At 41.6% G+C, this 72,089-nt stretch overlaps 3 protein-coding genes and 1 long non-coding RNA gene across 4 annotated transcripts; 2 read left to right on the forward strand and 2 right to left on the reverse strand.

The window, feature by feature from the left end:
- The first annotated feature begins 24,034 nt into the window (after positions 1-24,034).
- LOC148097779 (GTPase IMAP family member 9-like) lies at positions 24,035-26,026 on the forward strand. The gene is made up of 2 exons (XM_087831338.1): positions 24,035-24,103; positions 24,918-26,026. Exons 1-2 carry the CDS (start codon positions 24,088-24,090, stop codon positions 26,024-26,026), a joined length of 1,125 nt encoding a protein of 374 aa, XP_087687464.1. The 5' UTR covers positions 24,035-24,087.
- Positions 26,027-31,995: 5,969 nt separating this feature from the next.
- LOC148097780 (uncharacterized) lies at positions 31,996-50,448 on the reverse strand. The gene is made up of 2 exons (XR_015716794.1): positions 50,103-50,448; positions 31,996-33,821 (listed from the first exon to the last, which is right to left on the reverse strand). It is a non-coding gene; the product is annotated as an uncharacterized LOC148097780 (long non-coding RNA).
- A 685-nt stretch (positions 50,449-51,133) lies between these two features.
- Positions 51,134-53,088, forward strand: LOC148097781 (GTPase IMAP family member 4-like). The gene is made up of 2 exons (XM_087831339.1): positions 51,134-51,216; positions 52,055-53,088. Exons 1-2 carry the CDS (start codon positions 51,201-51,203, stop codon positions 53,086-53,088), a joined length of 1,050 nt encoding a protein of 349 aa, XP_087687465.1. The 5' UTR covers positions 51,134-51,200.
- A 12,739-nt stretch (positions 53,089-65,827) lies between these two features.
- On the reverse strand, positions 65,828-67,346 carry LOC148097782 (GTPase IMAP family member 9-like). Its single transcript, XM_087831341.1, has 2 exons — positions 67,302-67,346; positions 65,828-66,861 (listed from the first exon to the last, which is right to left on the reverse strand). The coding sequence occupies exons 1-2, from the start codon at positions 67,315-67,317 to the stop codon at positions 65,828-65,830; spliced, it is 1,050 nt and encodes a 349-aa protein (XP_087687467.1). The 5' UTR covers positions 67,318-67,346.
- Between the last annotated feature and the right edge of the window lie 4,743 nt (positions 67,347-72,089).

Raw genomic sequence — 72,089 nt, forward strand, 5'->3', positions numbered from 1 at the left:
TAATAGCAAACACTGAAATACAGTTTTTGCACGCAGGAATGAATTTTGTTCACTCAAATTCAGCTTTTCTGCGCTCAAAATAAATTTCTCCTCAAAATGCAACACTTGCACCTGCAAACTTTTTTTTACGTGCGCTCAGAATAGTGGCACAAAAATAACGCGATAAAGTCACGGGGCTCCGACAGCATGATGCGAAAAAAAACAGTTATGTCGCTGGACTGAGCCACTTTAGCTTCATTAACCACAACTGACAACCACTGCATTGAGACAAAAGCTTCGAAAAACTGACTGTGGCTGACAAAATCCGGCACAAATGATTTAAACTAAATCACTCACCACTGAGCGCAAAACCTTTTCATGAACTTTTAAACGTGGATGAAAGACATTAAAACTCATCGGAATATATCGTTGATATTTTTTAATACGGTAAAACATGTGGTTAGTTAAAGCTGTTCAGTAACACGGTCGTGAAGGCTCGGAAAGTGACTTTGTGCTAGCAGTCCACTAACTGCCATTTGTGTAAAAATACGATACTATCATTACAGTGATCATTATTAATCTAATTTTGACGTATCATACTGTTTAAAACCTTTACTCAAAACCGATATACGTTATTGTTTAAACCGTGTCTTATATTCGAACAAATTAAGAAGTCTTACATCTGACAAAAGGGAGATGTCCACTCATGAAGCGCGTGTGTCCTGCACGTGGCACAAAGGATTATGGGCGGAAGTGTACAATGATTAAAATGAAAATGCTTTCATCAGTTAAATCTATTAGATTTCGTAAATTTTTTTGGTACTCAAACATTTTTTTTTAAATCTACTCAACAAACCAACAAACCTGAATTTACCCCAAACAAAAGTGTGTAAATTTAAATTAACTAAACATCTCAAAATTGTTGAATTTTGCTTAGATTTGATTAAAACTACACATACACGTTTTTACTGAGTAATAATTACTATTACTCTCCTATTAGATTCTAATTACGGAGCCCCGCAGGGGACATGGGAGAAAAAAAAATTAAGACGGACTTTTGCGAGATCTCGCAAAACTAACTCGGGATCTCGCAAAAGTTTTGCGAGATCTCGCAAAAGTTTTAGCCGCATTCTTCCCATTAGCTTGAAGCTAACGGGAGGTCGAGACCTACTACAGCCGGGAGGAACACCGCTTTCCCGGCACATCGTGCCTCGACCTCCCGGTCGGCTTCGAGCCAGCGTCCGAAGAATGCGGCTAAAACGTTTGCGAGATCTCGCAAAAGTTTTGCGAGATCCCGAGTTTGTTTTGCGAGATCCCGAGTTTGTTTTGCGAGATCTCGCAAAACTTTTGCGAGATCCCGAGTTAGTTTTGCGAGATCTCGCAAAAGTTTTGCGCAAAAGTTTCGCAAAAGTTTTGCGAGATCTCGCAAAAGTCCATCTTAATTTTTTTTTCTCCCATGTCCCCTGCAGGGCTCCGTATCTAATTAACCCCAATCACAGTTTTTACAGTGTACTGTTTCCCCATTAAAAATGGAAAAGTTAGTGTGGACATTTGTGCATGATATTTTACAAGACAGAAAGATAGCACCATGACTTCATCAATGATAGTTTGTTTTCTTGATGCATTACACAAACTGTACCTGAGCAGTGATGCTGGTAAGTGACACGGCCGTCTTGTTCACACTGACATACTTGAGTGCCTATGAGACTGGGACCACTTAGTGACTTGAAAAAAAGGGCATAGTGCTTGGCTTTGCTTAACACAAAATGAAAAACCTGCTGCTAATGCCTCTGCACAAAATGGCCTAAAATAACAACAACAAAAAAAAAATGCCACAATCACTTCCAGTGCGTATAGTTTGTGACAGGTGGGGATACTTTCAGTGCAACTCTTCAGTACCTCCATTTTTTTCAATGTCATTGGATCCAAAAAATTGATGACAAAAAACAATTTCTATTTTTTTTCTATTTCTATTTTTCTATTTACACTTAAAGTCACATACAAACGAACTGTATTTATAAAGTTTGAAGCTTGAAGTGAAGTGAAAATTTGGCATGTGAACAGTTGAAGTGAAACACAGAGCAGAACACCATCAGATGGAAACAACAAAAAGTTAGGAAAGTGTCATAAAGGACAGTAATAAAACACCACTTCTTCACCTTTGTCCCTCTAAAACAAAAAGACAACTTACTTCATAGTCAGTCCAAGATTATTTATTAAATTATTACTGATCGATTTGTCCTCAAGCTTGGTTGGTTTCAACAGATCATTAAAATTGGGGAAAAAATGCATTATGAAATACATACTGGCTATCCACACAAAACTGTTACAAAACCAAACAAAGAAAAGAGAAGAAAGCTGTAAACTGGCTAAAACTCACAGTAGCTCACAGTGAGATGGCAAAGAAAAGCATTCAATATAAATTTGACTGATTCAGTGTGTCCAGAGTTTATTCAGTGTTAGACTCCAAGTGGACAGAAATATTTTGCTTCACAAAAAGGTTTACTTTAATTTCACTGAGGTGCTAGTTTCATTTGGGGAAACCTGCATTCATGTGAGAATGAAGAAGTCACTTGGATGAGTGAACAAATGTTTCTCCCAGTGAAAACACTACGTTCAGATGAACAGAATCAACTTTCTGGGGTTTAATTTCAAGTTCAGCTCAGCATTTAAACAGAACTCAGCAACAAAATCCATTAAAAGAAAATACCTTGTTGACAAAGTAAAAACTATATCAATGATAAAAAGATTACAATAAAATCTGGTTATTTGTTTTTCTCATTGTAGTTAAAATTTATATGCAGAAAACAAATAAACAAGAGCATTAGTTCAATAGGGAAAACAGAAGTCACTGATAAGCAAACATTAGTGTGTGTTTTTTTATTTAATGTTACTGATACACAGTTTTAACCAGTGTTGAACTAAGATCTTGTGTTAAAAAATATAAAAGAACAGTAGATGGCAGTGTGAGACTATACTATACTACTCTACTACCAACACTTCAGTGATATATAAAAAAAAACCACCCAGCACGCCCCTGCGGGCGGTTTATCCTTCAAGCTCGGGTCCTCTACCAGAGGCCTGGGAGCTTGAGGGTCCTGCGCAGTATCTTAGCTGTTCCCAGGACTGCGCTCTTCTGGACAGAGATCTCCGATGTTAGTCCCGGGATCTGCTGGAGCCACTCGCCTAGCTTGGGAGTCACCGCACCTAGTGCTCCGATTACCACGGGGACCACTGTTACCTTCACCCTCCACATCCTCTCGAGCTCTTCTCTGAGCCCTTGGTATTTCTCCAGCTTCTCGTGTTCCTTCTTCCTGATATTGCTGTCATTCGGAACCGCTACATCGATCACTACGGCCGTCTTCTTCTGTTTGTCTACCACCACTATGTCCGGTTGGTTAGCCACCACCATTTTGTCCGTCTGTATCTGGAAGTCCCACAGGATCTTAGCTCGGTCATTCTCCACCACCCTTGGGGGCATTTCCCATTTTGACCTCGGGACTTCCAGGTTATACTCGGCACAGATGTTCCTGTACACTATGCCGGCCACTTGGTTATGGCGTTCCATGTATGCCCTGCCTGCTAGCATCTTGCACCCTGCTGTTATGTGCTGGATTGTCTCTGGGGCATCTTTACACAGCCTGCACCTGGGGTCTTGCCTGGTGTGATAGACCCCAGCCTCTATGGATCTTGTACTCAGAGCTTGTTCTTGTGCTGCCATGATTAGTGCCTCTGTGCTATCTTTCAGTCCAGCTTTGTCCAGCCACTGGTAGGATTTCTGGATATCAGCCACCTCCTCTATCTGCTGGTGGTACATACCGTGCAGGGGCCTGTCCTTCCATGATGGTTCCTCGTCTCCCTCCTCTTTCTTGGGTTTCTGCTGCCTGAGGTATTCACTGAGCACGCTGTCAGTTGGGGCCATCTTCGTGATGTATTCTTGGTAGGGGTGCAACGATACTCGTATCGATATCGAACCGTTCGATACAGTGCTTTCGGTTCGGTACGCATATGTATCGATCGATACAACATTTTTAATTTATTTTATCAACTTTCCTTCTGACGATGCTGTCTGTGTTGAGCGCTCAGTGGATCTGCGCTCGACAGTGCAGCCTAGGCGGAGTAGTCGAACACAGATTCACTGGGTGCAGGGCAAGCTAGCTAGACAGAAGTTAAGCTCGTTGCAACATGGCAAATTGAACCTCCCCCACCCTCATTCAGATCTGGCGTTTGGAACTATTTTGGTTTTCATGTGACGTATGACCCTGAAGGTAAGCGTGTCATGGACAAAAGTAAAACAGTATGTTGGATGTGCCAGCAATGCTCAATTGGTGGGAACTAGTGTGTTAGCGCAGTTAGCTCGTTAATGTGTTGACGTCTTCCAGCCCCACTCATGAGGCGATCCGCGGTAGCTCGTTAACGGAGATTTGCCGTGTTGTGACCTTAACGTCATTTCAGATTAACGCTGACAGCACTAGTGGGAACACAACCAATATGACTGCACATTTACTCCGACATCATCCTAGTGCAAAGACAAGTGGAAGCAGACAAAAACAAGCACGCATGCTACAAACTTTACCCGAGTCATTTAGACAGCCGTTAGCACATGATTCTCCTTATGGGGACCTGATATGTTTAATATGCTGCTGAGAATATAGCCCAGAAGAAGCGTATAGTATAGCTTTTATTTTGGAAAGAGACATTTCTCCATAATAAACTCTCTTTTCCAAAGATGAGTGATTCCTCAATCAGATACAGGGCTCGCAAAATCGCTAGCCCCACGTCCTCCCTGCCCGTCGGCCTATCGTAGGAAGGAAAAATATATGTCAATGCTTTTGCATTCTTTCGGAAATGTAGCTGGGTAATTATGTCATTGGCATCGGCCACTGTCAATATGTGACATACTGAAATCGCGTTTGAATTTGCGCTTGTTTTTTGCTTTCACTTTGCAATCGCGTGAACTGTGTATAGAGAGCGACAGTACTGATTGGTGAGTGATGATAATTTGCGCACCAATTCCTCTGACATCGTCTTATCAATCGTTAGCTTACTATGCAAACATGACAAGTGAAATCTCTTGCAGCTTAAACATGTGAGAGGTTGATCGCGCAGAGAATCGCTGAGCGTTATGTTAGTGCGTGTGTAAAAGCAGCAGGATATATATTTTAGTTCTGCTGAGCCAAATAAGACAGGTCAGGGTGAAGAAGTGACAAAACGGAAAGGTTATGACAAATCAGACTATAAGGCTATAGTGCAGCTTTATGGTTTCATGGACAAAAGAATTTCTGTGGCTGCAATATGACGAGCTAAATAACCAGGGCTGCACATAAGTGGTCCGCAGGTGCGCATTCGCTGTCAAAATAAAAACCCGCACAAGATAAGAAGTTGCAACGCGTGTTTGCGTACATAAGATTTTAAGGAAGAGGACAGACATTTGTTTAGAACTCTTAAAGATGTCGAAGAAGCTCCTTTAAGCAATTACTGTGATGTTCCTCCACCTCCAAAGAAATGTCAGAAGGAGTCCGAACCACAAAAGAAGCGCGTATTCTCGGAAAAGTGGTTGCAGGAGGTGAGCTGGCTTCAAACAAATGATGAACGCACAGAGATGTGGTGCAGAATGTGCCGTGAAAATTTAATAAATGACAAATTAATAAAAAGGCATGAACATTTTTTTTGTATCGAAAAAATATCGAACCGTGACACCAAAGTATCGAACCGAACCGAACCGTGAATTTTGTTGTATCGTTGCACCCCTAATTCTTGGATGTTCGTTGTCTCATCCTGGACTGTGGTGCTGACACTCACCAGTCCCCGACCCCCTTCCTTCCGCTTAGCGTACAGCCTCAGGGTGCTGGACTTGGGGTGAAACCCTCCATGCATGGTAAGGAGCTTTCTTGTCTTTATGTCAGTGGCTTCTATCTCCTCCTTTGGCCAGCCTATTACCCCAGCAGGATACCTGATCACGGGCAGGGCGTACGTGTTGATGGCCCGGATCTTGTTCTTACCGTTCAACTGACTCCTCAGGACTTGCCTGACCCTCTGCAGGTACTTGGTGGTTGCAGCTTTCCTAGCGGCCTCTTCATGGTTCCCATTCGCCTGCGGTATCCCCAGGTACTTGTAACTGTCCTCTATGTCTGCAATGTTGCCTTCTGGTAGTTCAATCCCCTCAGTTCTGACTACCTTCCCTCTCTTTGTTACCATCCGACTACACTTCTCCAGCCCGAACGACATTCCAATGTCATTGCTGTATAGCCTGGTAGTGTGGATCAGTGAATCGATGTCTCGTTCACTCTTGGCATACAACTTGATGTCATCCATGTACAGGAGGTGGCTGACAACTGCTCCGTTCCGTAGTCGGTATCCGTAGCCAGTCTTGTTAATGATCTCACTGAGGGGGTTCAGGCCTATGCAGAACAGCAGTGGGGACAGAGCATCTCCCTGGTAGATCCTGCACTTGATGGTGACTTGTGCTATGGGCTTGGAGTTGGCCTCTAGTGTTGTACGCCACATCCCCATTGAGTTCCTGATGAAGGCTCTTAGGGTCCCATTGATCTTGTACAATTCTAGGCATTCCAGTATCCAGCTGTGGGGCATTGAGTCATAGGCCTTCTTGTAATCAATCCAGGCAGTGCACAGGTTGGTTAGTCTGGTCTTGCAGTCTCGGCTGACTGTTCTGTCTACCAGTAGCTGGTGTTTTGCGCCTCTGGTATTCTTGCCAATTCCTTTCTGTGTCCCGCTCATGTATTGACCCATGTGCCTGTTCATCTTAGCCGATATGATGCCTGACAGGAGCTTCCATGTAGTACTGAGGCAGGTTATTGGTCGGTAGTTGGAGGGGACTGGTCCCTTCTTGGGGTCCTTGGGGATCAGGACCATCCGACCTTCGGTTAGCCATTCCGGGTGTCTCTCATCAACTAGCAGCTGGTTCATTTGTGCTGCCAGACGCTCGTGGAGTGCAGTCAGCTTCTTCAGCCAGTAGGCGTGAACCATGTCAGGCCCTGGTGCTGTCCAACTCTTCATACTGGAGACCCTTTCTTGGATATCTGCCACCGTGATGGTTACTGGACCCTGTTCAGGGAGGTCGCTATGGTCTGCCCTCAGATCCACTAGCCGTTATGGGTTGCGTCCTTCTCCCATATGCTCTTCCAGTATTGCTCCGTCTCCAGCCTTGGTGGTGCTGTTCTCTTATTATTGTTCCCTTGCCACTGAGAGTACACCTTTGCTGGTTCTGTGGAGAACAGCTGGTTTATTCTCCTGCCTTCTATCTCTCTCTGGTGTACCTCCTCAAGCGGCTGGCCAAGGCTGTGAGTCTTTGCTTGGCAGTTTCCAAGGCCTCAGGTATGGACAGCTTGCTGTATTTCTTATGCACCTTCTTTGTCGCACCTTTCTGCAACTCCGTTAGTTGGCTCACCTCCCTCCGTGCTACTTTGATCTTGCCCTCTAGCCTCCTTCTCCATGGAGGGTACTGCCCCTTGTGGCTGTTCAACTTGTAGCCAAGCATCTCACTGATCACTGCTGCCGTATTGTAGATCAGCTTATTAGTGTCGGTAATCGTGGCTGTAGGTATCGTCCGTAATTAACATCATCTAGCAGACCTTCTGAGGGTACTTCACGTAATCTTGGTAACCGGCTACGGGGGGTCCAGGTTTCAAGCTTGGCCATGATCCTATCTTTCAGGTCAGTTCCTCTCGCACTCAATGATCCTTCTCAATGATCCCCCCTGACCTGGCGTCCTGACTCCTCCTTGCCGTAGCATTTATGTTGTACCTCGTCAATCTCTAGCTGTGAGAGCAGTCCCTTCTTTCGAATGTTGGAACACTGAGCTACTAGTTGTTTCGCCGTCATTGTGGATGTTGGGTATCGAAGAATCCATAGGTCCCTCATCCTATTCATGTAGCCCCTTCCGCCGGGGTTACTTGCGTAGTAGCATTCCAACAACGCCCTTTTTTCGTCTCTTGCCCACCGATGCCTTCTTGTTCCAGTAGCTCACTTCTCGTCAGGGTGCCCTGGTTCCTCAACACCTGACGCGGACCTTGTTGATCCGGGCGACGTCCGAGCCGGCATGCCTTCATATTTATCTGTCTCGCTCATGTCTGCAGTAGGCTCGCTTAGCATAGGGGGTCTAGCCTTAGGACCCTTACTGGATACAGACGCCCCAAGCAGGAATCGAAATTGCGATCCTCTGCTCCAAAGGCGTGTAGTTTAACCACTACGCTATCCAGCTGCTCTGGAGGTCCCACCAAGATATATATATATATATATATATATATATATATATATATATATATATATATATATATATATATATATATATATATATATATATATATATATATATATATATATATATATATATATATATATATATATATATATATATATATATATATATAAAAAAGAAGAGAGGGAGGGAAACAAAGGAGAGACAGGAGGAGAGGGAGAGGAAGGAGAGAGAGGAGGAGAGGAAGAGGGAGAGGGAGGAGAAAGAATAGGAGATGAAGAAGTTAAAGGAGAAGTGTGAGAGAGAAGTGGAGGAAGAAAGACGTAAGATTAAGTCCAGATATGAAGCTGAGGAGTTTAATCCATTACTTTTTCTGTTTGATGGATTTAAAAAATTTGCGAAGATCTTAAAAAACACTTCAAATTTGACTCATGCATTGAATGACAGTCAGGATCTTTTCATATAGAAACTCATGACTACCGCTCTGTATCATTGCACCATTGTTTTAAACTTTTTCTTAGCGTTCCTTGCCTGTCTAGACTTCCTAGCATGATGTTACAGATAGCAACATGTTCAAAAGTCGTAATATTTTGGGAATTTTATGTGAGGTTCCTGTAAAATTTTTCAATCTTCTTTCTGAAGTTTTGAAGCTTTCTCTTTTTTTCCATTTACAGCTCGCTGTTTTCAAACAGCAGATCCAGTGGACATATTGAATGTCTTTCTTATGTTATCTTAGTGATTTATTAGTTGGAGTTCATACTGTGGGCCTTGGGACATTCATAGTATTCAGTCATTATTTTAGTTAGAGATATCTGTATGTATGTATCTTTTTAACTTCTCTTGTTGCCAATGATGTTGTTTTTGTTTGTGAGATTTACTTTTCTTCACTTTCTTGGTGAATGAATCCATCTTCGCTCCAACTTTTAACTTCCCCTTGACTGAGTTATTTGCGTTGCCTTTTTCCTTCACATGTGTGACTCGCAGCCTGACAATAAATTTAGATTTGTGGACTTTGTGCCATGACCTCTAGAACTGTCATGTCAGTCAAGGTCTGTCAAGGCTGTGTGCAGCCAGGAGTGGTGATATGCAGGACCCAAAGGGCAGACACTCAGAGGCAAAACGTGAACTCAACACAGCTTTAATGCTGAACTCAAAAAGGTAACAAAACAAGCAATCAGGGAATGGAAAGCAGGAGGGAAACACAGCCGGCAAATTAGGCCTAACGAGACAAAGGAAGCAAAACCTGACACATTAACATGAGACTATCAAAGTAAAACAGGAAACACAGACTAAACTTATAGACACAGACTCACAAGCAGACACTGCAACAGAGACGTGGGACCAGGGCAGACACAGACACTGACTGGAGACAGAATAGAGGGAGTAAGGAAACCAAAACCTGAGAACTACATAATCAAACACCAAGAAGAACAGGGGAAAACATAGAAATGCAAAACAGAACCCAAAACCTTCACAAAAATAAACTAAGAAGAGAACACAAATAAAGGGTACAAGGGTACAGAAACCACTGGGTCAACGACCCAGGAACCCTAACATAGTCCTTTTTTTTTGTAACCTAGTTGTCTCCTTTAAAATAAATTTGTGAGTCACTGTCATAATTCAACTGAGTGTTGTTCTTGCTTTCTCAGCTGGTTAACTTTATAATTTTTTTAAAATATAATTCTGGAAAATGCAAAATATTAAATTACAGGTTGAATAGTATCTTGCATTGCATGTAAGAGTCTGGTTTCCTTATTTGATAAGGAATGTGTCATGGGGCGGCTGTGTGACGGCAAGAGAGGACCCAAATGCACAGCTCTAGACACACGGGGGGTGAACTCAAAGGCAGGTCTTTATTAACAGGAACATAAGAAGACATACAAAACTATACTGGGAGAAACTAAAGCTGAGGCGCTGGGAAGACACGGGAAATGCACACAACCTAGAGGGACGACGCAACACGGAACAAAGGGACACTCTGACATAAATACACAGAAGGTAATGAGGGAAGTGGGAACACACGGGGAACACAGCTGAGGACAATTACTCATGACCGAGCGGGGAGGACACGAAACTGAAAATACTGACACCGAGATGTGGACCTTAAACACAACACAGTACACAGAGATGAGCACAGACAGAGAGAGGCAGAGAACAAGGATGAATACACGAGGGGATGAGGAGAACACAGAACACAAAGGACGGGACCACGGTACCAGAACAAACACCACAATAAAAGCATGGACACGGGGGGATTCCAAATACCAAACAATCCAATGAACATAAGGAACAAAATACAAAACCACAGGAAAACTGAGAACACTGGGTCAAAATGACCCAGGACCATGACAGAATGTTTACTTCCTGCCATTTATGGGCTCACCTATGCTTGTATATGGTGAACCATTTAGAGGAGTTAAGACATATACAGTGTTGGGAAGTAACAGAATACACGTGCCATTATGTATTTAAAATACAAAATATGAGTAACTGTATTCCGTTACAGTTACCATTTAAAAAGGTGGTATTCCAAATACAGTTACTTTGTTGAAATAAATGGATTACACGCTGGTCTTTTCCTGTTTTCATGTTAGTCTGTGCCCTCTCTACTTCCACGCCAGTGGAAACCCAAACAAAACACGCATTAAGAGGCTCTAATGCCTGCGTCTCTCTCTCGCCGCCCATGTCACCTCTACTTGTGGCCCGCATAATGATGTGAAGAAATATTTTTAAAAGTTATTGTTCAAAAAGCAATAGGCGGAGTGTTACAGGCATAGTCCTAAAGAATGTAGCCTCATGGGCAGTGTAGCCCAGTTGTAAATAAGCTATTAAGACTCGACTGTACACTGTGTTCATGTTTTCCTCCGAAACAATAAGCTCCGTTGGAGCAGCCTTTCAACGCCTCTCTCTTTCTCTCACTAGCAAAGTTGACCCAGACAACAAAGTAAAGCTAATTTTCGGCTACGAGCCGGATTAGCCAGAGGTCCCTTTACGGTTTTATGCCTTTACGGCTTGGAGCCTCTGACCTGTTTTATATACGTGCGGAATAGTTTTCTATAAAAGATCACTGCAAAAAGTGCAGGCTTACCTAGTGTCGATCCTACTGTTACTCATTTTATATTAAGATTTAAAAATCTAGTTGTATTGGTGTGGCGAATAACCTTCAATAAAGGTAATAAATCACACAGCAATAGTACATTCATGCAGATGTAAAAAGCATGATAATATATTAAGTAATCCAAAGTATTCAGAATACGTTACTCTCATTGAGTAATGGAATGGAATATGTTACAAAATACACTTTGGGGCATGTAATCTGTAATTTGTAGTGGAATACATTTTAAAAGTAACCTTCCCAGCACTATATATGGGTGAAGGGAGGTTACCTTTTGATAACTAGGGATGTGGTTAAATGGTTGTAACCAGGAAGTCACGTATACAGAGACACATACACACGCACACACACACACAAAATATGTGAACGACTCCCCAGATAGTTGGCGCCAGGGGCCTCCTGGGAGTAGTTCTCCTAAACAAAAGGCTCTTATACCTGATAAGATACAGAGTGCGTGTTCTGCCATACCATAGATCACAAGACATGATACAACCTTCCCATGAATTTAAGGATGTGTAGAGTGCACCCAGACCCTTAGCAGGCCTAAATAAGGATGAGACATTTTATCAACATATGTACAAATGATTATATATCTCGAAGCATAAATTATTATATGTTTCTAAGTACAAATGACAACCCTAAAATATCACTCTGACATATTTACTACAGTATGGTACTGAGGACCACAGCCCTCCTGCAGGTACAGGAAGTCACTGCGTTCATTCTTCAGACTTTGTTTTCTCCTCCCAAAATCATTTACAAGAAACGGCAGCATTTTTTCTTAATAGCAAGCGCTGCTGCACAGATTGGTATAGATTTCTTTGCTTTCAGAGTAACTTTTTGACTTGTGCACCAAACTCAAATTTATCCGATGTGCAAAGCCAGACACCCATCCCCATTTACAAGAAACAGCAACACTTTTTTAGAAGTACAGACACTGCACCACAAAGCCGTTCTTACGTGATGCTTTCGCTGTTTCACATCTGCTGTTTCACATCTGCTGTTTCACATCTGCTGTTTCAAATCTGCTGCTTCTTATAGAAAATGTCAGTGCAACAGGATGTAATAAAATGTGTTCACATTTGCATGTCCTCAAGCTGCAAATCTTTGATTATGTTTGATTAATAAACTGAATATTTTCAGTTCTATTTATAATGTGTGAGATCCTGCATCATTAATTCACATCAATTCTTGCAAAATGTTATCTTATAATCTCAAAACATTTGTAATAAAAAATTTAAATTACTTTTAATGAACAATATTCAGGAAAAAATGATTTACTCAAATAGTAGTTAATGCAGACAGATTCTGATTTCTGAGTAACGATTAGCAGATGAAGACAACAAAAGAGGAAAAGGGCCATGAAAGACACCAATGCTGGTGCAGGAAGGCCAAAGGCCAGAACAAATATGGACCATTGAAATATTCTCCTCGTAGAAAGAAGTATGAGGAGTACAAGTAGGATGGTGTCGATAAAATACAATTACGTAGTGGACAAGCATGGTGCGGACACAGGGAAGAAAACAAACCAATTCACACAGGTGGGTAAACAGAACACTCAAGAGATCCATTCAAAACAGAATGAAAGAAATGGAAGAAACACCTAAAATAATACAGAAAGCAAAGGCCATGAAAGGAGGAAGTTCAGGAGGAACAGGGTCAGGTCTGGGGCAAAATGTCGCAACAGAGTAATTGTTGGAGTGAGTTTGATAAAAGTTGTCATTGTTGTGCTTAAAACTGTAAACCTTGTCCTGAACTGCATGTTCAGATATTTTTCTGTTCCTCCCCTACATCTAGGATGGTGGGGGATGCTATTAACTGTAGTGTTTAACTGCAGGCACATTGCATGTAAGAGTCTGGTTTCCTTATTTGGTAAGGAATGTTTACTTCCTGCCATTTATGGGCTCACCTATGCTTGTATATGGTGAACCCTTTAGAGGAGTTAAGCATATACGGGTGGGGGGAGATGACCTTTTGATAACTAGGGATGTGGTTAAACGACCAGGAACCAGGAAGTCACGTATACAGAGACACATACACACACACACACACATAAACAATCACTCACATGCTCGCACGTGCATATACATACACACAGTGCCTTAGCTTTTACAACGGGGGACTGTGTAATTGTGTTCACTGAACAAAAAGGCTGCAAGGGGAGGCTAGAATTTGGAGTTGTCTGGGATCAGGTGAGGCGCTGGCAGCTCTGGATCCTGACCGGACCGGCTTCCCTTGCACAAGTAAAAACCGATTGAGCTCTGATTGTCTTGCTAACCCAGATAGCAAGGAAACATTGAAACAACGTTGAGTCAATATCAGGCGACGTCATTGAACCAACGTTGAAGTGTGACGTTGACCTAACGTCACTCTTGCACCCTTTTTTAATGTTGAAACAACGTCAGGTTTTGATGTTGAATCAATGTTGAAACCTGACATTGAAACAATGTCAGATTCTGATATTGAAACACTGTTGAGCTATGGTGTTGATTTTCCACCTCTTTCACACAGTTGCTTTTTATTAAAACAACAGTTAAATCATGACTGGAAATCTACCTTTCTTTATAAGTATTTTAACCAATACTAAACTACTGCATGTTTCCATCAATACTTAAACCACCTAAACACATAATTGTACTTATTCCTCAAATTGGACACCCTTTATAAAAAAAACAACAACAAATGTCTCACAATGTATCATGTCAATATTAATATCCTAAAATAAGAAAGCATTGCATGTGATGTAACAGAGAAAAAAAATAAACAAAAAAACGTCAATAGGGATGTTTCGTTTGCTAAATACTTTATTAAAAGACAGTTTCCTATTTACATTTATATGTTTCACAGAAGTTTGTAATTTTTTACTCTGGGATGGGGATGCATGATGTGCGTCCTGCACCACCCATACCCATACGATCTGGGGCGTATCGGAGCCATTTCTGCACTGCTTGTGCAAAGACAAACTCGGACATAGAGTTTGCCCCTAACTGCTGCGTCAGGCCATCTAGGAAAAAAATACACACACACAAACACAAAAAGTGAATTAGAGCACATGAATAAGCTCTTGTTAACTGTCTTCAGCGGGGAGAAAGTATGTAAACTCCTAGGCTGATAAACATGAAAGTCACCAGGCGTAAATCTGCAAACTGCCGCATTTGATTCCCAAAGAGCTATGAGCGGAAAAAGTGATAAGTCTTAGCATAGTGTGCCGTGTATCCTTTAAAACAAAATAAACATGGGGTCCTCGGGCTGTACAACTACAACCCGAGGACTAAACAAGCCAAAGACCAAAGACTCCATCTCCAGATTAACCGGACATGAAAGTCTTGTTATTAAGAAAGACAAAGTAATATAGCAAAAAAACTGTAAAACTTACCACCATATATGCATTTGCAGAGCGCTGTATCTTTAAATGCCATTTTTTGCTTTGTCTGGTCCTTGGTTTTTTTCCCTGCCCAGTTGAGTACCGAGACCAGCTCGTTTGTATTGGCATAAGCCATTACACGGCGGACTCGCACCTCCAGTGTGGTCCCTCCAATCAAGGGAAAGCGTCTCACCTATAGACACATTTTAAGAGATGGAATTAGCGTGTCTCATGTCTTAAATGTGTATGCAAGTGCTTGTGTGTTTAATCAACAGGCCGTTGTTATGTATTTAAATCACATCTGACAGCTATTACACTTTATAGTTACAAAGTGTACATAACCTTTATATACTTACCATTGCCTTATTTGCCTCTTATGATTGAAGAGCTGCCTCTGCATTGTTTAGCTCCTCAATGTTGTGCAAGGGCAAATCCAGAGGCAGTACCCCAGCATCTACCGATTCATTTCAGCAGGGATGGCGGATGGCTCTGACCTCCTCACGGAGTTCGTTAACAGCTGTCGTCAGGTCTGACAGCATAGCTAATATCTTTTGTGAGGTCGCATCTGTTTAAAAAAACAATTCCAGAAAGATTAATGGCTTAAGCAGTGAGAGGCGAAAAACTAATAAATAAATAATAAAACGCAGTTTACGTGTGGACAAAAGGTGCAAACGCAAGGTAGGTGAGCGTGCATCGTAAAGTTAGGTGAGCGTGCAACGTAAAGTTAGGTGAGCGTGCAACGTAAAGTTAGGTGAGCGTGCAACGTAAAGTTTGAATTGAGTGCGAATCGAAGCGGGTGCTCTCCAATCATTAAAAGTAACAAAGTCATTGAACACATTTATACAGTTACCTTTACGTTTATCAATCATATATCACAGATTTACAATTTTTTGTAGTACTATGCTAAAAAGCAACTGCAGAGCGAAAGTCTGGGTCAAGCGCCAAGGCGACTGCAAGAACAAAGGAACCCTCGAAGCGTTACAGCTAGCTAGCTAGCTTTGTAAGGGAATATAACGGAAAAGTATGAAATGAAAATGTTTTCTTTGTTGACTTTGTTCGCAGTGCAGTTTATTTGTTGCCGGATTGTAAGATGAAAGTAGACACAATTTCGGGCTCCCACATTTTGTCCGAAACTTTACATTAACAAGTTTGTTTGTTTTTTACTGTTATTCAAATGCAACCGTGGAAATAACGAATAGAACAAAAGTCATTCATTCTTACCTTATATTAATCGTGGTGCAGGCCAGTGCAGTGCATGAACTGATGCCTTCTCCGGTCAATTCCGCTGAGAGTAAATCTAATGTCCCGCTCTACCGTACAAGACAATGGTTACCTGAAGGGATGTACCACTGTGAGAGGGGGGGCTATGGAATAGTCCAAGTGGTAGCAGCTTTAATTTCCCGCGAAACCATAAATCAATGGTTTTTCAACGTGATTGTTGTCACCTTGTCAACTATAAATAGATGAACAATCAACGATGACAGAACAACAGTGAATCAATGTTATTTCAATGTCAGTGTCAGGTTTCATCAGTATTTCAATGTTGTTTCAACATTGGTTTTGTGTTGACATTTCAAGCATGACGATTCTGATGGTTCAGATGGAAAATCAACATCTGTTCAATGTCTCCTTGCTATCTGGGAAGTCTCTGAGCCAGCGAGCTACAAATTAAAAATGCCCAAGGCGAAGCGGTCAAAAGTCTGGTTGTACTTCACAGCAAAAGATGCAAACTCAGCAGCCTGCAACAAGTGATTTAAGGTGATACTGTGCAAAGGAGGTAACTCCTCGGATCTGATGAAACACCTGGCGACACATAGCATTTTGTTAAAAGCCGCGAAATGCACCGTATTTGATAGCTTGTTGCGAGACCTCACACCGAGCACATCTACTGCGGGAGTGGTGCCGCTTATCGGACCCGGAGTTAGCAACATCCCCCAAAAACCCGAAAAGGAGAGTCCTGGCCCCTAGCCCTGCCAGTGTAGCAGAAATGATGATGATGATGATGGCAGCAGCAGCCGTTGTTCTCTGCGTGAGTAGCTTTATGTTGTTTGTGTGTAATTTATTTTGAGTAGGCTAACCACGTTATTAAATTAATGCATGTAAGGTGAACTAGCAAACACTGTCGTAGTTACATGCGGCTGTCTTCTTGTTTGATGGCAGATACTCCCTTCACCCTGGCCAAAAAGGCTAAAATGACCAAAGAAAAAGTGGAAAACAGCTAAACATGAGAGGTTTTTGGACAAAGTTGGTGTTTTTTCCATTGTTTAAGCACTGCTTCCAGCTAAGAGTGATACCATAAATCCCCTATATCTGCAGAAAAGGCTAACATTGTTATCTTTTTACAAAAAAACAGCTGAACATGAAAGGTTTTTGGACAAAGTGTGTGGTCTCCATTCTTTAAGCACCGGTTCGAGCACCGTTTAAGCACCAGCACCAAAAGTACCGGTTTGGTACTGGTATCGGAAAAAACCTAAACGATACCCATCCCTAATTACAACTGGCCAAAAATACTCACGACTGATATTTTTTCTATAATAAATTAATTAAATTATTTCTTTAAACAGTACTGAACTGTTGGCAGTACAGCCATTATGGAGTGATACAGAGGAATGCCAATAGGTTAATAGCAGATTTTGTGGTTAAAAAACATTCAGCTGATATCTCTCTATATATTCATAAATTAATTCATTTTAAATTACTCATTGTTTTATGTTAACAAGGTCACTAGTGTCTCTCTTTGACCAATAAATAAGTCGCCAGTCTTTGGCTACATACATAAAACACTTGTAGTTGGAACGGTGGTGTCCACTGTATTCAACACTGCAGGCTGACATGGTGGTTTCCTGCTCCTATGTAATTTTAAAGGATTTATTCTAATTCATAATTACACACTAATCTATGACAGACTGCACCTTTAAAATAAAAATGTGTATAACAGCACCAATGACAACAAACCCATAAAAGTGATGTTTGTGCAAGTGATATGACACTGCAGCAATTTTAGAAACAATTACAAAATGAATGTAAAGGACCAGACCTAAATATAACAACCACAACCTGAAAATACTGGCAGCAGCCAGTGCTACCTCTCAGCCTCTTAGAATGGCCGAAATGGCCTAAAATAACTAGAAAAATGCCACAATCGCTTCCAGTGCGTATAGTTCGTGACAGGTGGGGATACTTTCAGTGCAACTCCTTTTCACTCAATGTCATTGGATCTAAAAATTGATGACAATAAACAATTTCCATTTCTTTTTCTATTTCTATTTGTATATGTAAACCTAAAGTCACATACAAACTAACTGTATTTATATACATATATGTATACATATGAAGCTCAAAATGCAGTGAAAATTTGGCATGTGAACAGTTGAAGTGGAACACAAAGCATAGCACTGTTGTGGAAGTTTTCCATTAAATAAAGCCTGCAGACAAGCGGTGAGTGGTAGCCAACATTCTTTAATCAAAACACACAAAGAGCAGACAACCAAGCTTGTGGAGAGCCTACATGACCGCGGGGTAGACGGTCAGCAGAGTCTCCCTGAGTCTAACATGGCTCTCAGTTAAAGGTAGAAAAGCCAAATGGCTGCTCTCTGGGACTAGTGGTGTTAAATACCTTCTCCAGGAACAAAAGGCAGTACACAGCTGTTTCACACCTTAAGTTTCACACTCCCTTGCTATCTCCCAGAGTCCTCGAAGGGACAAAAGACTCTTCCTGTGGAGTTGTCTGCTTCCCCCAACTACCTTACTAGACCCCCACCATTTGTCTTACTGTATGAGTGTAAGACATGTTAAAATCCAGTGGCACCAAGGCATCATACAATAATATATGCGCATGCGCCAACCAGCGTGCAGCCTGTTACAGTCGCTCCTGCTTTTTCTCTTAGTTTAGCTCTTTTTTCTTACGTATTCTTTTTTTTTCTGACTTGTATTTTCATCCGTTTATTATCTTTTACTCAATCATGTCGATTGAGAGAGTTTTTGTTCTTCTGGTGGCCGTGGAACTGTTACTTTTATCAAGGAACGGGACCGCGGCACATCTCCTACACTCACGGACTGTTTACTCCAGAGATCAGCTGATCGCCCTGATGCCGGCCGGCTCGCTGGCCAGGCCCGCAGAAGTACCAGCTGAAATTTGGAAGAAAACACATCGGGGATGCAGAGGTCAAGGACAGAAGAGAAGAAAGAAGGAGACGGTGAGACAGCGGAGGCTCGAAGCGAGGTGGAGGTATAAACTGTGTCTGCCGTCTATTGTCATGGGAAATGTGCGATCGTTATCGAATAAAATCGACGAGCTCTCAGCACTGGTACGGAGTCAGAGGGAATACAGAGAGTGTAGCCTGATGTGTTTCACCGAATCATGGATGCACCAGGACATTCCCGATGGGAATGCTTCCATGGAAGGCTTCCACACTGTTCGGGCGGACAGGGACAGCATCGCTAGTGGTAAGCGGAAAGGAGGTGGGCTTGCTGTTTTAGTTAACAACCGGTGGTGTAACCCTGCCAACATAACAATCAAAGAAAGGATTTGTTGCCCGGACATTGAACTATGTGCTGTTGGACTCAGGCCGTATTATTTACCCAGGGAATTCTCTCACGTCATCTTGGTGGCTGTCTATGTTCCTCCCTCTGCTAACCCCACAGCTGCATGTGACACTATCCACTCTGCCATAGCCTGGTTACAGACTCAGCACCCGAGTGCCTTTATTGTGATCTCGGGTGACTTCAACCATGTATCACTGGACAATACACTAACAACATTCAGACAATATGTGGACTGTCCCACCAGGGGAGAAAAAATTCTAGATCTACTGTATGCTAATGTCAAGGATGCATACAGCTCCTCCTCCCTCCCCCCACTTGGTAGGTCAGATCATAACCTGATTCACCTCACCCCCCGCTATGTGCCAATTGTGAGGAGGGAACCTGTGACCACGAGGACTGTTAGGAGGTGGTCAGAGGAGGCCTTAGCGGAACTACAGGGCTGTTTCGAGGTGACCAACTGGGAAACACTCTGTGAGCCTCACGCCGAGGACATCAATGGGCTTACTGAGTGTATCACAGACTACATAACTTTCTGCACCGACTCCATTGTTCCAGCTCAGACTCTTCATTGTTACCCAAATAACAAGCCGTGGGTGACTAAGGACATCAAAGCCCTCCTCAACAACAAGAAGAGGGCTTTCAGAGGGGGCAATAAAGAGGAGGTGAGGAAGGTCCAGGTGTTACTAAAGGACAAGATCAGAGAGGCTAAGGACAATTACAGGAGGAAGCTGGAGTGGAAACTCCAGCAGAACAGCATGAGAGAGGTGTGGAGGGGCATGAAGACCATCACTGGATTCAGGCCAACCAACAGCAGGGGAGCTGAGGGAGGTGAGAATAGAGCTAACGAGTTGAATCTGTTTTTCAATAGATTCGACACCACAGTGTCTGCTCACACCCCCACAACCTCACCTGTAGTCAGCCTGGAATCCAGAGCCACACCACTGTGCCAGCCTCTCTCTTCACATGGCGCTGTTGCCTCCTGTGAGATTACTGACACCCCTCCCCCACCCACCACCTTCACCCAATACCAGGTTGAGATGCAAATGAGGAGACTTCACTCAAGCAAGTCTGCTGGACCAGATGGAGTGAGTCCCCACGTCCTCAAGGCCTGTGCCCCCCAGCTGTGTGGAGTCTTTCATAAACTGTTTATGCTGAGTCTGAGTCTGCAGAGGGTACCAGTGATGTGGAAGACATCATGCCTCGTCCCTGTACCAAAGACGCCACGTCCCAGTGGCCCCCAGGATTACAGGCCCGTGGCACTGACCTCCTACATCATGAAGACCCTGGAAAGGCTCATCCTGGACCAGCTGCGACTCATAGTAAGACCACATCTGGATCCGCTTCAGTTCGCTTATCAGCCTCGTCTCGGAACTGAGGATGCCATCATCTACCTGCTCAATCGTGTCTACACCCATCTGGACCAGCCGGCGAGCACTGTGAGGGTCATGTTTTTTTGACTTTTCTAGTGCTTTCAATACCATCAGGCCGACCCTCCTGGGTGATAAGTTAGCAGCGATGCAGGTGGATGCTTCTCTGGTGTCCTGGATTGTTGATTACTTGACAGGAAGACCACAATATGTACGTCTCCCACAGTGTGTGTCTGACAAGGTAATCAGCAACACAGGGGCACCACATGGGACTGTCCTCTCCCCCTTCCTCTTCACCCTCTACACCACAGACTTCAGCCACTGCACAGAGACCTGCCATCTTCAGAAGTTTTCTGATGACTCTGCAGTGGTTGGATGCATCAGCAGAGATGATGAGACAGAGTACCGGGCTGTGGTCGACTCCTTTGTCACGTGGTGTGAGCAGAATCATCTCAGCTCAACATGGCAAAGACCAAGGAACTGATCGTGGACTTCAGGAAGACCAGGAAACACTTGACCCTTGTTTCAATCCAGGGGGTCAGTGTTGACATTGTGGAGGACTATAAATACCTCGGAGTACACATTGACAATAAACTGGACTGGGCTAAAAACACCACAGCACTTTACAGGAAGGGCCAGAGTCGTCTCTATTTTTTGAGGCGACTGAGGTCCTTCAACATCTGCCAGAAAATGCTCAGGATTTTCTATGAGTCTGTTGTGGCCAGTGCGATCCTCTATGCTGTTGCATGCTGGGGGAGCAGGCTGAGGGTAGCAGATGCCAACAGACTCAATAAACTAATCCGTAAGGCCAGTAATGTTGTGGGGATGGAGCTGGACTCCCTCAAGCTGGTGTCGGAGAGGCGGATGTTGTCCAAGATAAAGACAATGTTGGATAACAGCTCCCACCCACTCCATGACATGCTGGTCAGTCACAGGAGCACGTTCAGTGAGAGACTGAGATTACCGAAAAGCACCACTGAACGACACAGGAAATCTTTCCTGCCTGTGGCCATCTCCCTGTACAACGCATCCACTTAACACACTGGTTACTGCTACAACTACACATGTTTCTTTTCCAGATATTTATTAATGAGTGACTTATGTATATATATATATATGTATATATTGTACTATTCTTAGTTAGCGTATTGTCTGTCTTGTTAATGTTGGTTTATAATGGAGCACTGTAACAAAAAAATAATTTCCCCCAGGGATCAATAAAGTATTCTGATTCTGATTCTGATAAAAAATAATGTGATTAATATATAAGTAAAAGAAATTCCTATACAGCGCCATCAGTTGGAAACAACAAAAATGAGTAAAGTGTCATAAAGGACAGTAGTAAAACACCACTTCTTCACCTTTGTCTCTCTAAAGCAAAAAGACAACTTTCTTCATAGTCAGTCCAAGATTATTTATTAAATTATTACTGATCATTTTGTCCTCAAGTTTGGTTGGTTTCAACAGATCAATCAAATTGGAAACGTTATAAATATTTGCATTATAAAATACATACTGGAGTAGTAATATACCTACACTTAGGGGTATTTTACTTTTAATTTAACTAGTTAGGAGCATTTTGCTTTTTCTTTAGTGCTCTGAAACACACAGAGGCTAATAGTTTCAAACAGAGTGCCACAAATAACAGGTATCCCTTTAGAAATAAACAGTGATACTTCTAAAAACCGTGTATTCCCACACAGCATTTAATTTAACTAGTTTAGGAAGATTTCACTTTTCTAATAGTTTCACAGGCTAATAGTTCTTAAACAGAATACCACAAACAACATGTATCCCTTTAGAAATAAACTGTGATACTTCTAAAAGCACATATACACACCTAGCCACACTAGCACTGTATCAACCCCCAATGTTCCTTTAATGCAACTAGCCCTTTACTAGTCACAAACACACTGCAACAGTAAGACTTGTTGATTACACATACATGATTTAACTACTTTAGGAGCATTTTACTTTTTCTTTAGCTCTCCGAAAAGACACAGAGGCTAATAGTTTTAAATAGAGCACCACAAACAACAGGTATTCCTTTAGAAATAAACTTTTCTTGTGTTACTTCTAAAAACTACAGATTCTTAACTAACAACAGTTAGACAGAGAGGGTTACAGTTAGGCCCCCAACAGTCAGCAAAAGAAGTCATAAAACAATAAAAGAGTGTGTGAGACTGCTAGCTGTGTCGTTCAGCAATAAACTTATCTACAAACGTGTTAGTAAAGAGTGACTTGTACTTCTGTCCCATTAAGCAACGGTTTAACAAATTTCACTGCAAACTATAAAAGGAATCTGGATTTAAATAGAACATAGTAGTGATGGATTAAGTGCAGGAAACACTAGTATTAGGTGTCTATGGAACAAATCTCCTTCAACGTTCAAAATGACCAAAGTGAGGACTACAAGCGTTTCTCTCAGTTGGTTGTGTTTAGGGAAAAAGCAGCTAAATACACTGAGACTGCTCCACATTGTTAGTGAGTTAACTCTGGATATCTGTAGGTTTGTCAAACTTGGAGTGAACAAATGCAGAAAAAACAGTAAAAGATGCAGACAGTGAAAGTCTGGTTTACTTATAATGTGCCAAATCACTACAACAGGTGGCTCAAGACGATGCCATCTTGGACCGGCGCAAGACGGACGAAAGCGAAAGTATTTGCCAAGAATGTTTTCATTAATAATTCATTAATTAATGAAAGCATTCTTGGCAATTTGCCAAGAATGTTTTAAAAACTCAACAAAAATTGGATCTGATGAACATCTATTTTCTGTTTCAGGTTCTCAGGTGCACTGTTTTATGTCCTGGTTATTTACTACAGCACTGAGGACCACAGCCCTCCTGCAGGTACAGGAAGTCACTGCATTCACTCTTCAGACTTTGCTTTCTCCTCCCAAAATTTACAAGAAACGACACATTTTTTCTTAATAGCAAGCACTGCTGCACAGGTTAGTATAGATTTCTTTGCTTCCAGTTTCACTTTTTGATTTGTGCACCAAACTCAAATTTATCTGATGTGCAAAGCCAGACCCCTGTCCCCCCCCCTTCCATCCCCATTTACAAGAAACAGCAACACTATTTTAGAAGTACAGACACTACAGCACAAAGCAGTCCTTGCAAAACATTAACATTTGCAAAATGTTATCTTATAATCTCAAAATATTTTTAATAAAATTAACATTTTTAATGAACAATATTCAAGAACAAAAAAAAGTATTCACATAGTAGTTAATTCAGACAGATGCTGATTTCTGAATACATTTGAGTCCATGTCCGGTTTTATAAAAATCCCCTTTTAACGGAAATAACGGGGCTAAACTATGATTTCACTTTCACTCTGTGTTCAGTAGAGTCAGTTGTAGGTGTGGTTTGGCTCATACTGCCTGTATGAAGAAGCTGCAGCACAGTCTTTGCCTTTCACTTCTTACTCCACTTCAGTTGGCTACACAACACTGTTTAGACTGAACATCGACAGAAGCAATTACAACCCAAGCATGGCTGCCAAGTTTGGTAAGTCATCATGTTAGTCATGTTTTCTAGTGTTACAGCAGTGATCATTTAAAACTTTAAAACTAACATAGAAAGACAGAAACAGAAACAAGATCATTGAGGTTAGTATTAGACACAGACCTGTGATGGTTTAAATAAATGTTTTAAGTCTGAAAGGGAGTAGGTAGAAGCAGAATGTTTATCAAGACCTACCCAATTATACAAAAATGAACAAAAAATAAAAACTACTTTTGCACTGCCTACACTTTCATTAGCTAATAATAATAACAAGCAATAATAATGGGCAATAGGAAAACAAAGACAAAGACTCACTGTTCTCCTTTGGTCATTACTATTGTCCATAGTGCTCCTTTCTAACCATGTCAACCTGCTCCTTATTTAACCAAGTCTCTGAGACAGCAGTTTGTGAATTTAGCTCTGAGATGTGGAAGAGAGGTCATAACTTTTGAATGTCCATTAAGATTTCTGCTATTAAATATGTTATCCACTGTAACATTATAGTTACACGGTTCATAAGTGTGATATTTACAAGCCATTTGTGATTATATCGACCAGAAAGAAAGAAAAAAGGATTAATTGCATTTCCTGATAGCAGAGTGTCAGGGTCATTACTGAGGATGACTCTGATTTCACAGGATCAACAGCAGAATAGAGACTTGTGACCCATCTCTGCAGATGTTGAATTAACTTTTGACCATCTACCAGAACATTTGTAACGTAAAATACCAACCCCAAACCCGGTGCATGATCAGGTATATGTATAATAAGTACAATGTATTTCATGCCATGTATTCTTTCTGATCTTTCTACACAGATTCTGGCAGGACAAATGATGATGAGGTGAGGATTGTGATGGTGGGGAAGACTGGAATTGGGAAAAGTGCTACTGGAAACACTATTCTGGGCCGTAAGTGCTTTGAATCCAAGTTCAGTGCCAAATCTATGACTGTAGAATCTTCTAAAGGAAAAGCTACAGTGGATGGACATCGCGTTGCTGTCATTGACACCCCAGGCCTGTTTGATACCAGGGTTGATGAAGAGGAAACTCAGAAAAATATATGCGAATGCATCTCCTATGCTTCTCCAGGACCCCATATCTTCTTGGTGGTCGTCAAACTGGGCAGATACACTGAAGAGGAAAAACAGACGGTGCAAAAGATTCAAAAAATCTTTGGCCACGCAGCAGACAAATACAGCATGGTTCTCTTTACCCATGGAGACCAACTTGAAGGCACCACTATTGAAGAGTTCTTAGAAGAAAGCTCAGACCTGCAGGAACTCGTGGCCAGATGTAACGGTCAGTACCACGTCTTCAATAATAAACTGAAGGAGCGATCTCAGGTCACTGAGCTGATCCAGAAGATCAGAGAGATAGTCCAGAAGAACGGAGGAAGCCACTACACCAACGAGATGTTCCAAAAGGCTGAGAGGGCGATTGAAGAGGAGAAACAACGCATCCTGAGAGAGAAAGAAGAAGAAATACAGAAAGAAAAAGAGAAAATGGAGAGAGAAATACGGGAAAGATATGAGAAAGAGATGCAGAAATACAACGAACAACTCCAGGCTGAGAGAGAGAGGGAGAGGAAGGAGAGAGAGGAGGAGAGGAAGAGGGAGAGAGAGGAGATGAATGAGGAGAGAAAGAGAGATATGGAGGAGAGAGAGGCAGAGAGGAGGAGAGAGAAAGAGGAGAGAGAATGGGACATGAAGAAGTTAAAGGAGAAGTGTGAGAGAGAAGTGGAGGAAGAAAGATGCAAGATTCAGACCAGATATGAAAATGAAGCCAGAGATGAAGCTGAGGAGTTTAATCCATTATTTTTTCTGACAGTACCTGCTGAAACCGCACTTAATGTTGGCCATGCAGTGGTTGGAGGAGCTAAAAAATTTGGGAAGATGTTAAAAACCACTTTTACACTCAAGCTTTGAATGACAGTCAGGATCTTCTCATATAGAAACTCATGACTGCCGCGCTGTATCATTGAACCATTGTTTTAAACTTTTTCTTAGAGTTCCCCAGCATGTCTAGACTTCCTAGCAGGATGTCACAGATAGCAACAAGTTCAAAAGTCGTAATATTCTGGGGATTATATGTGAGGTTCCTGTAAAACCTTTCAATTTTCTTTCTGAAATTTTGAGTGTTTCTCTTATTTTTCATTTACAGCTCGCTGTTTTCACACAGCAGATCCTGTGGACATATTGAATTTCCTTCTTATGTTATCTTAGTGATTTATTAGTTGAAGTAGAGTCTTACTGTGGGCTTTTGGGACATTCATAGTATTCAGTCATGGTAATATTATAGTTAGAGATATCTGTATATGTTTAAATTTTTTACAAACACATTTATGTTTTACGTGAAATAATTGGTGTATGTGTGGATGTGAGAGCATATTATCATTTTTGGTGACGGACTTTCAGCATGAGCAGGATGTACCATCTCACTCTGTAACAGTGGTTAAACATATAGGCTCCAATAGATAAGCAATTAAGAAACTGATTGTGGGAGCTCTTTGTAACTTCTCTTGTTGGCAGTGATGTTTTTTTGTTTGTGAGATTTACTTTTCTTCACTTTCTTGGTGAATGAATCCATCTTTGCTCCAACTTTTAACTTCCCCTTGACTGAGTTGTTTGCGTTGCCTTTTGCCTTCACATGTGTGACTCGCAGCCTGACAATAAACTTAGATTTGTGGACTTTGTGCCATGACCTCTAGAACTGTAAGCATTGGTCCTTCTTTTTGTAACCTAGTTGTCTCCTTTAAAATAAATTTGTGAGTCACTGTCATAATTCAACTGAGTGTTGTTCTTGCTTTCTCAGTGTTGCTGGTTAACCTTATAATGTTTTTAAATATAATTCTGGAAAATACAAAATATTACATTACAGGTTGAATAGTATCTTAGCTTCTCGTGGTTATTTATCTAGTACTGCATCACATTCTGATCAAATTACTGCCACAAGCTAAATGTCCACATTCTCACCTGTAGATTTTAAAGATCTGGAAGAAATTAAGCATCAGTTAACGTCTTGCACCTCTCTACGTCCCCCCATCAAAACAAAACTATTTAAACCTGTATCTCATTGTTTTACAAATCATTTAGTAAATATTATCAACAGCTCTCTAGTATCTGGTATTTTCCCTGTTTCTCTCACATGTGCAGTAATCACACTACTACTTAATAAAACGGAATTAGCACTAAAGAAAGGCGACGCAGAGAGTGACAAAAATTTAACTCAAGGGACACAAGACCTTTGGTGGACGGGACTAAATCTTTGGCCTCTGTCTTCTGGGGTGGGCACGCTGTTGTCACCAGGATGTGTGACATCAGATCTTCAGTAATCTTGGACAGGTGGTCAACATTCGGGGAAGACAAGAAGTAGAAGTACTTTCAAGATGCAGCTCCACTGAGGGCACAGACAGCTTACACTGAGATCAGAGAGCTCAGACTTTCAAAAAGCATCTGAAACAGCTCAGGTTTGGAAAGAAAGCTTTCCATGTTAGGTGTTTTAAATAAAAATTATTTAAGCATTGTAGTGGGTTTTATGTGACATATATATATATTGCTAGCCCTGTGATAAATTGGCAGCCTGCTGAGGGTGTACCCTGCCTTTGTCTCCTTGTGACAGCTGGGATGGACTAACACCCTTTGCTGCCATCAATTGGATACAATGTATTCCAATTATTCTATCTGAATGTTTACAAACTCAAAGTATGTAATGGAAGTGTAAGTGATGACCAGTTCACAAATTTACAAAGCAGACATAAAAAGTAATTGTACTACTCAAACCAGACACATGAGTACAGCTACAAGTGATCTGAAAAACAGCAGTTTTGTCACATTTTCATATCTAATTCGGGTATTTTAAGGGAGGCCGGAGGCACTGAAAAACAACCCTACCTGTCCCTGCTGAATCAAAGCAGAAGCAGAAAGGTTTCTGGATTGCATGATCACTTTAACCAGCTAGCCATCCTGTTATGGGAGGAACCAGTAAGAAGCTATTTTCAAAGTAGCTGAGTAGATTTTATCTCAAGTCAGTGAGTAACAGTAGAGTTTTGCAGAACACTAAGAAAGATTTCTTTGACTGTTGATGGTCTCATTGGTCATCATATCCACTGTCCAGAGTCTTAAAACAACAAGAATGTACAAAAACAACAACCCCAAACCCCTGTTGTTTTATACATTTAAAACTCAAATTCAAATTATAGATTCGACTAGCAGATGAAGACAACAAAAGAAGAAAGGGGCCCTGAAAGACACCAGTGCTGGTGCAGGAAGACCAAGAGCCATGGATCATACTCCTCATACTTCATAGAAAGAAGGACAACGACCCTAAACATAAAGCCAGGGCAACAATGGAATGGTTTAAAACAAAACATATCCATGTGTTAGAATGGCCCAGTCAAAGTCCAGATCTAAATCCAATCGAGAATCTGTGGCAAGATTTAAAAACTGCTGTTCACAAATGCTGTCCATCTAATCTGACTGAGCTGGAGTTGTTTTGCAAAGAAGAATGGGCAAAGATTTCAGTCTCTAGATGTGCAAAGCTGGTAGAGACATACCCTAAAAGACTGGCAGCTGTAATTGCAGCAAAAGGTGGTTCTACAAAGTATTTACTCAGGGGGCTGAATAATTACGCACAGCCCACTTTTCAGTTATTTATTTGTAAAAAATGTTTGGAATCATGTTTGATTTTTTGATCCACTTCTCACATGTACACCACTTTGTATTGGTCTTTCACGTGGAATTCCAATAAAATTGATTCATGTTTGTGGCTGTAATAAAACAAAATGTTCAAGGGGGACGAATACTTTTGCAAGCCACTGTACAAACGATTATATATCTCTAAGCATAAATTATTATATGTTTGTTATTATATGTTGTATATAAGTACAAATGACAATCCTAAAATATCACTCTGACATATTTACTACAGTTTGGTACTGAGGACCACAGCCCTCCTGCAGGTACAGCAAGTCACTGCATTCACTCTTTAGACTTTGCTTTCTCCTCCAAAAATCATTTACAAGAAACAGCAGCATTTTTTCTTAATAACAAGCACTGATGCACAGATTAGTATAAATTTCTTTGCGTCAAGTTTCACTTTTTGACTTGTGCACCAAACTCAAATTTATCCGATGTGCAAAGCCAGACCCCCCCCCCCCCCCCCCCCCATTTACAAGAAACAGCAACACGTTTTTAGAAGTACAGACACTGCACCACAAAGCAGTTCTTACGTGATGCTTTCACTGTTTCACATCTGCTGCTTCTTATAGAAAATGTCAGTGCAACAGGATGTAATAAAATGTGTTCACATTTGCATGTCCTCAAGCTGCAAATCTTTGATTATGTTTGATTAATAAACTGAATATTTTCAGTTCTATTTATAATGTGTGAGATCCTGCATCATTAATTTACATATATTCTTGCAAAATGTTATCTTATAATCTCAAAACATTCATAATAAAAAGTTAGAATTACTTTTATTGAACAATATTCAGGAAGAAAAGGATTTACTCAAATAGTAGTTAATGCAGACAGATGCTGATTTCTGAGTAATGATTAGCAGGTGAAGACAACAAAAGCAGAAAGGGGCCATGAAAGACACCAATGCTGGTGCTGGAAGGCCAAAGGCCAGAACAAATATGAACCATTGAAATATTCTCCTCGTAGAAAGAAGTATGAGGAGTACAAGTAGGATGGTGTCGATAAAATACAATTACGTAGTGGACAAGCATGGTGCGGACACAGGGAAGAAAACAAACCAATTCACACAGGTGGGTAAACAGAACACTCAAGAGATCCATTCAAAACAGAATGAAAGAAATGGAAGAAACACCTAAAATAATACAGAAAGCAAAGGCCATGAAAGGAGGAAGTTCAGGAGGAACAGGGTCAGGTCTGGGGCAAAATGTCGCAACAGAGTAATTGTTGGAGTGAGTTTGATAAAAGTTGTCATTGTTGTGCTTAAAACTGTAAACCTTGTCCTGAACTGCATGTTCAGATATTTTTCTGTTCCTCCCCTACATCTAGGATGGTGGGGGATGCTATTAACTGTAGTGTTTAACTGCAGGCACATTGCATGTAAGAGTCTGGTTTCCTTATTTGGTAAGGAATGTTTACTTCCTGCCATTTATGGGCTCACCTATGCTTGTATATGGTGAACCATTTAGAGGAGTTAAGCATATACGGGTGGGGGGAGATGACCTTTTGATAACTAGGCATGTGGTTAAACGACCAGGAACCAGGAAGTCACGTATACAGAGACACATACACACACACACATAAACAATCACTCACATGCTCGCACGTGCATATACACACACACACAGTGCCTTAGCTTTTACAACGGGGGACTGTGTAATTGTGTTCACTGAACAAAAAGGCTGCAAGGGGAGGCTGGAATTTGGAGTTGTCTGGGATCAGGTGAGCAGCTGGCAGCTCTGGATCCTCACCGGACTGGCTTCCCTTGCACAAGTAAAAACCGAGTGAGCTCTGATTGTCTTGCTAAGTCTCTGAGCCAGCGAGGCCTGCGAGTGCAGACCTAAAGTAATATTCTGCTTTTAGTAGTCTGCTTTTCACTCACAACAAAATGCTTTTCAGCCTATTACAAAAATTTCACTCTCAAATTCACAATGTTTTGTTTCATAGATATTATATGCCTAAATCATATAATACAGATACTCACTTTTTCTTGAGCCACAAAAAAGGCCATCTTCTTCTCTCTCTTTGTCATATTCCATCTTCAACAGTAGATGTAGGGTGGACAAAGGCACTTCCATGCTCACAAACCATTTTATTTTTGACAGTGTATTTGTTAGTGTATATGTGTGTGAGGGAGAGCTATAGAGCGGCAACCAGTCCAGGATGTATCCTGCTATTCGCTCTATGACAGCTGAGATAGACCCTCTAATTGGTAGTTCTTTCACATATTGTCATAACACTTATTTATTACAACTGGCCAAAAATACTCACGAGTGATGTTTTTTTTATAATAAACAAATTAAATTATTTCTTTAAACAGTACTGAACTGTTGGCAGTACAGCCATTATGGAGTGATACAGAGGAATGCCCATAGGTTAATGGCAGATTTTGTGGTTAAAAAACATTCAGCTGATATCTCTCTATATATTCATAAATTAATTCATTTTAAATGACTCATTGTTTTATGTTAACAAGGTCAGCAGTGTCTCTCTTTGACCAATAAATAAGTCGCCGGTCTTTGGCTACATACATAAAACACTTGTAGTTGGAACGGTGGTGTCCATGTATTCAACACTGCAGGCTGACATGGCGGTTTCCTGCTCCTATGTATTTTTAAAGAATTTATTCTAATTCATAATTACACACTAATCTATGACAGACTGCACCTTTAAAATAAAAATGTGTATAACTAGCACCAATGACAACAAACCCATAAAAATGATGTTTGTGCAAGTGATATGACACTGCAGCAATTTTGAGAAACGATTACAAAATTAATGTAAAGGACCAGACCTGAATATAACAACCACAACCTGAAAATACTGGCAGCAGCCAGTGCTACCTCTCAGCCTCTTAGAATGGCCGAAATGGCCTAAAATAACTAGAAAAATGCCACAATCGCTTCCAGTGCGTATAGTTCGTGACAGGTGGGGATACTTTCAGTGCAACTCCTTTTCACTCAATGTCATTGGATCTAAAAATTGATGACAATAAACAATTTCCATTTCTTTTTCTATTTCTATTTGTATATGTAAACTTAAAATCACATACAAACTAACTGTAGTTATATAGTTTGAAGCTCGAAATGCAGTGAAAATTTGGCATGTGAACAGTTGAAGTGGAACACAAAGCAGAGCACCATCAGTTGGAAACAACAAAAGTTAGTAAAGTTTCATAAAGGACAGTAGTAAAACACCACTTCTTCACCTTTGTCACCTATGAACCTTTGTTCATAGTCAGTCCAAGATTATTTATTAAATTATTACTGATCATTTTGTCTTCAAGTTTGGTTGGTTTCAACAGAAACATTAAAATTGGAAAAAAAAATTGCATTATGAAATACATACTGGCTATCCACACAAAAACAGATACTGTCGCAAAACATAACAAAGAAAACAGAAGAAAGCTGTAAACTGGCTAAAACTTACAGTAGCTTACAGTAAGATGGAAAAGAAAAGCATTCAATATAAATTTGACTGATTCAGTGTGTCCAGAGTTTATTCAGTGTTAGACTCCAAGTGGACAGAAATGTTTTGCTTCACAAAAAGGTTTACTTTAATTTCCCAGAGGTGCTAGTTTCATTTGGGGAAACCTGCATTCATGTGAGAATGAAGAAGTCACTTGGATGAGTGATGAAATGTTTCTCCCAGTGAAAACACTACGTTCAGATGAACAGAATCAACTTTCTGGGGTTTAATTTTATCATTATATCTTTACTTCAAGTTCAGCTCAGCATTTAAACATAACTCAGCAACAAAATCCATTAAAGGAATACCTTGTTGACAAAGTGAAAACTAAATCAATGATAGAAGGATTATAATAAAATATGTCAAATGTGTTGTAATTAATATTAATATGCAGAAAACAAATAAACAAGAGCATTAGTTCAATGGGGAAAACAGAAGTCACTGATAATCAAACATAAGTGTCTGTTTCTTTATTTAATGTTACTAATACACATTTTTAACCTGCGTGGAACACAATAAAAAATATAAAAGAACAGTAGCTGGCAGTGTGAGACTATACCAGGGGTCTCCGGAGCCGCATGCGGCTCTTTAGTCTTTATTTTGCGGCTCCGAGTGGTTTGGGAAAATAAATTAGAAGTATTTAGCTGAAGTGTATTTTATTTGTGTTTAGTTATTTTTTTAACTTGTAGTTCTAAATTGGAAGATTATTGTAATTTTGAAATATAAAAATAAAATTATATCTTATTATTTTTTCATCGCTCAAAATAAGCGTCACACTCGCGGTGTACCCACCAAAACGCCGTGCATTTATCAAGACTTTCAACCCCAGATAGGCCAATTATGGATCTTCGGATCCACATTATGTCAGCAGCCATTCTCCACTGTGAACTATGTTAAAAACAAACACCGCTCACGCCTCACAGATGACAGCTTACAGTCCTGCGTAAAGATGAAAGTGTCTTCGTACAGCCCCGATTTGCAGACGCTGTGCGCAGAGATTCGGGACCAGAAGTCCCATTGTTTTCCGATTCTGCCCTCATCCTGTCGTAGATGTAGCGGTACCAGGCATTGTTCATCCAAGGGTGTATGTGATCTTGCGTCATGTCTCATAGGTGGGAGTTGTCATGTGTCCATCTTCTCTGTCTGCCTCGTGGTTCAGCTGTTGTCGGCATCAGCTGGGGTCCTGTAAGGGTGAGCATCGTAGTCAAGGTAACCAAGAGGGTCCACCTTCCCATGGCTGCGTACAGGTCCGTCACACCCTATTACTTGGTTACTCTAGAGTTGGCCAATGGCTGGGGGTTGAAGTGCGAGCAATGCTCAATCAGCACTTCCCCCTCACCACTGAAGCAACCAAGTGAGGGTGAAACTTTCCTAGTTGATTTCTGTGGAGGAAGTGGAATCCTCTGAGACCTCCACCTTTTTGCAGTGGCTCTGATGTATCCAGGAGGGTCTCTCCGCTATTTTGCAGGCAGTTGGAGTAGTCAGAAGCACTTGGTATGGACCCGCCCACTGTGGCGAGCTCCAATTTTTTCTTTGGATCCAATCATCTGGCTTCAACCTGCAAGAAATAGGTGAAAAAGAGTCTTGTGGCAGTTTATTATTCAAAACAACTTCTCTGTTTGTCAACAATTGAGTCATCCAATCTGCCAGAGTGGTTTCACGGATTGATTTATCTAGTGGCTCACTTATAACTGGTATTGGAAAAGGTCGCCCATGTATAATTTCAAATGGGGACAGTTTGTTATTTCCTTGTGTTATTCTCATCCACATTTTGACTAGGCCTACACATTCTGGCCATGGTCTGCCAGTTTCTTCCATTGTTTTCCTGAGCCTTTGTTTTATAGTGCCATTTGTTCTCTCTACTAATCCTGCACTCTGTGGATGGTAGGCACAATGGTGTTTTAAACTGAAACCTAGTGCTTCAGATACTTTGCTGATCACGTCAGCAACGTTTTTTTTAATATCTTGCTGCATTTTGTATAAGTTTATACTCAAGTTTAAATAAATAACAACACTAAAGCTATTCTGTTATACCTGTATGTAAAAAATACACTGCACCCAAAATATTTCCTAGTTCAGCAACACTGATCAATCTAATAAACTTAAACCTACTCCATCCTCCCTATTCTGGTATTTTAAAGAGTACTTAAGAGAAATATTAAGCAACCTAACTAATAGGGTTGCAAACTCCCAGCAAAAAAAAAAATAGGGAACCACCCTCTTCCTCATGATGCTTAATCGATGTAATCAAATTTAAGTTGATGCAGGGGGAAAATGCACAAAAATAAATTTAAAAATTATAAAATTCAAGAATAATTAAATAGATTCAACATCTTTCTTCAACAGAATTGCAGACTGCACAGATGGTATCTTCCCAAAGGAAAAAGTACTATAGCTTTTGTCGGATTATGATATTATTTTATGCCATGTTAGACCCCTAATTAAAGATTGTGAATTATTATGTAGTTTCAGTTTGCATTATGCTCCTGAACTAGAAGAAGGTGATAATTATTACATTTGGTAAATTGATTTGCATTACATTAGACTGCTGATTTATTGTGAATGAATGATATTGTTTTATGATGCATTATACTGCTGAGTTATAAGAAATACTGTTCACAGAAAGTCATCGTCTCATTTGTCTGATTAGAAGAGAACAGAGCATACTGCCCCATTTCATCAGGAGCAGATAAACAGGGAGCCAAGGTCGTAGCTTAGGCGCTGTGTGAGAAAGAATGTTTAGGCTTTTATGATTAGGAGGGGGCCACTAGAGGCTATAAGAGTTTGATCAAGGCTCCACCATTTTGAGATCTGATGCTGTCTGTGTATGGTGTCCATCTCCCACGCGTGTGTTCATTAAATCATCGTTTGACTTGACCCGGCCGGACCAGTGTTGTTATTTTGGTTTTCCTCTTGTATCCATTCCCAATATTTGAATCCGTAACAGTTTTGGGGGCTCGTCCTGTGGTATTGGGATGGAAGTTTTGGAGGTGGTCATATTCCAGGTGGTTGAACGGGCAGGCACGAGCCAGTGGTCTGACGTGAGTGGGCAAGCCGGCACATTTAAAGGTGAGGCACAACCTGTTGAATGTAAATCCAAACTGTGCCAAATTGGACTGTATAAATTAAAAGTCTACTCACTGAAATTACTGGTGAAGGCCTGTTTTGATTTTGATGAAAAAATCTCATGAGTTTTGAAACTTGAAATAAGCTTAAAAGGAAAATAATACTGAGTTAGAGGCTCAAGGTAAAGGAAAATAATACTGAGTTAGAGGCTCAAGGTAAAGAAAATAATACTGAGTTAGAGGCTCAGGTAGTTTGATAGGGAATTGGTCATTTTGTGAGTTAGAGGCTCCATTGGTCTAAAGGATTGCATCTGTGTTGGCCATGTTGAGAGTTAGAGGCTCCATTGTCCATAACGTTGCATCTGCGTCAGTCATACTCTTGTTTTAGAGGGTTGACGGCGGTTTAAAAGTATTATAAATTTTGTTAGAACGGTGGTTAGAGGCCACTAGGAGGCGCATAGCCCGGAGGTTACGCTCCCTCCTGGCCGCAGACGCGCGACCTTGACCTGTCGGCGAACAGGGTTAGTTCAGTTGGCTTGACTGTGGGGTACAGGGCATCCTGGAACAAGCTAGGAGTTAGAGGCTCCTTATCTGCGCTTTTTTGGACACTTTAAATTGACTTAGGGACTTTAGAGATCAGGCCAGATACAGTTAGAGGCTGATACTGGTTAATTGATTACAAAAAAGTTGGACTTTCTTCGGTTGGACCCGTTATCTTAAATTTGTCAAAATTGTGTAGGCGCTAAAACTTTCAGGCCTGAGAGTGAGTGTAAATATAAGACGTCTGTGTAAAATAAGATAGAGAGTTGAGTGTGAAACGAGGCTGTGTGTGACGACAGTGCGCTGCAGCGCTGCAAGCTATTTTTAGACGGTGTGTGAACATGCAAATGAGGTGGCTGTTGTGAAGCCCACAGAGGACTTCCTGTTTAGCGTGTTATTGAGTTTTATAAGTATAATTTGCAAATAATGATACATGCCTGTAATTAAAACGCTGATTTTGCTGATTATAATATTACAAATAAAGTTTTGAATGACTACGGTGAATGTTTAATGTTTGGCTGAGTTTTGATATGGGAGAGACGGCTTCGCAGCTGTTGGGGGTAAGTGACCGGAAACTTGCATGCCCATAAAAGGCAACTGCCTGACTGTGTGAACTATGCACCAAGAGAGAGAGAGAGTAAAATCTAGGCAGATGAACCAAATGGATGTTTTAAGAAAAACAGTAAATGAATGTTTTAGTCTCTTAATACAGGTGGATTTCTCTCAACCAGGAGACCTGAGTACAGCAGCAAAAGGATAGATTAATAAAATTGGGACGACACACATGCCAAGCTCTGGCTCAAAATTTTACAGCTTGACCTATCACTTTGTCCCCACCTGAAAAAGAAGCTTAAAGGACATCTTCTCCTCCAGTTATCGGTTACCATCACTGGAAATTTTCAGGCAAGTTTTTCACTGAATTGTTTTTGGCACCATGTGTCCCTGAATCTCACAAGCAAGCTCTAATTCCTGGCTGAAGACATGGAATGCTGTTATTTAAGGTGGGAAATCAAAATTTGGGAAACAAAATTAAAAACATACACAATTAGAGAAATGCCTTGTTGGAAAAAAGTTAAAATATCCCACCCACAAACGCACATACACGCAATGAAGAAACAGCTTACACTCATGAACACGTGAAGATTTTCCAGCAAGTTTAAAGCAGCGAAACTTAACATACACCTGATGTTAAATGATAAAGTCTATCCACTACTAACAATTAAACTCTCTGGGTTGCAGGACAACAACTTGACTTCAAAATGACAGACACTGGTAAATCACAAACCAGTGATGAAATAATAAATTTAGTGGTTAAAAGAGTCGAATTGTGACATGTTTTTTTCTGATTGAATAATACAAGAGATTACTGAATGAAATAAAATTCCTTTTTTGAATTATTAAACATGATTTTAAGAATTTTAACGTGTACCTGTGTTGTCCTGTCAACTTGGTGGGTTATGAGTTGATTATATAGTGAGAAAAAACAAAAAAAAGGGGGGGAGAAGGCTGACACAGGGCCTGGCCCCTCTCTGAACAACACAGCCAAAACAACATCATTTTCCTGTTCGTCTGTTTTTGTTTTGTTTTTGTTTTTTCTCTTTATGCTTAATTACAGGCTGCTTTGTCGGCCCGGAAAGCCGAGGCTGACCTGGACTCCTGCTCTCCCCTCTACCATCTTGGCTCTCCCTTCTACCATCTTTGATGTGACCCTGACCAAATGCTACAGCAGCTGGACCCACAACAACAACCTGAGAATGTCAACAGTGCTGCAGGAAAGAGATCTCATGCAGCGGAGACGGAGAACGTTAAATCCAAGGCCCGTTTCACTACACGGGGGAGATTTCCAGACAGCTTCAGCTGACAGAGCTGTGACGAGACGCCTATTAAGCCTGGATGAAAAGTGAGGCCGAGCAAAAAATGCTGACCTTAACAACTCTGCATCAAAACTGTGCAGGACAGTGACGGACCAACATGGATGATCGGGCAGTAAAAAGGGCGTGCCAGAGACACGAGGAGTAACTGAGGTCAGAAGGCACCTCAGATTGGACAAAAGCAGCAGAAGAACATAAGCTGAAGGCACAGGTGTCGGGGCTCGGTCAGGAGCTGACCTCTGAGAAGAGCCGAACAGCAGAGCTGCAGAAGGCCGTGGAGCAAAGCAAGGAAAACATCAATAAACTTCAATCTGACGTGTACGGAAAAGACTCTGAGGTTTCTGCCCTCAGTGAGAGCTCAAGACATCAGAGCAGAAACTGAGCATGGCTCAGGAGGAGCTGGCTGCTAATCGAACCCATCAGTCAGGCTTAGAGTCCCAGATACAGGACTTGAAATCAGCCCGGAGCTTGCTGGAGCAGGAGGTTGCCAAACCTGACGAGAAGCTCCAACAGCAGGAGCAAACCCTGAAGGACCTACAGAAGCAAAAAGGGTCAAGTTAAGGAGGAGCTGGACAAGGAGAAGATGCAGGACACTGGAGAAAAGGACTGCCTCAATTGGGGTCAGAACCAGTATGGACAGAACTTTGGGCAGCAGCACCAATGGACCCAAACGGACTGAAAAGGAGGAGAGCAGGACCCCAGAGCACGCTTCAGGCCATGGTTTACCCAGAACACCAGAACAGGAAAGTGATGAACACAAACACACACACACAAACACACACATCTACATACACTGACTCAGAATCAAGAGAAACACACATATGAACACATATGCACTTGTTGATTGACTGAGAAATGACACACACACACGCACACAAATCAAAATGCTGATTCAATTCACGGAGAAGTGATCCACACACACATACACATGTTTGTGCAATGAAGAGTGATACACACACGCTGATGCAATGAAGAATGCTTTACTAACAAATGCTATGCTGATACGCAAAATGCTGCACACAAACGTCCAAATACAGAATCTGTTACAACAACAAGAAGCCATTGATTGTTAATTGGTTAAATGCATTTCATGTCACCCAGAGGGCATTTGTGCAGATTTAGGGGACAGGGTCTAGAGCAGTTTGGTTATGAAAACAATGTCTGTGAGTGATGTCTGTTTATGGCTCAAGGCCTCAATTGAATTGTTTACTGTGCTTCGCACAGCCTGATAAGGAGCAGTGGTACAGAGTGAAAATTATGAATTAACGGTGTGAGCCTTATTTCGGAGCGCCACATTTTTGTGATTGAGATTTAATTGAAGGAGGAACACACTGAAAAAAAAAAAAAAAAGAAGAAAAGGGGGCCAGCCCTCGGATTTACGTAAACATCCTACATGTATTTAACACAATTGCCTCAGGCTTTAAAGATTTGTACAAAATTCAACAGGAAATCATAGCTTCCCTGTATTTCCTACATTGTTGGCATGCTGGTGAGTGCTGTTGCTCCACAGTAAGAAGGTCCTGGGTGCAAGTCCACAGTCTGGCTAATTTGCAGTGGTTTCTCTCTGGGTATTCTGGTTTCCTGCCACAGTGAAAAGTCATGCAGCTGTTAGACCTAGGTTAATTGATGATTCTAAATTATCCGTGAATGTAAGTGTAAATGGTTGTTTGTTTTTAGGTGATAGACTGGTGACCTGTTCGGGGTGCACCCTGCCTCGTAACCTATCACTTTAGAGTTATTTCCCAGCCCTCGTGCAATTAGGATAAAGATAGGAGGATGGTAGTTGTTGTAGACCCATTCAATTTTTATGGTAATCAGAATTTAGACTTTGTTGAACCGTAGGCAATATGAAGACAACATGTAGTAGTTAAGGGACCAAGTAGAATTTGGATAAAAGTTATTGAATAGTGTTGAAATAAAATGACAGAATTGTGAAGAATTAAAATATTCCAGGAGCTCAACTTACTCCATCTGAACATGTCTTAATCGTGTAATATGAACTCAAAATGCACAGGTTAACTGAAAATGAAAAGGTTGTGTTGATTTAACTCAGTTGTTTAAGTTTTTACCAAAGCAAAACATTTGTGTGCAACTAGTGTCCACTATTGAATCAAATAAGTCCAACACGTTTTTGTCAGTGCAAAAGAAGTTACGGTACCTGTATGCCTACACAATATTGTCCCTGGACGGAGGAAAACTTTCTGGTGAAGTTTTTGTTGATTTTGGGTTTTGCTTAACACTAGGTTGATTTTATCAGTGAGGTTTGGATTGTTTTCTCTCTCTAAGAGAGAGAAAGATGGTTTTATGCTTGGACATGTTTCCAACGGGCCCCAGTATTTGTTATTATATGAGTATTTTATTGGTTACGTTTGTCTTTGCTTTTGTTACAGTGCACTGAAATAAGAACATCTGAGAGGAGTGATCCACCGGTGGTGATATTTTGGTATTTTGTGAGTTCCTGATTTAACAAATCAGCTCTTTAATCCAGGCCTGAGAGATTGAACTTTAAAGCGCTATAAAACATGATTACTAGAAACAGTCGCAAAGTATTTTTCTCCATGATTATAATGGGCTTGGGAGAAATTCACTTATATGGGACATTGATCACATGAGAAGTCCTGAGCCTAAAAGGATTGCAGCGAGTCAATCCAGTCCAAAAAAACAAGGAACTGTTTTCCTTTAAAATGATGACGTCATCTTGCTGGTGATGGAGCCTCGAATAGGTTGCGTGTGAGACTCCATTATCAGCAATATCTGGTATGAATGTGTGTGAATGTATGCATGTGACTGGACTGTGATGGACTGACGACTAAAAGTTTAAACTGACCTGACACTGAGACAAAAACGGTACCGACTTTAGGATTAGTGCATGTCTACAAACAATTCACCCAGCCTGTAAAAGAAGGGTGGATGTTTTGTCTCGCTTTGTTTTGTTTTTGCAGGAGTAGGAGGACAGAGACTAGGGGGGGAGGCTGTAGCTTCACATGAGTGTGAACTGCAGACTTAACCCTTTGGTTGCTAATTTTGAGCTACTGATGTTTCCATCAAGAAAATTGTGTTTTATTAGCTGTGTTTCGATTAATGCAGCACATTATATTGTTGGGAATGTTAAATGCTAAAGTGAAGAGAAGCTTTGATTTCACTCATGACTGAACGTGTTATTATTAACCATAGCAGGCCACTGTAAAAAGTCAATCAATTTTGATAGAAAAAGCAAGAAAAAACTCTATTGATACATCCAAAATAGAGATATGTAATGACAAACCTTGGTCCACGTCATTTAGGTTCTCCATTGAAATAGTCAATAATTTAGAAAAGTAAGATAGAACCGACAGGGGCATGTGGTGCTGCACAAGAACAAGAGCAAAATAAAGAAAAATTATTGTGTTTAGCTTTGATAAATTCAAATTAAAATGTACCATTACACTCAGAGGATCAATATGAAATTGAATATATGCTAATTTTGTATGAAGTACATGACTGATAACTGTTCTGTCCTGAGCTTTTGTTTTTACAGCGCCCACTTGACCACACCAACAGTTTCTCGCCACGAAAAGGGGGTACTTGCAAAGAATAGGGAGGAATATCATCAGAAGTGGGAAAGGTAAGCCCCGATGGGGGTGATAATGTAACACACCCAAAGAAAGATTTTAGGTCTGACCAACCGTCTCAGTTGTGGGCAAAACGATGACAGTCAATAAAATTCTAAAAGATAATTTAGTGACAAAAAATATCAAGAGATAAAAGATAAAACAGTCCAGTGTCCCATTCATGAATCAAATAAAAACACACAGTCCCAAGGCCAGAGCCAGCTATGCCACACGGCCAGTTGCACTCCACATGTTGCCTTTAACAGGGGTAGAAGTTGTCCTTGGAGACCCACTACCCTGCAAGCATATAGCCAGTGATCACTCCAACCTGTGCAACTATGCTGCCTTTAGGCTGTGGCATATAATAGGCCCTGGCCTGCACAGAGAGACAAAATGACACAGCAGTGTTTGTAGTGTGGGCTATAAGTAGACCAGTGTATCAGTGCAATCAAGTACACCTGCCTCTAATTAGTCCAACCCCATTCCAGCCATTGGCTAACCAAAAATGTGACACACGCACAAAAAACCACTCCCAACCCAGTGCAACTTCACACAATAATATGGAGCTGAATTAACACAGGCACACTAGTCTACCATGTTACAATAACACCATTAATTTCACGTATGCTCAAATTCTTAAAACTTGACCACAAACATGAAAAATTCTTCAAACATTTAGAGACAGAGTGGAGTTCTAGATAAACATAATGTAGCAAATCACATAAGGATGGAGCGCTGGAATCAATAAGATGATGAAAAACACGCAGGAAAAATGTTGATCATGTTGAGTATGTTTATTCCAGTGTGCAGGGATTGGCTAATCTGACCAGGAAATGTTATAAATGGATTGTCGGAACAATCAGCGTTAAAATCACCTTTGACAGTCCAGACTAAGATGGCGTTGGACATCTTCAGGGCGGAAAAGGGTTGGTGTGACCAAGGTGTGGTTTGGCTTGTTGTATGTATATTTCATAATGATACAGCTCTGGATGGACCAGTTACCAGGGCATGGAAGGAGGACAGACTTATTAAATGAGGAGAAGGAATTTTCTGGGATTGGAGATCCTGTGGGTGAGTGGTTGACTAAAAGCATGCATAAAATAAAAGCTATTTTTTGTTATTGATTGGTAATAGATTGATAATTGGCCACATTCACAGTTGTATTGACTTGTAGTGGATGTAGTCTACTTCATGTTTAAGCACTCTAATTAACAGATTGAAAATAGTGACATTAAAGGAAGAATATGCAGCACCACCCTGTCAGATGCCAGTGCCGGTGGGGCTCAGTGATGAATCAGGTGAGCTTCATGGCTGAATTAAAACATAGATGCCCCTGCTGTGGTCAGTAAGGGATAAAAAGGGTGTGTTTTACTGTTATTTTAGCATCAGCATTATTGTTACATTAGAATCATATAACAAACATTGCATTGAACATTTATTGAAGCTATTGACATATTAACATTTGTATTACAGTGATTGTTATAACCCCATGTTAATCTTCTATCTACAGGTGTCAAAAGTAGTCAACAAGTTCATGTTGAAGTGAAGTTCATAATAATACAGGTTTTGTTTGTAGACAATTGTGAAGACGCAGGCTCTGGGCGGAGCCAGGTGTTGAACAGATCTAACATGACAATTAAATTGATTTCATTCCCTAACACAGAATAACAAGACTGGAGCAACGACACTGGATAGGAGAAAGTCTGATACTTTCTAAGATATGAGGTCGCTAACCTTTTCTTTTAATTTTCTAGCTTCATTGAATGGACACATGTTAGAATTAGAAATGGCTAATTTGTTTTTTATGTCTTTTATTAGAATGAGTGGTTTTAATCATTTTTATACATATCTTGCAAATGTGCTTATAATGAGTTGGCACTCGGTCTTTTGAAGGTCATAAGCTTCGTTCGGCGATAGTCCGGACTGATAAAGTGTAAGAAATGCCTTGAGTGCAGCGGGCTAAATGCAAACACGCTTACACACACATACACTAAATTAGGATAAGTCCTTGGGACATTCTGAATGTTCTAAACAAATTCTGAACCACCAAAAGATCAGTAGACAGCAACATTAGATTGTTAGAGCTAGGAAGAGAGGTGTTTTGGTTTTCTGTCTCTTACAGAGAAAGGAACAGACACCAGACGAGGTCACAGATATACGAGGATCCTTCGCAGCAGAGACAGACACGGTGACTGCGGAAACATCAACTGGGTTCAAGTGTCATGGCATTTTGGGCTAAAGTTAGTCACCTAAAAAAGGATGGATCAAATAAACACAGCGATAACCACGAAGGGGTTGACGGAAATCCAGGAACACCACACCAACGACGTTCGAGAGGCTGTTGGTCATGAGGAGAACACCTTTCTGTTCCTTTTCCTGGGGAACACAGCTGTGATCCCAGAATACACAGATCATTGTTTGAAATCGGGGCAGAATAATCCCCTGATCTGTGCAACGACTGAAGGGTTGTCTAACCCCTGAGGTTGAAGGAAACAAGAGCAGAGGATCACCCGACTGGAAGACACTGGTGCCTACAGCAATAAAATAAAGGTTAAAAGCTCCTCGGACAGAGGTTCTAGTCCGAGTACGTTTGGAGGGTATAAGGTAGCACCGAAATAAAGCTGTGGGAGAACTGGGGAGTGATGGGAGTATCATCTGTACCTACTGTTGTTGTTGTAATAAAAGTTTTTCTTGCATCTGAACTGCGTAAACACAGAGGTCATCTCACATATGGTTCACCCAACAGGGGGACAAAAGGCCTGAGGAGTAAGGAGAAATGAACCCGGCAACACTGGATTGCAGGGTGTAAGTGAGCTCTTTATGTCTAAAGAGCTCAACAGGGGGAATTGTCGGATTATGATATTATTTTATGCCATGTTAGACCCCTAATTAAAGATTGTGAATTATTATGTAGTTTCAGTTTGCATTATGCTCCTGAACTAGAAGAAGGTGATAATTATTACATTTGGTAAATTGATTTGCATTACATTAGACTGTTGATTTATTGTGAATGAATGATATTGTTTTATGATGCATTATACTGCTGAGTTATAAGAAATACTGTTCACAGAAAGTCATCGTCTCATTTGTCTGATTAGAAGAGAACAGAGCATACTGCCCCATTTCATCAGGAGCAGATAAACAGGGAGCCAAGGTCGTAGCTTAGGCGCTGTGTGAGAAAGAATGTTTAGGCTTTTATGATTAGGAGGGGGCCACTAGAGGCTATAAGAGTTTGATCAAGGCTCCACCATTTTGAGATCTGATGCTGTCTGTGTATGGTGTCCATCTCCCACGCGTGTGTTCATTAAATCATCGTTTGACTTGACCCGGCCGGACCAGTGTTGTTATTTTGGTTTTCCTCTTGTATCCATTCCCAATATTTGAATCCGTAACACTTACTAGGGTATATTAGACTCAACAGTTACTATATACAGTAATGGACTTCTATATATTTTACATCAGATTAAAACTTTGGGTGTAAGAGTCAGATAATTATTTATTAAAAGCTAGACATTGTCTTTGTGCCCCCTTTTCCCTGTTCATGCCCTATCGGCCCCCCTGGCTAAATTTTGCTAGATCCGTCCCTGCACAGTTACCAGCCGTCAGCTACGTAGAAAACGATCCTGGTGTAGAAAGTAATATTAAATAAATTCTAACAACAGCTTATCAAGCTTAATAGTGCTGCTGTTGTTCAGCCGCTGGTTTCCTCTTTCTGGTGTAAAGTGGGCCAAAAACTAAGAAGAGAGACGGACTCTCGACAGAAAAGCGATCAGCTGATCATTAAGCAGTTTCACGATTGAAGTAGCAGCAGGAGAGAGAGAGAGAGGCAGTCCCTCCATATATCTGTTGTTAAGCTTAACATGGGAATGCTTTACAGACATTCAGAGATGAACTTACACACTTGCTTTACTTCTCTCTGGGAAAACTTCCTCGGAGATGAAATGTTTGCTAGCAAGGCTACAAATACATACAGCCGCTCTATCACGTGACCATACTGCTGACGTGCTACGGTTATGAGCCGAGTTAAGCCGTGTAGCAAGTTTTGTGAGGTGCTTTTTTGATATTTAATGGATCGGATTACATTTTTTATTTCTTGCCGATATCGGATCCAGTAATTTGGGTCAGTATCGGGCCGATACCGATACGTAATATCGGATCGGTCCATCTCTAATAATTACTAAAGCGTATTTTGAGCCCTGACACTCATTCAATTCAAGTTGAAGTCCATATGAATTGTATGAAATGGGTGAGGTGGTGTAGGAAAATGTCCTCTTTTTGGTCTTAAGTTACCTTGGGTATTGTGTTTTTGGCAGGTCATACATGTTCTCACATATTCTTTTGCTGAAGATTCAAAATTTATAGTGGAAAATTGTCGGTTTATTATAAGGACCATTCCTCCCGTTGAAACATGGCTTAAGCCATGCCTCACTAGAGCGGCTGTTTTGTGCAATGACTTGGGAAGAATGGGTTTTCCTGCTATTTTCATTATGTCATCAGTGTCTAGTACTGCTCCGTGTTTCAGCCATTGCTTCTGTTCTTTTGGTGGTGCTGCTTTTTGTTCGTCCTGCAGTACAGATAGTGGAATGGTGTGAATTTCATGAGTTGTTAATAAGACTGTGGTTGCTATAGCTGCTGCTTTTGCAGCTTTGTCAGCAAAATTGTTTCCCTTTGTAATTTCAGAGTCATCCTTCTGATGTGCTGCACATTTGCAAATTGCTAAATGCCGCGGCAGTTGTACTGTTTTCAACAGTTGCTTCAGTAGATCTGCATGCTGAACTGGGTTTCCAGAGGAGGTCACCATGCCTCTGTTATCCCATATTTTTGCAAAGTGGTGAACTGCTGCAAACACACAATCCTACACAATTACGTGCATTTTTTGATGCTGAATCGTCAACAAAGATGTCAGTGAAACCTTCTTGTGGTGTACTGTAAATGTCAGCACGTGGTTTAGTTTCCTCTTCTAATTTGTCCACGCAGCAATGTGCTTTTCCCTCTGTGGGCGTTGGCAACAATAATAATAATAATAAACTTTATTTATAAAGCACACTAATAAACCAAGGGTATACCAAGGTGCTTGACAAAAAATAAAAATAGGAAAAAGGAGATGGGAGGGAAAAGAGAAAGGACCTGGCACGTATCAATTATAAAACCTTGACAATCATAATATATAAGAGTAGTTAACAAGCATAACGGATAAAAATGTACCAACGCACACCAAATGTTAACTAGGTGGAAAAGCAAGATTAAATAAATAAGTCTTCAGCCGTGATTTAAACAGTGGCATAGAGTCAGACGCCCGGATATCAACAGGAAGATTGTTCCATAAGACTGGGGCAGCTACAGCAAACGCACGGTCGCCGCGAGATTTCAGCCGAGAACGAGGTTGCTCCAGAAGAAGTTGGGTAGCAGATCTAAGTGCTCTGACAGGAGTGTGTAACCTAAGAAGCTCATTGAGGTAGTTCGGTGCCAAATTCTTAATAATTTTGTAAGTGAAAAGTAGTATTTTAAATTGAATACGGTACTTAACTGGCAGCCAGTGCAAGCCAGCAAGAACAGGAGTGATGGAAGAAAACTTCCTGCTACCTGTCAAAAGGCGTGCCGCCGCATTCTGAACAGTCTGCAATCTAACGAGAAGGGAGGAGGAAAGGCCAATGTAAAGAGAGTTGCAGTAGTCCAACCTGGAAGTCACGAATGCATGAATAAGTTTTTCCAGGTCATTGTGTGGAATATAGCGCTTGAGGCGCAGCTGATTAAAACTAGACCTCACAACAGCAGACACTTGCTTGTCAAATTTAAACGAGCTATCCAGTAATATGCCCAAATTACTGGCATAATCAGAAGGGGAGCTAGCAAAAGGCATCAGAGCAGCACACAATTGGTCACGGGGGATTTTACTATCGAACACCACGATCTCTGTTTTCTTTTCGTTCAGGACAAGAGAATTACTCTTGAACCAATCTTTAACCTCACGCATGCATTCATGAAAATAGTGAAAAGACATAGCAAGATCGTCAGTAATCTCAAAATAAATCTGTATATCATCAGCATAGCAAGGCAATATTATACTTCTCAAAAATTGCTCCAAGAGGGAGCAGATATAGTGAGAAGAGAATAGGTCCTAATACAGATCCTTGAGGCATACCACAGCGTACAGGTACCGAGGAAGATGAGAAGTTGCCCAAATTAACCAAGAAAGACCTGTCAGCAAGATAAGATTTAAACCAGTTGAGGGCAGTGCCTCTTATACCCACAGTATGCTCAAGTCTTAGTAGAAGAATGTTATGATCGACCATATTAAAAGCAGAGGAAAGGTCCAATAAAACCAGGACCACAGAGCGTCCAGAGTCAGTGCTTACAAGAAGGTCATTGAGAACTCTAAGCAAAGCCGTTTCAGTGCTGTGCCGTGGCTTAAAGGCAGACTGAAATTTCTCTGCAATGTTGTTCGCGTCTAAATACGCCTGAAACTGAGAAAGAACTAGTCGCTTCAGGATCTTGGACAGAAACGGAAGCTTAGAGATTGGTCTATAGTTCAAAAGATAAGATAAGATAAGATAAGATAAGATAAGATAAGATAAGACTTTATTGATCCCACAACGGGGAAATTTTTGCGTCACCTCAGCTCAGGTACAGATATTAGAAGGAAATATAAAAATACAAATAAGTACAATCAATGAGAAAAAAAAGTAAGATAATACACTATATACAATGGTAGCATACACAGTATGTGATTATGGATATAGTTGGAAATATGGAAGACCTAAACTATATAGCTTGGAAGGTCATGGAAGGTCCATTATGCATGAGGTGGTGACCATGGATGTTCACAGTGTCCAGTGAATGACATCGTGATTGAGGAGTTATAGAGTCTAACTGCTGTTGGGATGAATGATCTGCGAAAGCGCTCCTTCCTGCAGCGAGGGTGTTTCAGTCTCTGACTAAAGGAGCTGCTCAGCCCACTCACATACTCATGCAGTGGGTGATGTGTGTTGTTCATGACGGATGTCAGCTTTACTAACATCCTCCCCTCACCAACCACCTCCACAGACTCCAGGGGACATCCCAGCACGGAGCTAGACCTCCGCACCAGTTTGTCAATCCTGCTCAAGATCATAACAATCAAGATTCTTTTTTTTTTCAGAATAGGCTGGACTACAGCATGCTTAAAGGCCAGTGGGACAGATCCAGAGAGTAGAGAAAAAATAATTAAGAACAGAATGCTCCGTCCAATTACATCAAAGCAGCCCTTAACAATGCGTGATGGGAGAATATCAAACACAGCATTGGTGTTTTTCAGTTGATCAACCAGCTGCTTCAGAGTCGAAAGTAACACGGGCTCAAATTGATGAAAAGTTGAATTACACTCAGAAGAAAAGACGGGATAAGAGGCAGACGAAGAGGAAAGCTTAAGGGATGAAACCTTTTAAAGCAAGATCTTTTCCATAGATTAGGTTTTGCAGTGGTTGTACCTGTGCCGCATATTCTGGAATCCACGCCCTGCAGAAGTTACATAACCCGAGAAAACTCATCATCTGTTGCTTAGTTTGTGGCTGTGGTGCATTTTGTATGGCCTCTTTTCTTTTGTTTAGTGGTTTTTTCCCTGCACCTGAGAGGCCTAAGTATGTTACTTCAGGTCTCCATAATTGGAGTTTATTCAGAGACACTTTGTGGCCTTGTTCTGCTAAGTGATGTAACACCGCCATAGTATTTTGTTTACACCCTTCCTCTGTGTGGCCAGTCACTAAAATGTCATCTACTTAAAGTAGAAACTGCCCTCCTGCTGGCAGGAGGCAGGACATCATTGATTTCTTTAAAGGTTCAGCATAGAGAGTGGGGCTGTTTTGAAACCCTTGAGGTAACCTAGTATAGGTGTATCTCTGTCCCTCAAATGTGATGCCAAACAGATGGTGTGAGTCAGGATGTAAAGGCACTGAGAAAAAGGTGTTTGATAAATCTATCACTGAGAACCATTGTTCTTTTGGTGTGACTTGATTCAGTATAGTGTGAAGATTTTCTACTACTGGTGGTATCATTTCAGTAATTTAATTTATTGCTTGCAGATCATGTACCAAACGATACTTTCCAGTATTAGCTTTCTTTACTGGGAAGATTGGAGTATTGCAGGTAGCAGAATTAGTTTTTATTAGAATTCCTGCTTTTTTCATATCCTTCATCACTGGCTTAATCCCTTCTGTTGCTTCTTTAGATAAGGGGTATTGTGGTTTAATGGGCCTGTGGGATGAAACAGTCTGTACTGTTACTGAGTCTGCATTTTTTATTAATCCCACATCAGTTGGTCCATCCGACCACAATGTTGATGGTAGGTTTTTAAGTGCTGGTTCCTCTTTCAGCGAGAAAATTTCTCATTCTTGTGTGCTGTCGTGCAGATGAGCGTTGGGTGTAGTTCTTATCACCCAGCCAAGTGTGCATCTCATGCACCCTGTTCTTTTACCCTGTGCCCAACCCTCTTCTTCTGTAGGTGTATATTTAGCATTTTCTACCTTTTGCAGGATGTTACCTAATTGATACCATTGTGTACCTGCTGTTTTTGCAACTGACACATGGGGTTTTGTGATCCTGTTTAGTCATTTCAGAATGGTTTACTGATACGGCCTTCGACTTCACCCTACATTTGCGCGCTAATTTGTCACGAAGTATTTTACGGCTACCTCTAAAACCAGTCTAAACTTAGTTCTTTTTGGTGAACTTAAACCTATTTTATCACGTTTCTTTAAACCTTTGCAGCCATTTTATATATCAAAATAGTGTTTCTCACCCTCAGACGTCTCACTGGTGGTTCGGATCGTCGGACTGAATCCCGCCGCCGTGGACCAGACTAAGGACACCGGCCCAAATCCGAATTTAACGGTCCGGGTCTTTCGGCCTCGTCTAAAAGGGCTGTGCACAGACTTCGGTGCTGGCTTCCCACGGCGTCAGGAATCAGTGCTGGATCCTAGAACAGAGTCACAGATAACAGTTCTGATGTTTCTGCCTCGGCTACGAAGGACCAAAATAAATGTCAAGAGATTTATTCTAAAAGACACTTCTTCAGCTGAGAGTCAGAGAGTGGAGACACACACGCTGCAGTTTTTACTTGCAATGGTGATCACAGAATGCTCACACCAGAGTGGGATCCCTGTGATGTGCACTGTGTTCTTGCACTTGTCTTTATTTATACACGAGAAAAGTAATACAATAATGAATCCTCTATTCATAGACAGAGGAATGTTAGTGCGTATGTATGTGCATGTGTGTGTTGTGGGATACAAGAAGGGAGTGAAGATAAGAGTGGTTCAGGTTTATGTGTGTGTGTTGTGGGATTCAGAAGGACGCGGCCCCGCTTCTTGTTAGGGAGCGCAGATAAAAGTGTCCAGCTCTCCTCTTCCTGGCAGGAGTGAAACAATGGCTTGTTCAGCTATTATCGCTGTGAGAAAGAATTTATAAAACAGAAACAAGTTTTGTAGTGGACATTAGTCTACGTCATCAAAAGGTCATATGCAAACTTATATCATTAAAAGCTTATACTGACTACTAAGTACAATTTTCCATTGACAAATAACTTTTAATATACAATATTCAGGAACAAAAAAAGATTTATTCACATAGTAGTTAATGCAGACAGATGCTGATTTCTGAATACATTTGAGTCCATGTCCGGTTTTAGAACAATCAGCTTGTAACCGAAATAACGGGGACAAACTATAATTTCACTTTCACTCTGTGTTCAGTAGAGTCAGTTGTAGGTGTGGTTTAGCTCATACTGCCTGTTGAAGAAGCTGCAGCACAGTCTTTGCCTTTCACTTCTTACTCCACTTCAGTTGGCTACACAACACTGTTTAGACTGAACATCGACAGAAGCAATTACAACACAAGCATGGCTGCCAAGTTCGGTAAGTCATCATGTTAGTCATGTTTTCTAGTGTTACAGCAGTGATCATGGCTGATTTAAAATCATGGTTGGTTGGCAAGCAGGTCGATAGATTATAAAAATAAAAACAAGATCAGTGAGGTTAGTATTAGACACAGACCTGTGATGGTTTAAATAAATGTTTTAAGTCTGAAAGGGAGTAGGAAGAAGCAGAATGTTTATCAAGACCTACCCCATTATACAAAAATGAACAAAAAATAAAAACTACAAAACATTTGCACTGCCTACACTTTCATTAGCTAATAATAATAACAAGCAATAATAATGGACAATAGGAAAACAAAGAGAAAGACTCACTGTTCTCCTTTGGTCATTACTATTGTCCATAGTGCTCCTTTCTAACCATGTCAACCTGCTCCTTATTTAAACCAAGTCTCTGAGACAGCAGTTTGTGAATTTAGCTCTGAGATGTGGAAGAGAGGTCATAACTTTTGAATGTCCATTAAGATTTCTGCTATTAAATATGTTATCCACTGTAAAATTCTAGTTACACAGTTCATAAGTGTGATATTTACAAGCCATTTATGATTATATCGATCAGAAAGAAAGAAAAAAGGATTAATTGCATTTCCTGATAGCAGAGTGTCAGGGTCATTACTGAGGATGACTCTGATTTCACAGGATCAACAGCAGAATAGAGACTTGTGACCCATCTCTGTAGATGTTGAATTAACTTTTGACCATCTACCAGAACATTTGTAACCTAAAATACTAACCCCAAACCCAGTGCATGATCAAGTATATGTATAATAAGTACAATGTATTTCATGCCATGTATTCTTTCTGATCTTTCTACACAGATTTCTACACAAATGATGAGATGAGGATTGTGATGGTGGGGAAGACTGGAATTGGGAAGAGTGCTACTGGAAACACTATTCTGGGCCGTGAGTGCTTTGAATCCAAGTTCAGTCCCAAATCTATGACTGTAGAATCTTCCAAAGGAAAAGCTACAGTGGATGGACACCGCGTTGCTGTCATTGACACCCCAGGCCTGTTTGATACCAGGGTTGATGAAGAGGAAACTCAGAAAAATATATGCCAGTGCATCTCCTATGCTTCTCCAGGACCCCATATCTTCTTGGTGGTCATCAGACTGGGCAGACACACTGAAGAGGAAAAACAGACGGTGCAAAAGATTCAAAAAATCTTTGGCCACGCAGCAGACAAATACAGCATGGTTCTCTTTACCCATGGAGACCAACTTGAAGGCACCACTATTGAAGAGTTCTTACAAGGAAGCTCAGACCTGCAGGAACTCGTGGCCAGATGTAACGGTCAGTACCACGTCTTCAATAATAAACTGAAGGAGCGCTCTCAGGTCACTGAGCTGATCCAGAAGATCAGAGAGATAGTCCAGAAGAACGGAGGAAGCCACTACACCAACGAGATGTTCCAAAAGGCTGAGAGGGCGATTGAAGAGGAGAAACAATGCATCCTGAAAAAGAAAGAAGAAGAAATAAAGAAAGAAAAAGAGAAAATGGAGAGAGAAATACGGGAAAGATATGAGAAAGAGATGCAGAAATACAACAAACAACTCCAGGCTGAGAGAGAGAGGGAGAAGAAGGAGAGAGAGGAGGAGAGGAAGAGGGAGAGAGAGGAGATGAATGAGGAGAGAAAGAGAGAGATGGAGGAGAGAGAGGCAGAGAGGGAGGACAAAGAATTGGAGATGAAGAAGTTAAAGGAGAAGTGTGAGAGAGAAGTGGAGGAAGAAAGACGCAAGATTCAGACCAGATATGAAAATGAAGCCAGAGATGAAGCTGAGGTGTTTAATCCATTATCTTTGCTGGTTGGAGGAATTAAAATGGTGTTAAAATCTTTGTTTCGAATTTAAATTTTCACTCATGCATTGAATGACAGTCAGGAGCTTTTCATATAGAAACGCATGACTTCCGCTCTGTATCATTGTACCATTGTTTTAAACTTTTTCTTAGCGTTCCCTGCCTGTCTAGAATTCCTAGCATGATGTCACAGATAGCAACATGTTCAAAAGTCGTAATATTTTGGAAATTATATGTGAGGTTCCTGTAAAATTTGTCAATCTTCTTTCTGAAGTTTTGAAGGTTTTTCTTTTTTTTTTTTATAGCTACCTGTTTTCAAACAGCAAATCCAGTGGACATATTGAATTTCCTTTTTATGCTATCTTAGTGGTTTATTAGTTGGAGTTCATACTGTGGGCTTTTGGGAAATTCACAGTATTCAGTCATTATTTTAGTTAGAGATATCTGTATGTATGTATCTTTGTAACTTCTCTTGTTGCCAATGATGTTGTTTTTTGTTTGTGAGATTTACTTTTCTTCACTTTCTTGGTGAATGAATCCATCTTTGCTCCAACTTTTAACTTCCCCTTGACTGAGTTGTTTGCGTTGCTTTTTGCCTTCACATGTGTGACTCGCAGCCTGACAATAAACTTAGATTTGTGGACTTTGTGCCATGACCTCTAGAACTGTAAGCATTGGTCCTTCTTTTTGTAACCTAGTTGTCTCCTTTAAAATAAATTTGTGAGTCACTGTCATAATTCAACTGAGTGTTGTTCTTGCTTTCTCAGTGTTGCTGGTTAACCTTATAATGTTTTTAAATATAATTCTGGAAAATACAAAATATTACATTACAGGTTGAATAGTAGTATCTTAGCTTCTCACAGTTATTTATCTAGTACTGCATCACATTCAGATCAAATTACTGCCACAAGCTAAATGTCCACATTCTCACCTGTAGATTTTAAAGATCTGGAAGAAATTAAGCCTCAGTTAACGTCTTGCACCTCTCTACGTCCCCCCACCCTAACAAAACTATTTAAACCAGTATCTCATTGTTTTACAAATCATTTAGTAAATATTATCAACAGCTCTCTAGTGTCTGGTATTTTCCCTGTTTCTCTCACATGTGCAGTAATCACACTACTACTTAATAAAACAGAATTAGCACCAAAGAAAGGCGACGCAGAGAGTGACAAAAACTTAACTCAAGGGACACAAGACCTTTGGTGGACAGGACTGAATCTTGGGCCTGTTTTCTGGGGTGGGCACGCTGTTGTCACCGGGATGTGTGACCTCAGATCTTCAGTACTCTTGGACAGGTGGTCAACATTCGGGGAAGACAAGAAGTAGAAGTACTTTCAAGATGCAGCTCCACTGAGGGCACAGACAGCTTACACTGAGATTAGAGAGCTCAGACTTTCAAAAAGCATCTGAAACAGCTCAGGTTTGGAAAGAAAGCTTTCCATGTTAGGTGTTTTAAATAAAAATTATTTAAGCATTGTAGTGGGTTTTACGTGACATATATATATTGCTAGCCCTGAGCTTGCTGAGGGTGTACCCTGCCTTTGTCTCCTTGTGACAGCTGGGATGGACTAACACCCTTTGCTGCCATCAATTGGATTCAATGTATTCCAATTATTCTATCTGAATGTTTACAAACTCAAAGTATGTAATGGAAGTGTAAGTGATGACCAGTTCACAAATTTACAAAGCAGACATAAAAAGTAATTGTACTACTCAAACCAGACACATCAGTACAGCTACATGTGGTCTGAAAAACAGCAGTTTTGTCACATTTTCATATCTAATTCGGGTATTTTAAGGGAGGCCGGAGGCACTGAAAAACAACCCTACCTGTCCCCACTGAATCAAAGCAGAAGCAGAAAGCTTTCAGGATTGCATAATCACTTTAACCAGCTAGCCATCCTGTTATGGGAGGAACCAGTAAGAAGCTATTTTCAAAGTAGCTGAGTAGATTTTATCTCAAGTCAGTGAGTAACAGTAGAGTTTTGCAGAACACTAAGAAAGATTTCTTTGACTGTTGATGGTCTCGTTGGTCATCATATCCACTGTCCAGAGTCTTAAAACAACAAGAATGTACAAAAATAACAACCCCCAAACCCCTGTTGTTTTATACATTTAAAACTCAAATTCGAATTATAGATTCGACTAGCAGATGAAGACAACAAAAGAAGAAAGGGGCCCTGAAAGACACCAGTGCTGGTGCAGGAAGACCAAGAGCCATGGAACATACTCCTCATACTTCATAGAAAGAAGGACAACGACCCTAAACATAAAACCAGGGCAACAATGGAATGGTTTAAAACAAAACATATCCATGTGTTAGAATGGCCCAGTCAAAGTCCAGATCTAAATCCTATCGAGAATCTGTGGCAAGATTTAAAAACTGCTGTTCACAAACGCTGTCCATCTAATCTGACTGAGCTGGAGCTGTTTTGCAAAGAAGAATGGGCAAGGATTTCAGTCTCTAGATGTGCAAAGCTGGTAGAGACATACCCTAAAAGACTGGCAGCTGTAATTGCAGCAAAAGGTGGTTCTACAAAGTATTTACTCAGGGGGCTGAATAATTACGCACAGCCCACTTTGCAGTTATTTATTTGTAAAAAATGTTTGGAATCATGTTTGATTTTTTGATCCACTTGTCACGTGTACACCACTTTGTATTGGTCTTTCACGTGGAATTCCAATAAAATTGATTCATGTTTGTGGCTGTAATAAAACAAAATGTTCAAGGGGGACGAATACTTTTGCAAGCCACTGTACAAACGATTATATATCTCTAAGCATAAATTATTATATGTTTGTTATTATATGTTGTATATAAGTACAAATGTCAATCCTAAAATATCACTCTGACATATTTACTACAGTATAGTACTGAGGACCACAGCCCTCCTGCAGGTACAGGAAGTCACTGCATTCACTCTTTAGACTTTGCTTTCTCCTCCAAAAATCATTTACAAGAAACATCACATTTTTTCTTAATAGCAAGCACTGATGCACAGATTAGTATAAATTTCTTTGCATCCAGTTTCACTTTTTGACTTGTGCACCAAACTCAAATTTATCCGATGTGCAAAGCCAGACACCCCCCCGCCATCCCCATTTACAAGAAACGGCAACACGTTTTTAGAAGTACAGACACTGCACCACAAAGCAGTTCTTACGTGATGCTTTCACTGTTTCACATCTGCTGCTTCTTATGGAAAATGTCAGTGCAACAGGATGTAATAAAATGTGTTCACATTTGCATGTCCTCAAGCTGCAAATCTTTGATTATGTTTGATTAATAAACTGAATATTTTCAGTTCTATTTATAATGTGTGAGATCCTGCATCATTAATTTACATAAATTCTTGCAAAATGTTATCTTATAATCTCAAAACATTTGTAATGAAACATTAAAATTACTTTTATTGAACAATATTCAGGAAAAAAGGATTTACTCAAATAGTAGTTAATGTAGACAGATGCTGATTTCTGAGTAACGATTAGCAGGTGAAGACAACAAAAGCAGAAAGGGGCCATGAAAGACACCAATGCTGGTGCTGGAAGGCCAAAGGCCAGAACAAATATGAACCATTGAAATATTCTCCTCGTAGAAAGAAGTATGAGGAGTACAAGTAGGATGGTGTCGATAAAATACAATTACGTAGTGGACAAGCATGGTGCAGACACAGGGAAGAAAACAACCCAATTCACACAGGTGGGTAAACAGAACACTCAAGAGATCCATTCAAAACAGAATGAAAGAAATGGAAGAAACACCTAAAATAATACAGAAAGCAAAGGCCATGAAAGGAGGAAGTTCAGGAGGAACAGGGTCAGGTCTGGGGCAAAATGTCACAACAGATTGTTAGAGTGAGTTTGATAAAAGTTGTCATTGTTGTGCTTAAAACTGTAAACCTTGTCCTGAACTGCATGTTCAGATATTTTTCTGTTCCTCCCCTACATCTAGGATGGTGGGGGATGCTATTAACTGTAGTGTTTAACTGCAGGCACATTGCATGTAAGAGTCTGGTTTCCTTATGTAAACAACCACGGCAGACCCGGGTGCAAATTCATGCTCTGCAGCATACTTTATTGGCACTTCCACGGTTGCTGTTCACAATGCTCCCAGAGCTGCAGCTCTCCCGCTGCCCGCTCAACATTATCACCACAACAACCCCCAAACACAGCACCCATTACAATATTTAAGTCGGTGGGGCGTGATTGCAGATGCCGTGCAGGTGCGTCCGCCCTCCCTGCATGGCACCGCAGGCCACGCCCCACCACATACCCCCATCGCCCGACTGAGACAGGGGAACCATCCGGCCGAACCTACTCCCCCCACCGCGCGCGGGAGAGGGGATCAGCCCGGACCGTCGGCGCCCCCGGGCCCTGGCCAAGCAACGGGGAGTTGTGAGTTCAGGTGGCCGCCCGCGAACCCAGCAGCGTCGGCGAAGCTGGTCCGGAGGTCGGCTGCGTGGCAGGTGCATGCGGCACGGTCGGCGCGGTCGTGCGCCCCGGCTCGCAGGCAGCTGGGCAGATGTCCGGCAGGCACCGGCCTCTGGTGGAGGTGAGGCACTCTGCTCACCCCGCCGACCTCGGGCTTCGGTGGCGCGGACTCCCCTAGCACGGGCACCACCGACCTATCCTGCGGCTTCTCCGCCCCTCCCGGTGGGAGCAGCACCCCACGCTGCGCCTCCGCCGCTGTCTCTCCCGGCTGGAGCGGCTCCTCGGGCGCCGCCTCCGCCGCTGTCTCTCCCGGCTGGAGCGGCTCCTCCGCCGCTGTCTCTCCCGGCTGGAGCGGCTCCCCGGGCGCCGCCTCCGCCTCTCCCGGCTGGAGCGGCTCCACGGGCGCCGCCTCCACCGCTGCTGGCTCCTCGCGCGCCAGCTCCGCCGCCTTCTTCCGGGGCGCAGGAACGGGCACCGAGCCCTGCCGAACCCCAACGGCTACCACGCGAGGTGTGGGGACAGGCGCTGTGGCAGGCTGCGTGCTAGCTGGTCGCAACCTGGGGGCCGGCACGGGCGCCTGCACGGACTGGATTTCCTTCACACCAGCGCCATTGGGGAGCGCCGGTGGGGGTGGCGGTGGTGTCGGGCAGGACCGGATCAGCGCCGCCAGATACTCCATCCTCTGCAGGTGGCGTTCAGCCTGGTCCTGCAGCTCTTCCCGCCACACCGCCGCCTGCTCCTGCTGCGTGGCCGCCAGCTTGGCCACCATTCTCGCCAGCTCCTCCCTCTGCTGGCCCACTCCCGGATCTGCCGTGCCTCCCGTCCTGGGTTTCGGCACCACTGTAAACAACCACGGCAGACCCGGGTGCAAATTCATGCTTTGCAGCATACTTTATTCACTCTCACGGTTGCTGTTCACAATGTTCACAGAGCTGCAGCTCTCCCGCTGCCCGCTCAACATTATCACCACAACAACCCCAACCACAGGACCCAGTACAATATTTAATTCGGCGGGGCGTGATTGCGGATGCCGTACAGGTGCGCCCGCCTCCTCTGCGCGGCACCGCAGGTCACGCCCCGCCACACCTTATTTGGTAAGGAATGTTTACTTCCTGCCATTTATGGGCTCACCTATGCTTGTATATGGTGAACCATTTAGAGGAGTTAAGCATATACGGGTGGGGGGAGATGACCTTTTGATAACTAGGGATGTGGTGAAACGACCAGGAACCAGGAAGTCACGTATACAGAGACACATACACACACACACATAAACAATCACTCACATGCTCGCACGTGCATATACACACACACAGTGCCTTAGCTTTTACAACGGGGGACTGTGTAATTGTGTTCACTGAACAAAAAGGCTGCAAGGGGAGGCTGGAATTTGGAGTTGTCTGGGATCAGGTGAGCAGCTGGCAGCTCTGGATCCTGACCGGACTGGCTTCCCTTGCACAAGTAAAAACCGATTGAGCTCTGATTGTCTTGCTAAGTCTCTGAGCCAGCGAGGCCTGCGAGTGCAGACCTAAAGTAATATTCTGCTTTTAGTAGTCTGCTTTTCACTCACAACAAAATGCTTTTCAGCCTATTACAAAAATTTCACTCTCAAATTCACAATGTTTTGTTTCATAGATATTATATGCCTAAATCATATAATACAGATAATCACTTTTTCTTGAGCCACAAAAAAGGCCATCTTCTTCTCTCCCTTTGTCATATTCCAACTTCAACAGTAGATGTAGGGTGGACAAAGGCACTTCCATGCTCACAAACCATTTTATTTTTGACAGTGTATTTTTTAGTGTATATGTGTGTGAGGGAGAGCTATAGAGCGGCAACCAGTCCAGGATGTATCCTGCTATTTGTTCTATGACAGCTGAGATAGACCCTCTAATTGGTAGTTCTTTCACATATTGTCATAACACTTATTTATTACAACTGGCCAAAAATACTCACGACTGATGTTTTTTCTATAATAAATTAATTAAATTATTTCTTTAAACAGTACTGAACTGGTGGCAGCACAGCCATTATGGAGTGATACAGAGGAATGCCCACAGGTTAATGGCAGATTTTGTGGTTAAAAAACATTCAGCTGATATCTCTCTATATATTCATAAATTAATTCATTTTAAATTACTCATTGTTTTATGTTAACAAGGTCAGCAGTGTCTCTCTTTGACCAATAAATAAGTCGCCGGTCTTTGGCTACATACATAAAACGCTTGTAGTTGGAACGGTGGTGTCCATGTATTCAACACTGCAGGCTGACATGGTGGTTTCCTCACATCGGCACCTGCTCCTATGTAATTTTAAAGGATTTATTCTAATTCATAATTACACATTAATCTATGACAGACTGCACCTTTAAAATAAAAATGTGTATAACAGCACCAATGACAACAAACCCATAAAAATGATGGTTGTGCAAGTGATATGACACTGCAGCAATTTTAGAAACGATTACAAAATTAATGTAAAGGACCAGACCTGAATATAACAACCACAACCTGAAAATACTTACGCTGGCCCCTAGAGACAAAGCACGTACAAACTCCAAAACACATGCAAACTCCAAAACACTTGCAAAATCCAAAACACTTGCAAACTCCAAAACACATGCAAACTCCAAAACACTTACAAACTCCAAAACACTTGCAAACTCCAAAACACTTGCAAATTCCAAAACACTTGCAAATTCCAAAACACAATGGAAGTGCTCCAGGACGCTAGGGGCAGTGGTGAGCTCGATTTGTGAAATGGCCTAAAATAACTAGAAAATGCCACAATCGCTTCCAGTGCGTATAGTTCGTGACAGGTGGGGATACTTTCAGTGCAACTCCTTTTCACTCAATTGCTGTGTCCCAATTCAGGGTCTGCATGCTTGAAGTACGCATTTTAAGTGTGATTACGTCACCGCCACGCGACGACGGCTGTCCCAATTCGAAGTGTACTTCAAATGCATACTCCAAATGCGCCGTCGATTTCCCCAAATATCAAGCGTGGTCCGGTGCACGCTTCGTGGTCCCATATATCCCACAATTCATTTTGCCGCAAAATACGGCAGAAGGGAGCGGCCAAGAGTGAACTGTCAAAAGTAAGTACTGAATATGACGTCACTTATTAATGTGCGAATGTTTAATAACGAAGAACATTAAAACATTGCTGTTGGCCACATGTTGGCAAAGTTGTGTGACATTAGTGATGTTTGTACTTACAGTGTTAACTTGGTTTTAAAGCCTATATAAAAAAAACATCCAGCACGCCCCTGCGGGCGGTTTATCCTTCAAGCTCGGGTCCTCTACCAGAGGCCTGGGAGCTTGAGGGTCCTGCGCAGTATCTTAGCTGTTCCCAGGACTGCGCTCTTCTGGACAGAGATCTCCGATGTTATTCCCGGGATCTGCTGGAGCCACTCGCCTAACTTGGGAGTCACCGCACCTAGTGCTCCGATTACCACGGGGACCACCGATACCTTCACCCTCCACATCCTCTCGAGCTCTTCTCTGAGCCCTTGGTATTTCTCCAGCTTCTCGTGTTCCTTCTTCCTGATATTGCTGTCATTCGGAACCGCTACATCGATCACTACGGCCGTCTTCTTCTGTTTGTCTACTACCACTATGTCCGGTTGGTTAGCCACCACCATTTTGTCCGTCTGTATCTGGAAGTCCCACAGGATCTTAGCTCGGTCATTCTCCACCACCCTTGGGGGCATTTCCCATTTTGACCTCGGGACTTCCAGGTTATACTCGGCACAGATGTTCCTGTACACTATGCCGGCCACTTGGTTATGGCATTCCATGTATGCCTTGCCTGCTAGCATCTTGCACCCTGCTGTTATGTGCTGGATTGTCTCTGGGGCATCTTTACACAGCCTGCACCTGGGGTCTTGCCTGGTGTGATAGACCCCAGCCTCTATGGATCTTGTACTCAGAGCTTGTTCTTGTGCTGCCATGATTAGTGCCTCTGTGCTATCTTTCAGTCCAGCTTTGTCCAGCCACTGGTAGGATTTCTGGATATCAGCCACCTCCTCTATCTGCCGGTGGTACATACCGTGCAGGGGCCTGTCCTTCCATGATGGTTCCTCGTCTCCCTCCTCTTTCTTGGGTTTCTGCTGCCTGAGGTATTCACTGAGCACGCTGTCAGTTGGGGCCATCTCCGTGATGTATTCTTGGATGTTTGTTGTCTCATCCTGGACTGTGGTGCTGACACTCACCAGTCCCCGACCCCCTTCCTTCCGCTTAGCGTACAGCCTCAGGGTGCTGGACTTGGGGTGAAACCCTCCATGCATGGTAAGGAGCTTTCTTGTCTTTATGTCAGTGGCTTCTATCTCCTCCTTTGGCCAGCCTATTACCCCAGCAGGGTACCTGATCACGGGCAGGGCGTACGTGTTGATGGCCCGGATCTTGTTCTTACCGTTCAACTGACTCCTCAGGACTTGCCTGACCCTCTGCAGGTACTTGGTGGTTGCAGCTTTCCTAGCGGCCTCTTCATGGTTCCCATTCGCCTGCGGGATCCCCAGGTACTTGTAACTGTCCTCTATGTCTGTAATGTTGCCTTCTGGTAGTTCAATCCCCTCAGTTCTGACTACCTTCCCTCTCTTTGTTACCATCCGACTACACTTTTCCAGCCCGAACGACATTCCAATGTCATTGCTGTATAGCCTGGTAGTGTGGATCAGTGAATCGATGTCTCGTTCACTCTTGGCATACAACTTGATGTCATCCATGTACAGGAGGTGGCTGACAACTGCTCCGTTCCGTAGTCGGTATCCGTAGCCAGTCTTGTTAATGATCTCACTGAGGGGGTTCAGGCCTATGCAGAACAGCAGTGGGGACAGAGCATCTCCCTGGTAGATCCCGCACTTGATGGTGACTTGTGCTATGGGCTTGGAGTTGGCCTCTAGTGTTGTACGCCACATCCCCATTGAGTTCCTGATGAAGGCTCTTAGGGTCCTGTTGATCTTGTACAATTCTAGGCATTCCAGTATCCAGCTGTGGGGCATTGAGTCATAGGCCTTCTTGTAATCAATCCAGGCAGTGCACAGGTTGGTTAGTCTGGTCTTGCAGTCTCGGCTGACTGTTCTGTCTACCAGTAGCTGGTGTTTTGCGCCTCTGGTATTCTTGCCAATTCCTTTCTGTGTCCCGCTCATGTATTGACCCATGTGCCTGTTCATCTTAGCCGATATGATGCCTGACAGGAGCTTCCATGTAGTACTGAGGCAGGTTATTGGTCGGTAGTTGGAGGGGACTGGTCCCTTCTTGGGGTCCTTGGGGATCAGGACCGTCCGACCTTCGGTTAGCCATTCCGGGTGTCTCTCATCAACTAGCAGCTGGTTCATTTGTGCTGCCAGACGCTCGTGGAGTGCAGTCAGCTTCTTTAGCCAGTAGGTGTGGCCCATGTCGGGCCCTGGTGCTGTCCAACTCTTCATACTGGAGACCCTTTCTTGGATATCTGCCACCGTGATGGTTACTGGACCCTGTTCAGGGAGGTCGCTATGGTCTGCCCTCAGATCCACTAGCCACTGAGCATTGCCGTTATGGGTTGCGTCCTTCTCCCACATGCTCTTCCAGTATTGCTCCGTCTCCAGCCTTGGTGGTGCTGTTCTCTTATTATTGTTCCCTTGCCACTGAGAGTACACCTTTGCTGGTTCTGTGGAGAACAGCTGGTTTATTCTCCTGCCTTCTATCTCTCTGGTGTACCTCCTCAAGCGGCTGGCCAAGGTTGTGAGTCTTTGCTTGGCAGTTTCCAAGGCCTCAGGTATGGACAGCCTGCTGTATTTCTTATGCACCTTCTTTGTCGCACCTTTCTGCAACTCCGTTAGTTGGCTCACCTCCCTCCGTGCTACTTTGATCTTGCCCTCTAGCCTCCTTCTCCATGGAGGGTACTGCCCCTTGTGGCTGTTCAACTTGTAGCCAAGCATCTCACTGATCACTGCTGCCGTATTGTAGATCAGCTTGTTAGTGTCGGTAATCGTGGCTGTAGGTATCGTCCGTAGTGCTGCATTAACATCATCTAGCAGACCTTCTGAGGGTACTTCACGTAATCTTGGTAACCGGCTACGGGGGGTCCAGGTTTCAAGCTTGGCCATGATCCTATCTTTCAGGTCAGTTCCTCTCGCACTCAATGATCCTTCTCCTGTCGCACTTGGGGCTATGTACCCAATCTCGGGTGGGGGTGATGATGATATCTCCCCCCTGACCTGGCGTCCTGACTCCTCCTTGTTGTACCTCGTCAATCTCTAGCTGTGAGAGCAGTCCCTTCTTTCGAATGTTGGAACACTGAGCTACTAGTTGTTTCGCCGTCATTGTGGATATTGGGTATCGAAGAATCCATAGGTCCCTCATCCTATTCATGTAGCCCCTTCCGCCGGGGTTACTTGCGTAGTAGCATTCCAACAACGCCCTGTTTTCATCTCTTGCCCACTGATGCCTTCTTGTTCCAGTAGCCCACTTCTCGTCAGGGTGCCCTGGTTCCTCAACACCTGACGCGGACCTTGTTGATCCGGGCGACGTCCGAGCCGGCATGCCTTCATATTTATCTGTCTCGCTCATATCTGCGGTAGGCTCGCTTAGCATAGGGGGTCTAGCCTTAGGACCCTTACTGGATACAGACGCCCCAGGCAGGAATGGAACTTGCGATCCTCTGCTCCAAAGGCGTGTAGTTTAACCACTACGCTATCCAGCTGCGCTATCCAGCTATATATATATATATATATATATATATATATACATACACACATAGATAGATAGATAGATAGATAGATAGATAGATAGATAGATAGATAGATAGATATAGATAGATCATAATAATCTGACAATAATATAATATTGGCCATATTATATTTACATTACCACAGATGATTTTAGTCTCATGAACAACATTAGCTAATTGTTATTTGCTAACTACTCTTAAATGACTGTTCAGTACAGAAATGAAGCACAACAATCATGTTTTACAGTCCTGTGGCCTCAGCCTCAGATACTCAACTAATCAAAGTGATGTCATGACAAAACAATTTTCTCCTTCATTTCTGTCAAACAAAGCTGTATGTAACGTTTCTCGCGGTTAGTATCACGGTTGCTAGGCAACCTGAACAGCGCGACAAAGCATATACCGTCCCATTTCACAAGCCTCTGACTTCCGCACTTCTCGTAGTTATAGTACGCGCCGTATGTAGTACGCGTAGTGCGCGTACTTCAAGCATGCAGACCCTGAATTGGGACACAGCAAATGTCATTGGATCTAAAAAGTGATGACAATAAACAATTTCCATTTCTTTTTCTATTTCTATTTGTATATGTAAACTTAAAATCACATACAAACTAACTGTATTTATATCGTTTGAAGCTCGAAATGCAGTGAAAATTTGGCATGTGAACAGTTGAAGTGGAACACAGAGCAGAACACCATCAGTTGGAAACAACAACAATGAGTAAAGGTTCATAAGGGACAGTAATAAAACACCACTTCTTCACCTTTGTCTCTCTAAAACAAAAAGACAAATTTCTTCATAGTCAGTCCAAGATTATTTATTAAATTATTACTGATCATTTTGTCCTCAAGTTTGGTTGGTTTCAACAGAAACATTAAAATTGGAAAAAAAATTTGCATTATGAAATACATACTGGCTATCCAGACAAAAACAGATACTGTCGCAAAACATAACAAAGAAAACAGAAGAAAGCTGTTAAACTCTCTAAAACTTACAGTAGCTCACAGTGAGATGGCAAAGAAAAGCATTCAATATAAATTTGACTGATTCAGTGTGTCCAGAATTTATTCAGTGTTAGACTCCAAGTGGACAGAAATGTTTTGGTTCACAAAAAGGTTTACTTTAATTTCACTGAGGTGCTAGTTTCATTTGGGGAAATCTGCATTCATGTGAGAATGAAGAAGTCACTTGGATGAGTGAAGAAATGTTTCTCCCAGTGAAAACACTACGTTCAGATGAACAGAATCAACTTTCTGGGGTTTAATTTTATCATTATATCTTTACTTCAAGTTCAGCTCAGCATTTAAACATAACTCAGCAACAAAATCCATGAAAGGAATACCTTGTTGACAAAGTGAAAACTAAATCAATGATAGAAGGATTACAATAAAATCTGTCAAATGTGTTGTAATTAATATTAATATGCAGAAAACAAATAAACAAGAGCATTAGTTCAATGGGGAAAACAGAAGTCACTGATAATCAAACATAAGTGTCTGCTTCTTTATTTGTTACTGATACATATTTTTAACCAGTGTTGAACTAAGACCTTGCATCAAAAAATATAAAAGAACAGTAGCTGGCAGTGTGAGACTATACTATACTACTCTACAGCCGACACTTCAGTGATGTTCATGTTTTTATTTGAACAGGCTAAAAATTGCCCTTTCTAGTTGTTGGATTTCTTTAAAAATCCTCCTGCCAGCATCGGCGACTACTTCACCGATTCGTGTCAGATGATATAATGGATTAAATTTCTCAGCTTCATCTCTGGCCTCATTTTCACACCAGGACTGAATCTTGCGTCTTTCTTCCTCCAGTTCTCTCTCACACTTCTCCTTTAACTTCTTCATCTCCCATTCTTTGTCCTCCCTCTCCCTCTTCCTCTCCTCCTCTCTCTCCTTCCTCTCCCTCTCTCTCTCAGCCTGGAGTTGTTCATTGTATTTCTGCATCTCTTTCTCATATCTTTCCTGTATTTCTCTCTCCATTTTTTCAATTTTTTCTCGCATTACTTCTTCTTTCTCTCTCAGGATGCGTTGTTTCTCCTCTTCAATCGCCCTCTCAGCCTCTTGGAACATCTCGTTGGTGTAGTGGCTTCCGCCGTTCTTCTGGACTATCTCTCTGATCTTCTGGATCAGCTCAGTGACCTGAGAGCGCTCCTTCAGTTTATTATTGAAGACGTGGTACTGACCATTACATCTGGCCACGAGTTCCTGCAGGTCTGAGCTTTCTTCTAAGAACTCTTCAATAGTGGTGCCTTCAATTAGGTCTCCATGGGTAAAGAGAACCATGCTGTATTTGTCTGCTGCGTGGCCAAAGATTTTTTGAATCCTTTGCACCGTCTGTTTTTCCTCTTCAGTGTATCTGCCCAGTTTAATGACCACCAAGAAGATATGGGGTCCTGGAGAAGCATAGGAGATGCACTGGCATACATCTTTAGTTGTTCTCTCCTTATCAAACCTGGTATCAAACAGCCCCGGGGTGTCAATGACAGCAACTTGCTGCCCATCCACTTTAACTTTGCCCTTTGAACACTCTACAGTCATAGACACGGCACTGAACTTGGATTCAAAGCACTCACGACCCAGAATAGTGTTTCCAGTAGCACTCTTTCCAGTTCCAGTCTTTCCCACTATCACAATCCTGATCTCATCATCCTTTGTCCTGCCAGAATCTGTGTAGAAAGATGAGAAATAATGAATTAGGATCTAAATCAAGCTGTAAATACATAAGTCTTTACTTCTGAACATCAACTAAGTTTTGGCATAGATTTTTCTAGATTCCAAAAATTTGCAGATCCCCAAGAAGATGTGTCACAACTATTAATTCTGTGAGGTCATAGTCATGATCAGTGATGTGTATGTATGTTATTAATTATTATTTTGATTGTTTTTTATTTTCCTCACATACATTTAAAATCCTAAATCATAGGGTTTGGATTAGAGTTTGAAGCTAGGATTAGAGGGTTAAAAGTTATTTCAAAGTGATTTTCAAAGCTACAGCTACAGCTGCTTTCTACAAAAGACTTTCTCCACAGAGCTTGTCTAACATTTAATTATTCAAGCCTGATCACTACTGTAACATTAAAAAAACACTACTAACATGAAGACTTACCAAGTTTGCTGTCCATGTTTGGGATGAAATTGTTCCTGTCCTCAATAGTGCAGTGCAGATACTTCTTCTGTGTCAAGTCAGAAGTGAAAGTCAGAGGCTGTGCTGCACCTCCTTTAACAGAGCATATCAACCAATCCACACCCACAAATAACTGCATTGGACACAGAGTGAAAGTAAAACTAAAGTTTTGTGGTATTTTTCCAGTTATAAGGTTTTTTATGAAGCAGGATAACCATGTTGATTTCTTGAATTCTTTGCACCATGTGCATTTCCTCTTCAGTGTATCTGCCCATCTGACAACATACAAGAAGATACAGGGTCATGGAGAAGCTTAGGAGATGAACAGGGATGCACCTTTGTGATTTTATCCAAGGAAGGCCTGGTATCAGACAGATATATAGCTTTCCCTTTAGAACAGGCTACAGTCATAGACTTAGCACTTCACTTTGATTTAAAACACTGATGTGCTAGAGTGATGTTTCCAGCTGCAGTCTGATTAGTCCTGCTAGATCCTGTGCATTACAAGCACACATTGCATGTGTATTTAGCAGTAAAGCAGCTTTAGTAACTGTATATATTTAAAGAAAGAAAGAGTACTTTATTGATCCCCGTGGGGAAATTCCTCTCTGCATTTAACCCATTCACTCAGTGAAGCAGTGGGCAGCCATTGGGCGCCCGGGGAGCAGTGTGTGGGGACGGTACCTTGCTCAGGGGTACCTCACGGTAGCTGTTCAGGGGAATCGAACCCCTGACCTTCCGATCGTGGGGCCACCACTCTCCAAAGTCTAATAAAAAACTCAACAAAAATTGGATCTGATGAACATCTATTTTCTGTTTCAGGTTCTCAGGTGCACTGTTTTATGTCGTGGTTATTTAATAGAGTATGGTACTGAGGACCATAGCCCTCCTGCAGGTACAGGAAGTCACTACATTCACTCTTCAGACTTTGCTTTCTCCTCCAAAAATAATTTACAAGAAACGGCGCATTTTTATTATTTCTGAATAGCAAGCACTGCTGCACAGGTTAGTATAGATTTCTTTGCTTTCAGAGTAACTTTTTGATTTGTGCACCAAACTCAATTTATCTGATGTGCAAAGCCAGACCCCTGTCCCCCCCTCCCATCCCCATTTACAAGAAACAGCAACACTTTTTTAGAAGTACAGACACTGCAGCACAAAGCAGTTCTTGCAAAACATTAACATTTGCAAAATGTTATCTTATAATCTCAAAATATTTTTAATAAAATTAACATTTTTAATGAACAATATTCAAGAACAAAAAAAAATATTCACATAGTAGTTCATTCAGACAGATGCTGATTTTTGAACACATTTGAGTCCATGTCCGGTTTTAGAACAATTAGCTTGCAACGGAAATAACGGGGCCAAACTATAATTTCATTTTCACTCTGTGTTCAGTAGAGTCAGTTGTAGGTGTGGTTTGGCTCATACTGCCTGTTGAAGAAGCTGCAGCACAGTCTTTGCCTTTCACTTCTTACTCCACTTCAGGTAGCTACAACCCAAGCATGGCTGGCAAGTTCGGTAAGTCATCATATAATTCCCTCGAAGCACAGCCAGACGCAAGTGGTTTTCTGTCACTGGTTTATTTGAAGACTTCTCTCCAAAGCCACCGTGAAAACTATACAGCATTAACAAAATAAAACTCAGCGTAAGACACAGCAGTAAAAACACTGTACAACAAACACAATAAATAAATAAATACCTTGTTCGCTGCATGCTGCAAAAAGGGAATTAGCTGCCGTTCTTCTAAGGTTTCCTTTAACCGTTTAACCGTGTGTAGTTAAAGTCCACTTAACATGTCTTTCAATAAAAACCATCCTTTCTGCGTGTTTACAGGTGTTTTTCTTCTTTCTACCCAAAGAGGAAACTAGCGCCACTTGTAAGAGAACTTGACTTTCACAATAAAAGCACCAAAACGTTGACTACAAAAAAAACAAACATAAAGTAATGTACAGCTTAAACAATTTACAATCATGACATGGATCTTCACAAGATAAAGAAATAATCCAAATTATGTACAATGTCATCATGCCAACAGCTACACTCCCACCAAATCACACAAATCTTTATGTGGGATTTCCCTAATGAAATAGTCTCTGCAAACAAGCATTTCTACTTATCACCAAAGAATTCTCGTTATAAACCCTTTGTCAGGTAACTTCCAGCAAACAACCAATAATCTGCTTCTAAGAGAGTAACCACTCTTTGAACAGGTCTCTCAAGAACAACAGTTTTAGCTGTGCGGCTCCCTCCTTTGTCATGTGTATCACTGACGAACAGAGATGGGCAGTAACGCGTAATCCGATTACTTTTTTCAAGTAATGAGTAAAGTAAGGGATTACTATTGCAAAAACGGTAATTAGATTACCGTTACTTTCCCGTAGGAACGCTGTGTTACTGCGTTACTAAAACCGTGATTTTTTGCAGAATGTCTCATGACAGTGACGTAAGCGAGTGCGACGTTCGTGGCAACAGCTGTGTGCAGATCAAAAATGGATAATATAAGAGTGTGGCAGAGAGTAAGAGCGTGCAGCGTTTAAAGCGTGGAAGTACTGACCTTACTTTGAGTTTGATTCCATAAAAAGAGACAAAAACCTTAGTGTCCGCTGTTCACTGCGTGGGAAGAAAACTTCTTTTTAGAGCGAAAAAACCCTAAACTTCCAAGCAAGCACTCAGTGCGCTACTACGTAATGGAAAACTCACAGAGAAACTGCCGTATCCTTCCACTGACCGCTGCGGCACACCTGCACCAGGGTAAACCTCCACCTACCCTGCTCCTGCTTCACAGGTGAAAATAGAGCAACAGGACCGCTAGTCTTTGACTTTATTTATTTTCTGCTGTGTTTTACTTGCATCTATTTGAAAGACTGAGTGTAAACACACACACACACACACACACACACACACACACATATATATATATATATATATATATATATATATATATATATATATTTATTTATTTATTTATTTTATGTGCTGGAATGTGCTGAAAATAGGTTTAAATATTAAACAAATTTCTTCCAGTCAGAATGTTGCATATAACTAAATTTTTGCTTGATGCATAAAGTTAAAAGATTAAAACTAATAAAACAAGTTTTAAAAAGGGACTTTTCCATTTGATTATATTTTGTATGATGATTATGCAGAAAAAGTAGAATTGTGCTGAAAGATCTATCGCTTTATCACCTATTCAGGTTGTAAATCGTGTTTTTAAAAAGTAACTAAGTAACTAAGTAATTAATTACTTTTGAAAATAAGTAATCAGTAAAGTAACGGGATTACTTTTTTGGGGAAGTAATCAGTAATTAGTTACCGATTACTTTTTTCAAGTAACTTGACCAACACTGCTGACGAGCAACTTTATTCTCCTCACTCGATTATCTGATCCTGGATAAACTTCTGTGACTCTAGCCATCTTCCACTCATTGCGTGGCGCCAGATCATCTTGGAGAAGGACAATGTCGTCAACCTTGATGTTCGTTCTGTTCTTCCGCCACTTTTGTCACTCTTGTAAATTTAGAAGATATTGTTTCTTCCATCGAGTCCAAAACATATTAGCCAAACACTGCACTCGACGCCATCTTTTCCTAAGATAAACATCTTCTTTGACAAACTCTCCAGGCGGGGGCAGAATGATCTTGGACTTCATTGTTAAGATGTGGTTTGGAGTCAATGGTTCAAGGCCTGATGGATCATTCAAATGTTCAGTCGTGAGTGGTCTGCTGTTGATGATAGCCATGACCTCATACAGAAAGGATCTTAAGGAGGTGCAGTCAAGCCTTTGTGATGACTGATCGAGAATAGCGGTAAGAACACTTCTTATAGTCCTTATTTGACGCTCCCAGACACCTCCCATATGGCTTGCTGTTGGGGGGTTCATGAGAAATTCACATCCTAGAGTCTTAGCCTTTTCTTGATCCATTCCCTTCATTAACTCCGTGAACTCTCTCCTAGCACCAACAAAATTTGTTCCTTGGTCGGATCTTAGCTGTCGAACATTTCTTCTTATGGCAATAAATGCCCTTAAAGCATTGAGAAACGCATCAGTTGTCATGTCATCAACCACTTCTATATGTATGGCTCTTGAACATAGGTAAACAAAAGACCATATTTTTTGAGAGTCTTTCTTCCTTCCTTAACATAGATTGGACCAAAGCAGTCCATGCCAACATAAGTAAAAGGCGGTGTTGTTTCTGTCCTATCTTGTGGCAAGTCACCCATTTTTTGCTCTTCAGTGGATCTTCACACATTTAAAAATATGTGATGAAACTGCAACGCTGCATCCGATATGCGATGACTGATTCCGATTGCGTCCCCATAATCTACACAGGGGTTTCCATTACCAATAATACTCCATCTAAGGTCTGTACGTTGTGCATAAGGCTCGTTCTCTTTGCCAGTCACAACTTCTCTCGGAAGCAGGGCTTGTGAACAGTCATATCCGATAAGCAGACCCACTTCACAGTCCTGCAGAGGTGCAATTTCTGACTGTAAGTGTACTAGATGGGGCCACGCCTCTGCAGTTTCATTGGTTGGGATGTGAGTTCTGTTAGCTGGGATGAAATCACACGTGTACACTGGTGGTAAGGAGATTCTCTTGTTGGAGTAAAAGCCACGGACTTGTAGGTTACTTACTCTTTGAGAACTCACAACTGTAGTTCTTCACGTCATGGTAGAAAGCTTAAGCTTGACTTGTTCTCTATTTATCTGTAAGGTTTCTGCTACTTCACTCAACACAAATGTTGTGTCACTCTGCGAATCCAA

Source organism: Neolamprologus brichardi, chromosome 18, assembly GCF_056152115.1.
Source record: "Neolamprologus brichardi isolate AB-2024 chromosome 18, ASM5615211v1, whole genome shotgun sequence".
Taxonomy (NCBI): domain Eukaryota; kingdom Metazoa; phylum Chordata; class Actinopteri; order Cichliformes; family Cichlidae; genus Neolamprologus; species Neolamprologus brichardi.